The 72089-nt window shown below is 34.1% G+C and overlaps 2 non-coding genes across 2 annotated transcripts; both read right to left on the bottom strand.

The window, feature by feature from the left end:
• Nucleotides 1-49104: 49104 nt before the first annotated feature.
• Nucleotides 49105-49176, bottom strand: TRNAQ-CUG (transfer RNA glutamine (anticodon CUG)). Its single transcript has one exon. It is a non-coding gene; the product is annotated as a tRNA-Gln (tRNA).
• Nucleotides 49177-49240: 64 nt separating this feature from the next.
• Nucleotides 49241-49312, bottom strand: TRNAP-CGG (transfer RNA proline (anticodon CGG)). Its single transcript has one exon. It is a non-coding gene; the product is annotated as a tRNA-Pro (tRNA).
• Nucleotides 49313-72089: the final 22777 nt, after the last annotated feature.

The following is a 72089-nucleotide window of genomic DNA, read 5'->3' on the forward strand; positions in this document are numbered from 1 at the left end:
TGTTTCATTAAGAATTCTGATGATAAAATAGGAAGCTTCAATTCAAGATGTGGTGAAGGAATGTTTTTAGGATATTCTTCTCAAAGTAAAGCTTACAAATGTTTTAATAAAAGGTTGAATAAACTTGTTGAAACTATACATGTGAAAGTGGAAAAAGTTGTGCAGGATAAAAAGGAAATAAGAATGGACAATACTTTCCTACAAGATAGTGATAAAGACTTGAAAGAAGTAGATAATAAAGTTGTTGAAGCTGAAGAAGAGATAAAAGATCAAATAGAAACACTAGAATCCACAGGTACATAGGCTACAGGAACAAGATTAGAGAAGTATCATCCTCAAGAACAGATTATACAGGATAAACATGCAGGTATTCAAATGAGAACAAAATCTACATCTAGTGAATGTGCTAATCTCTATTTGTTATCTCAAATTGAGCCTAAATCATATAATGAAGCTAGTATGGATGAGTTTTGGGTTAATGCTATGAAAGAGGAACCAAGTCAAATTGAAAAAAATAAAACTTGGGAATTAGTTCCTAGACCTAAAGACAAAAATGTAATAGGTACTAAATGAGTCTTTAGAAATAAACTTGATGAAAATGGAAAGATATCAAGGAACAAGGCTAGATTGGTTTGTAAGGGTTATGTACAAATAGAAGGTGTGGACTTTGATGAAACTTTTGTGCTGGTGGCTAGAATTGAAGCAATAAGAATCTTTCTTGCATATTCAGCTTTCAAGGGCTTTAAAATGTATGAAATGGATATTAAAATCACATTTCTTAATGGTTATCTTGATGAAGAGGTTTATATGGATCAATCTAAAGGATTTGAGAAGAAAGCCTATCCTAATCATGTCTACAAGTTAAAAAAGGCTCTTTATGGTTTGAAACAAGCACTAAGGGCCTGGTATTCTAGGTTGGATCAATATCTTATCAAAAATGGCTTCAAAAGAGGTGGTGTTGATAGCAATTTGTACATATATGGTACATGTGATGATGTTCTCATTGTTCTTGTTTATGTTGATGATATAGTATTTGGATCCAATGATGATGCTTTAAGTCAAGGTTTTTCAAAGCTTATTCAATTTGAATTTGAAATGTCCATGCTTGGGGAACTATCCTATTTTCTTGGGTTGCAAATTGCTCAGTTGGAAAATGGTATATTCTTATCCCAAAATAAGTATGCAAAAGAAATGTTAAAGAAATTTCATATGAAAGATTGTAAGCCTATGGGAACACCAATGATAATAGGATGTAAACTTACTAAAAATGATGATTCTCCTGATGTTGATCAAACTACTTATAGATCTATGATTGGTAGTTTACTATATCTCGTAACTTCAAGGCTTGATATCATGCATGATGTATGTTTGGTTTCAAGATTTCAATCTTCACCTAACGAATAACATGTTATAGTAGTTAAAAGAATTTTTAGATATATTCAGGGTACTGTGGATTATGGGATTTGGTATCCTAAACATGATGATTTCAGATTTATTGCTTATACTAACTCAAATTAGGTAGGTTGTCTAGATGAAACAAAAAGTACTTCAGGAGCAACATTTTTCTTAGGTAACAAGCTAGTGTGTTGGCATAGTAAAAAGAAAGAATCTACTACACTTTCTACTGCAAAGGCTGAATATATAGCCACATGTTCTTGTTGTCAATAGCTTCTTTGGATGGTTCAAACTTTATCAAATATGAAAGTAATAGTGTCTAAACCAGTTCCTATCTATTGTGATAATCATAATGCAATCAATATTTCTAAGAATCTAGTTATGCATTCACACACCAAGCACATTGATGTTCGTTATCATTTCATAAAGGAACAAGTCTTGAATAGTAATGTTGAATTAGAATTTGTTCCTTCTTTAGATTAGCTTGCTGACATATTTACAAAACCTCTCTCAAGAGCCACATTTGAAGAGTTAAGAACAAGATTGGGGGTTTTATCCCTCTCTTCTCTTGCATAAGCTCATAAATGAGTCATAGGTTTCAGGGGGAGCATTTTTTTTTTTTTTTTTGTTACACTAAAACCTTGGTATATCTCCTTTGTCATTGATGTCACAAGGGGAGAAAAATGAAGAAGATGTCTACATGATGATATACAAGTACAAGTAGACATGGATATATAGGTACAAATACATGATATACAGGTACACATGGATATACAGGTGGGAGTTGGTATTGACATCAATGCTAAAGGGGGAGAATGTTGAACCCTTGGTATTTGGTCTTTGATTGCAGTCATTGATGTTAATAATGAGCATATGATATGGCTAACATAATGAGCATATGGTATGGCTAACATCATGTAATTATCTTATTTGATGTCCTTCAATATTGTTCAAAACATATTCAAGACAAATACTTAAGTGTTATAAAATTAACACTTAATGTTCACATTGTTTTTGAAAACGGATATAAAAAATAGTTTTGGTCTATTAGAAATTCGAGAAGCTTTTTTATCAGATAGACCCCAACTATCATATCTTTTTGGAAAGGTCTTAGAGTTAGCAACACAATGTATACTCAATCCCTCAAATATACTGTTGTCCTGAACAAAGCATCACTGGGGTGCATGACATTTAAGTAAGAAAACTGAAACACATATCAGAGAACTTACTCCTGAAAATTTTCCATGCACATCTTCCTACTATATTGAATCCCTTTTATAAATTCTCAAGGTTTGTCTATCATTCTAATTCAATACATCCCCAACAGAGTCGCCATTTTGTTGGCTCCTGATTTAACAGTTTTTGAAATAACCAAGAAACTAGACAAATGCACCTAAGGCTAGCAATTTCCTATGATGAATGCACCTGACTACAATCTTGGGCCAACTATAAGGATAAATCCTTCTTCTTCTTTAGGCTCTGTTAGACCTAGGCAGGTGGACCTCAGATTCTTTATATGGTACTAGTGTAAAGGCATACAACTAAATCTGGAAAATAGATAAAATCCCTTAATCTTCTATGTTTATGCAAGAATTCATTAATGAAATAGCTAATAACAGAGCACATGAACTTGATAAACCAAGTGAGGGAAAACTCTTTCAACCCTTAAACACAAAAGAAAGATACTTGATTAAGATTTGTATCTCAGCATAACCTAGGTATGCAACAACAGAGAACATGCATCCTTCCAGCTAGCTAGTCCCTTATCCATTGGGTATCAACTAAACCTTAACATGCAGATGGATACCTAAAGTATACTCATATATTTAGGCATTTGATCTATCTATTTGACTTGCAAATAGACATCAATCTTCATAACAACTCTCGTACTTATGATAATATCCTCCTGGTGTAACCTGTAACCCTATCAGTATAAACAAGCATTTACTGGACTCTTTGTTCCAATAGAAAATCTATTTTGATATACAACCTTGAGGGATTGCAACTGAGTTCAAGCTCTTTGTTCTCAAATACAAAACATTACAGATAACAGAAGAAGGAGACGAGAATCAGAATGAAACTAAGAAGGTTAAACTCTTTGCATTAATTTCCTTGAAACCAATACATCATCTGTATATCAAAACTCAAAAAAAACAAAAAGAATGACTATGTAATATGAAATGCCTCAAAAGGAATACAATATGCTGTTCATAACAGAGGAACACTGGGAAAATTGGTATCACAACTCTAAAAACTAGATCCAACCTTGTGGTCTCACAAGTCCTAAAAATTGGAACCCTTACAATAAGCCAAAAAGGAAGATATATAGGAGAGAAGATCTTTCTAGGTCTCTCATCTGAATTTGACATGTGTCCCACTAAAAGAGTCTTCAATCTGGAGTTCTTGAGACTGAACTTCCTCATCTACCTGCACCTTGAAAACCATAAATGATGCCAAAATATCTTCTATATCCCCACTTAAAATATGAAAATATCTCATGAGGGAATATCAAGAAATCATCACAATCTACACTGAGGCTCCAAAAATCCAATCTTTACTTGTCCTATCTACTTTGTTGTGAAGATCAACTTGTGTAGTTGCCCAAAAAAAAATTGCTTCAACCACCTCCAAAACATTCAATTCATCCTTACAATGGTTGAAGAAGTTAAATCAGATGAAAATGTATCAAAATCTAATTGCAATTTCATCTGCAACATTAAATTCACACCTCCTCTCTATATAATTCTCGCCTCAACTCTCCGGATCGCTGGATGAGATTTATGTGTCCTACCTTTGAGCTCCATGCCATATTTAACTCTCAGTAACTATTACCTCCAAATTGCAATCAGCTTTAAATTTTATCTATAGATCCTCACCACATCAGGCGGTTCTAATTCAAAAAGAAATGAACTCTATACCTTTAAGATTGGGGCCACGTGTCGCATTACCGCTTACTCGCATTCCCTAAATTTCTTGCAATTTGAAATTGTGGGTAAGCGCCAACCGTTGATCAAGACAAGATCAACATTTGTGAATGAAAATTGGGCTGACCCACTACCCTCTTAATATGCTAGCAATCAACCAAATAAAATGCTTCCATCTGTACCATTCCTTCAAATGCTGGTGCTTCAAAACTGGGCCAACAGATGATTGAGGACACATGTCATCAACTCGCTACCTCGCTATACATAACTGTTGAGCAACCTTCTATAGTGAGCTAGCGATGACCATTGATCTGAGATTAAATCAAGGGTAGAGAAACTGCACAAAGTACCCTGAAGAGTGGTGGGTCCCATACTCGCTATGTTGCGTAGACTAAACATCTTGCAACTTTCCATAGCGAGATAGCGAGGACTATTGATTCAAGCTGATCTAATGATTAAAAATCTTGCATGACTGTAATATCCAGTCAGCTAGTCAGACCAATGAGACGCCTTCTCTATATTCCAACTCATTTGACAAGTACCACATAAGACAAGTTGTTATTACCTTCTGAGAGAGGCGGGCCCATGATGTCACACTACGCCACGCATTGCATTGGCGCTTCCCCATAATGTATAACATACGTGCACTTTGTTATTGTGGGAATGTGCTAGCCCTTGATTCTTGCAAGATCAACGATAAGAAACAATTACATGTTCTATGCATGGGGGTGGGTCCAAGATACTACGATCGCTGAGTTGGCCTAATCATGCTGACATACATACATACATATATATATATATATATATATATATATATATATATATATATATATATATATATATATATATATATATATATATATATATATATATATATATATATATATATATATATATATAAATTTCCAATGACATCATTTTCCCTAACTCTGTCGTGTTTGTCATTTTCAGGCATGTCTCTACCTCACTACCGGTGAAAATCACAAACATCCGGTAGTAACATAGCAAGCTCCGGCGGAGTCACAACTTCTGGTCTACACTAAGTAGGATGCTAGAATGTCATAAAATCTGCATAACTTACCTAAATTTGCATGTTTTTGCCACATCACTGCTAGTCGAGACCCATCGCCACATGTCACATGCTTGCACTCCCACTTTGTTTAATTGGTGAGCATCTTCTTCTTGCAAAATTGCATCGACCACTAGATTTGGACATGTGGCAACATCTCAAGCCTCCCTATTTTATGTGTCACATCATCATCGCAGAGATCCATCACCATCTGACTGCCACTTGTCAATTTTTGGTTTGCTACTTTCATCTATTGACAACTGGGTCCCACAACACAACCGTTGCATTTAGAAATATGGACACTCGCTATGTCGCCATCGACAAGTCACATGGATTTTCTGATAGGGACTTAGCGAGTGGCTAGAAAAACTTGAACTCTGGTGACACCGTCTGCGAGTTTTTCCATGTGCGTTCTTCTTAATACTAACAAGCTTGGGACATAGCACATGACCCTTTTTGCACCCTTTTCTAATGCTGGACTTCACTTTTCAGTATCGAGACATAATTCTCCAATGGTCGCTACCTCGCTATGTGTAATCTTTGAGCATCTTGCTATAGCGAGTACACGACAACCATAGATCCAAACCAGATCCAACGACGGGATAACATTTTCAAAAGGACTCAGCAATGAACTTGACATAGGCGGGAAAGAATATTCAGCTACTTACTTTTGTGCCAAAATAAGATTTAAAAGGTAAGACCTAGGGTTTAACATAGTTTTTAAAAGATATCAGAAATACAAGACTAGAACCCTAAAACCCTAGGACCTAACAAAGGAACTCACATTTGATTTTTTCACCATGATTCTGAGAAAAATTAATACGTAAAAAATTAGACCAACAGTGGCTTTTTCTAGGGATGATAGTTTACTTGAGTCTATGCAAGAATTCAAAATCTTTGGGAGAGCAGACCACACACTTGAACTTCAAAAACTCTCCTGAACAACTTTATTGAAAACAGGGAAACTACACTACTATGTACAAGCGATGGCCCTGGGCCACTGAAAATTTTTCAAAACTTCTTACCTCTATCATACACCTAATTTTTATCACCATTCTCCTGAGGTAAACTGAAATTCTTATTCCCATTTGTTTCACCCAACACATCAACACTTTCAATCATTTGGTTAGGAAAAACAAAACTACTATCATTACTTCTATAGTGCATATAAAAATCAAGCATGTTTTCTTCATCTTGCTCACTATGAAAAAATGAATCAGTGTGATCATAAAAATTGACATCAAACTAAAACTGATCACGACTGACTGAATCATGGATTCTTTCAACTGGAAACACAAAGTGCTCATATTCAACTTCATTCAACGAGTTACATGGATCAAATTGTAACTCACCTTGTGCATCCATATATGAAGAGTATATAAGCTCTAATTTCTCCTCATTTGCAACATTAGTACACCATACATCAGACTAAATATATGCTGCATTGTCTTCATATTCCAACAAATGATTAGATCCCAAATCACAAGAATTATCATGAAATTGCATTCTAACAATATGCTGATCTGTATCAATTTCTTCCTCAAATAACTCACTAGGATATACCATTTCATTAGTATTAATTTTCTTAACACATGAGCTATCTGAATGTATCTCGGTCACATGAAATCAAGAAAACCATGAACCAGCAATAGACCTAATTTCTACACCTTTCTTTTTAACATATAAGTCATCATGTGCTTTGATATACAGATTACCATCACATACACCTCCCAAAGTCGACATAGCATATTCTAAAACTATATCATCAAATTTAGGGGAAATGACTTCACCATATGGAAATGAAAAATGTGGCAAAACACAAGCATCCTTAGATAGATTAGCATACCTTTCAAAATCATGAGCAAGAAAATCAAAAATCTCATCAATACTTAACAAGACTTCACTACTAGTATCTTCACCTTGGCTATGATCATTATCTGGATAGCTTGATACATTTGTAACAATAGACTTGTTAGTTATATATTCTGAAAAATCAGAACTCTAATCATCACACACATCTTCTTCTTTAGACAATACTTCAACAACTGGCATCGTAACACAATCACATTCATCACTAGAAGAAAGACTATTACTATTGTTACACTTTTCCTCTTCTTGACAATCAACATCATAAAAAGATGAATCCACATTATGCCTATTATCAAATTGCTGATTAATGTCCTTTGATTTATAAAACTGAGACTCTTCATATTCAATATCATCTTCAATGGACTCATTGTATTTACTAATATTAGACTCATTAGCCTTCAAAGCACTTTCAACCTCCATGATAAAATCTTGGATTTCATAAATCTTATCTAATCTTATATTGGCTAGCCAATCAATTGAATGTGGCATAAAAAATTCTAAGAGTACCACTGGCCAGGAAGACTCCTTAGGTCTAAAAATTTTGTCAAGATTCATAACTACTGATTTGAACTTCACGTAAGTTTGAAATCCATTAAGACTCGTGATATCAGCCATTATATTTCTTATGTCAATGACAGTCTCATTATGAATTTCTCTTTTCAGCCAAGCAATATGTTCATGAATACTTTCAAGAGTTGGTATATCATTTTAAGATCTAGACTCAGAATCCATCTCTTGGAATTTTAAACTTCTACCTCTATTTCTTAGTGCTAAAACCACTAGATGGAGGCAACCATTTTTACCATTTGACTTTCATGAATGACAATGATATGAAAATTGTAAATACCTTTATGTGTTTCTATCTGAAACCTCAGATTTGTTGATTGGCATAGGGTGCAAATATGAAACTCTTCACACCATAGATAGAGTCCTTTGTAGAATCGCCACCTCCTTCAAGAGGAAAATGAAATCACAACAGTGATTCACCCTTTGAAATCAAATTACTTTAGTGGATACAAGCAACCACATAAACCATTAATCAAGAAACTTATAGTTCCTTTTTCCCAACAAACTAGATCTGCCCACAAACACTAAAAGATTCTAATATTTAAAACAAATCATGCACTGGTATAGAGATTTAACTTCAGAGTCACCACTCACACTTAGTGAGAAAAGACTTGAAACAATTTTACCACTTGTACATTCTGAACCAGACTTTCAATATGGAAAACTTGCAGATCACTAACACCTTGGAAAGAGGATACACTTCATTTTCAGATTCTCGACTCTGATTTTTACAACAAAAACTTTGAAAACTAGACTAATTGAATTCATTGAACATAAAACTTAGTAGCAACACAATCTATACTCAATCCCTCAAATATACAGTTGTCTTGAACAAAGCATCAATGGGGTGCATGACATTTAAGTAAGAAAACTGAAACACATATAAGAGAACTTACTCTTGAAAATTTTCCATGCACATCTTCCTACTGTATTGAATCCCTTTTTAAATTCTCAAGGTTTGTCTGTCATTCTGATTCAATACATCCCCAGAAGAGTCACCATTTTGTTGGCTCCTGATTTAACAGTTTTGGAAATAACCAAGAAACTAGAGAAATGCATCTAAGGCTAGCAAATTCCTATGATGAATGCACCTGACTATAGTCTTGGGCCAACTATAAGGATAAATCCTTCTTCTTCTTTAGGCTCTGTTAGACCTAGGCGGGTGGACCTTAGATTCTTTATATGGTACCAGTGTAAAGGCATACAACTGAATTTGGAAAATAGATAAAATCCCTTAATCTTCTATGTTTATGCAAGAATTCATGGATGAAATAGCTAATAACAGAGCACATGAACTTGATAAACCAAGTGAGGGAAAACTCTTTCAACCCTTAAACACAAAAGAAAGATACTTGATTAAGATTTGTATCTCAGCATAACCTAGGTATGCAACAACAGAGAACATGCATCCTTCAAGCTAGCTAGTCCCTTATCCATTGGGCATCAACTAAACCTTAAAATAAAAATGGATACCTAAAGTATACTCATATATTTAGGCATCTGATCTATCTATTTGACTTGCAAATAGACATCAATCTTCATAACAACTCTCGTACTTATGATAATATCCTCCTGGTGTAACCTGTAACCCTATCAGTATAAACACACATTTACTCGGCTCTTTGTTCCAATAGAAAATATATTTTGATATACAACCTTAAGGGATTGCAACTGAGTTCAAGCTCTTTGTTCTCAAATACAAAACATTACAGATAACAGAAGAAGGAGATGAGAATCAAAATGAAACTAAGAAAGTTAAACTCTCTGCATTAATTTCCTTGAAACCAATACATCATCTGCATATCAAAACTTGGAAAATACACAAAGAATGACTGTGTAATATGAAATACCTCAAAAGGAATACAATATGTTGTTCATAATAGAGGAACACTAGGAATATTGGTATCACAACTCTAAAAACTAGAGCCAACCTTGTGGTCTCACAAGTCCTAAAAATTGGAACCCATACAATAAGTAGAAAAGGAAGATATATAGGAGAGAAGATCTTTCTAGGTCTCTCATCTGAATTTGACATGTGTCCCACTAAAAGAGTCTTCAATCTGGAGTTCTTGAGACTGAACTTCCTCATCTACCTGCACCTTGAAAACCATAACTGATGCCAAAATATATGTTATATCCCCACTTAAAATATGCAAATATCTCATGAGGGAATATCAAGAAATCATAACAATCTGCATTGAGGCTCCAAAAATTCGATCTTTACATGTCCAATCTGCTTTGCTACGAAGATCAACTTGTGCAGTTGCCCAAAATTTTTTTTGCTTCAACCACCTCCAAAACATTCAATTCATCCTTACAATGGCTGAAGAAGTTAAATCAAATGAAAATGTATCAAAATCTAAATGCAATTTCATCTGCAACATTAAATTCGCACCTCCTCTCTGTATAATTCTTGCCGCAACTCTCCAGATCGCTAGATGAGACTTTTGTGTCCTGGCTTTGAGCTCCACACCATATTTAACTCTTAGTAACCATTACCTCCAAATTCCAATCAGTTTTAAATTTTATTCGTAAATCCTCATCACATCAGGTAGTTCTAATTCAAAAAGCAACGAACTTTATACCTTTAATATTGGGGCCACATTTCGCATTACTGCTTACTTGCATTCCCTAAATTTCTTGCAATTTGAAATTGTGGGTAAGAGCCAATCGTTGATCAAGACAAGATCAACGTTTGCAGATGAAAATTGGGCTGACCTACCATCCTCTTAATATGCTAGTAGTCAACCAAATAAAATGCTTCCATCTGTACCATTCCTTCAAATGCTGGCGCTTCAAAACTGGGCCCATGGATGACTCAGGACACGTGTCATCAACTCGCTACCTTGCTATACATAACTGTCGAGCAACCTTCTATAGCGAGCTAGCAATGGTCGTTGATCTGAGATTAAATCAAGGGTAGAGAAACTATACAAAGTACGATGAAGAGTGGTGGGTCCCATACTCGCTATGTCACGTAGACTAAACATCTTGCAACTTTCAATAGCGAGATAGCGAGGACTGTTGATTCAAGCTAATCTGACAATTAAAAATCTTGCATGACTATAATATCCAGTCAGCTAGTCGGACCAATGAGATGCCTTCTCTATATTCCAACTCATTTGACAAGTACCACATAAGACAAGTTGTTATTACCTTTTGAGAGAGGCAGGTCCATGATGTCACACTATGCCACAGGTCGCATTGGTGCTTCCTCGCAATGTATAACATACGTGCGCTTTGTTATTGTCAAAATGTGATAGCCCTTGATTCTTGCAAGATCAACGATAAAAAATAATTACATGTTCTATGCATGGGGGTGGGTCCAAGATACTACTATCACTGAGTTGGCCTAATCATGCTAGCATATATATATATATATATATATATATATATATATATATATATATATATATATATATATATATATATATATATATATATATATATATATATATATATATATATATATATATATATATATATATATATATATATATATATATATATATATATATTTTGATGACATTATTTTCCCTGACTCTACTATGTTTTTCATTTTCAAGCATGTCGCTAGCTCGCTACCAGTAAAAATCACAAACATCCCGATAGCAACATAGCAAGCTCCGACAGAGTTACAACTTTTGGCCTACGCCGAGTAGGATGCCAGAATGTCATCAAATCTGCATAACTTACCTAAATCTGCATGTTTCTACCACATCACTGCCAGTCGAGACCCATCGCCACGTGTGACACACTCGCACTCTCGCTTTGTTTAACCAGGGAGAATATTCTTCTTGTGAAATTGCGTCGATTGTTGGATTCAAACATGTGGCGACATCTCAAGCCTCCCTGTTTTATGCACCACATCATCATCATAGAGACCCATTGCCATTCGATTGCCACTTGTTGATTTTTGGTTTGCTACTTTCAACTATCAGCAACCGGGTCCCACAACACAGCCGCTACCTTTAGAAATTTAGACACTCACTATGTCACCACCGACAAGTCGCATGGATTTTCTGATAGCGACTTTGGGAGTTTCTGGAGAAACTTGAACTCTGGTGAGACCTTCTGCGAGTTTTTCCGTGTGTGTTCTTCTTAACACTGAAAAACTTGGGACATAGCACATGAACCTTTTTGCACCCTTTTCCAATGCCAGACTTTACTTTTTAGCACTGGGACATAATTCTTCAATGGTCACTACCTCGCTGTGTAATCTTCGAGCATCTTGCTATAGCAAGTACGCGACAACTGTAGATCCAAACCAGATCCAACAATGAGATAAGATTTTCAAAAGGACTCAATAATGAACTTGACATAGGTAGGAAAGAATATTCAGCTGCTGACTTTCGTGCCAAAATAAGATTTAAAAGGCAAGACCTAGGTTTTAACATAGTTTTTAAAAGATATCAGAAATACAAGACCAGAACCCTAAAACCCTAGGACATAACAAAGGAACTCACATTTGATTTTTTCACCATGATTTTGAGAAAAATTAATATGTAAAAAATGCAACAAAATTCCTTGTAGACCAAACAATTTGCAAGCAGATTTTTAACAACAAAGAAGAGGGTAATGCTTTATGTTTCTATTTTCATATTTGTGATTTTATTTTTATTATTGAAGAATTTTATCGGAGGTAGAAGAAGGGTTATATATTGTTGCTTCATTCATTAATATCATCATTTGATTTGATCTTTTAATGGAGAAAGAAAATATATTTGGACATTGGATGTTTTGAAGAGAATAGAAGTATATCCTACATTGTGTTTTCAACAAGAAGTTGAAACTAGTGATTCATGATTTTTGTTGTAACAAAGATGATGCTCTAATTTTATATCTCATTTGTTCATTTTTGAAGTTGGTGCTTCTTGTATTCATGAAGTTGGTGCTTTAGGTGTAAGGGATTGGTGTTCCTTGAAATTGGTGTTTCTAAACTAGGGTGTTGGTGCTTCCCAGAGTTGTAGCTCTAAAAGATTTTCCCAAGAGGCAAATAAAGTTTTAGATTCAAAGTGGTTTTTTACCCTAAGGGGTTTTCCATGTTAAAATATTGTGTCACTTTGTTATTCATTAACTATCTTTCTCATGTGTTAAATTTTTATAACTTTTAATTGTTTCAAGTTTTTAAAAGTATTTTAAACCACTTATTCACCCCCCCCTCTCAGCGGTGTTTGTGTTCCAACATCTATTGCTACTGTTAATTTGGTCTAGTTTCTAATTAGTTGGGTTGAATATAAATTACTATAGAACTATCATCATATTAGGTACAATAAAATGAACAATTTGTTGTTCCTAGCTAGAAGGATCAAATACAGTTTTCCAAGGTGATAAAATTGCATATGCAGATGCATTACTTGAATGTCAGGCATGAAGCACATTCCCTAATTTATAGAAAATGGTTGGATGTAAAGGCTCCATATGCTGGCCCAACAATGGAAGCCAAGGATGTAACCATGCATGTATTAGCACACTCTCCCTACAAGGATCCCAATTATCTATTGTTGCTGTTAATTTGGTCTAGTTGCTGATTAGCTGGGTTGATTACAAATTCTTGTAGAACTATCATCATATTAGGTACAATAAAAGGAGCAATCTATTGTTCCCAGCTAGTAGGATCAAATACAGTTCTCCAAGGTGATAAAATTACATATGTGGATGCATCACTTGAATGTTAGGCATGAAGCACATTCCCCAATTTATAATGAATGGTTGGATATAAAGGCTCCATATGCTAGCCCAACAATGGAAGCCAAGGATGTAACCATGCATGTATTAGCACACTCTCCCTGCAAGGATCCCAAGTATCTATTGTTATTGTTAATTTGGTCTAGTTGCTGATTAGTTGGGTTGATTACAAATTCTTGTAGAACTGTCATCATATTAGGTACAATAAAATGAACAATTTGTTGTTCCCAACTAGCAGGATCAAATATAGTTTTCCAAGGTGATAAAATTACATATACAGATGCATCACTTGAATGCTAGGCATGAAGCACATTCCCGAATTTATAATGAATGGTTGAATATAAAGGCTCCATAGCTAGCTCAACAATGGAAGCTAGGGATGTAACCATGCATGTGTTGGCACACTCTCCCTGCAAAGATCCCATGTATCTACTGTCGTTGTTAATTTTGACATCACTATATGATCCATAATGTAATGAAGTAATGAAGCCAGTAGTAACTTCTCCCATGTATCCAAAAAATTTAGCATAGGTTTAGGGTCCCTTGGCTCCCTATAATTTGTAGCAACTATTCTCACTACTAGAAGAATAACTTCAGTTAAGAATGGACTTCCCTTGATTAGTAGGAGGCGATGAGGACATTCCAGGTACTTTAAAGATTGATCCTTTCTTAAAGATTTTAGATGTTAATGGATAATTTAGATTTTGGAGGGGGGGGGGGATGCAATTTAGCTTCCACCTTCACGTGGTTGGCCTTGATTAGTAAAGAATATTAAACTATTCTCAAAACCAAGTGAAGCTCAACAATAAGCTATAATTGTATGACAACTAATTGTGTGAATCTCTTGGTTTTAGGCAATGCAGAAGGATGCCATAGTTCAATATGCAATGTCAAATCATATGCATACGGTATTTGGTAGAGCTGAAAAACACAATAGGTTTGCATTTTTGTTAGAGGTCTTTAATTAGGTATTTTAAGTTATAGAACATCACAAAAATTGTTCATGATGGTGGTCTATAATTTAAAAAATTTAATATACCTATTAAATAAATGTAATCATGTTGTGTTTTATCATCTCTTCCTATTGTTCATGCATTTGAATGTAGTTTCATGTGCATTCTCCATTCAGAGTAGCAGAATCTTATTTTGGATGCAAGGGAAAAATGACATGCACCAGAAGATGGGAAAATGATGTCACTTTTGTAGGTCTAGAATTTTTTTTTGTACTTTAAAAATTGATCCTTTCTTAAATATTCTAGATGTTAATAAGGAATTTAGATGTTGTGGGGGGGGGTTGTGGTTCGGTGGGGCCAAATGAGCTTCCACTTTCACATGGTTGAATCTGCTTAGTAGAGAATATTAAACTATTCTCAAAATCAAGTGAAGTTCAACATTAACTTATGATTGTATGACAACTAACTGTGTGAATCTATTGGTTTCAGGGAATGCATAAGGACACCATAGTTCAACATGCAATCTCAATTCATATGCATATGACATTAGCTGGAGCTAAAAAACCCAATAGGTTTGTATTTTTGTTAGAGGTTTACATAGACCTACTAAATAAATATAAACATGCTGGCTTTTTTCAACTCCTCCTATTGTCCATGCATACAAAATGTAGCTGCACGTGCATTCTCGATTCAGAGTGGTAGAATCTTATTTTAGATGTGACAAAAAATGACATGCACCAGAAGATGGGAAAATGATGTCACTTTTGTAGGTCTGGAACCTTTTTTTTTTCCTTTAAACATTAATCATTTAAAAAGGATTTTAGATGTTAACAGGGAATTTAGATGTTGGGGGGGTGGGGCCAAATGAGCTTCCACCTTCACGTGGTTGGCCCTAATTATTAGAGAATATTAAACTATTCTTGAAACTAAGTGAAGCTCAATATTAACCTATTATTGCATCATAGCTATTTAACATTGGGGTCATTTTTTTAAATACAGCTTGCCATCACAATTGCAATGGGTGGTCGTCGATCCTACTGCATTCCTACCACATGCCCATCCCAATTGCAATGAATGGTTTCAATGGCTTGCCATGGGGCCCATTGTCACATAGATGTCACAATTGTAATGGTGTCATCGATAGATTTTTGTTGTAATTTTTACTGTAAACATGAACAATTTTCTAGAATGGTAGCCCAATTTAGACAGTTGTGGCCATTGCAATTATAAAGGTAACCTTTCCATCACAACTTGTGACAACAAAAGTTTGATGCTCATCTAATAGGAGCCAATTCTAACTGATGTCGGTTGGGTGATGGGTTACCACCATAATTGTGATGGCCTGTCATCACAATTCGAGCTCAAATGTAGTAGTGTCAAATGCCCTTTGATAAGCCCCATTTAGAGTTAGTTGAGGATGATTTAATGAGATTGTTCTATTTGAAGTACATCATCATCATTAAGATATGCACTTTCATGTATAAGACTTAAAAGTGCTACCACATGGGTCAGTTTCCTCCTTGATTGGGATGTCTCAAAAATCATCCCAAATCCTTTCTATATTGCTCAAATATAAAGCCACATTTAACATGTAAGCATGGGAAACTTTAACCTCTACAGACTAAAAAAGGGAGTTTTAAATAATTTTTGTGAGTTTATTGGTCTTTGAATACAGTCTCTAGCATTTGATGGTGACATTATAATAATAAAGAAATTTCCTTCTAGATAGAGTTTGAGAACTAATTATATTTTCCATCTAAATGACCATGAGAGCTATATGAGCCTCTTCTTCCTTGTTGGTTCTTGATCCTAATCTCCTTACCTGAATTGATACAATGCACCCTTTCAAATTTTGGGTGACACATCCTATGCTTGACAACCTTGGATTCCCTTTGGAATATCTATCAAAATTAATCTTAGTCCATCTAATCTCTAGTGCACTCTACTCCACATATCCCACTAACTAAACAATTAGATTACCCAAATGAGGCCCATTAGTAGGACATAATATTTTGTAACTTATTAAATATTAATAAGTAGTGTATATTCTTATATACAACAATTCAAAATAGTTGATTTATTGGTTTGTATTATTTAAGTATTAGATTGGATTGGGTTAACCTGAACTAAAGTTGAACCAAGGAGGTCAATTGGTCAAAATCATGGATGGGTGGATTAAAATTAATTTTGATGGAGATTCTAAGGGTAATCTAGGTCCATCTATAATTATTTTTATGGCTTAGGATTGGATAAGAAGTATCATTTCCATGGGTGGGAAAAAATAGAAGATGGAACTAGTGATGTTGTAGAGGCAATGACAACTCTTCAAGCAGTTAGATTTGTAAAATGGTTGGATATTTCAAAAATGAATTTGGAAGATTATTCTCTATTTACACTTTAATGTAATCATTATAAGAAATGTTCAAATGTGACACTTGCAAAAGTACATTTTGCAGTTAGAAGTAAGGCTTGTGATCTAGTTACCAAATTAGTCATGTTTGATGTATGGAAAATAAGGTGGTAGATTATTTATCCAAGAGGGTGTTATTGTTCAATAATCTAGGGTAGATATGAATTGAAGGTTTTTGTACCCTTACATCCAATGACTGGCATCATTACTCTATAGCTAAATGATGTTGCATTAATGAAATAACAAGTAAAGGTGTCCAATGAGACTTTGGTCTCAGGGAGATGTTAACAACTGTTGTGGTGTATTTTTCATTGTGAATCAAGGGAAAATATGGATGGGGTGTGATGAGGCAATGGAGGTGAATTCTACCTTGGCGAATTCATAAAAGAGGGAAACATTTTATGTATAGGTTTCATGAAAGAGTTTGAAAGCCATTTTCAAGTTTGTGGATGTTGATTTCATGTAGATGATTGAAAATCTAATGGGCAATGTTTTTCTCTATGTCAAACATGGTTATAGGTAAAAAATGAACATATTTTCTCTATTCCTAGCGTAGGGATATGATTTGGGGGAGGATATATACAAAATTAAATGGGAGACGAGGGAAATTATGGAGGAGGATTGGTTGTTTGGATTGTACTCTGTTTTGAAATGAGTTGTCGCAAGAGCAAGATTTGTTGTTCAAGAGGACATTGACAATAGACATGGAGAGGGTATGCATGAATTGATTCCTTTTTTGTGTTGTCCTACTAGGTTCAACTAGGAAGAATAAAGAGATTGTGAATTGTCCTCATATCAATGTAATTATTCACTTCAACATAACATGAGATCTAACTTCTAATTACATGAATAAAAACTCACAAACACATAACACATTAAGACAAAGATTTGGTAATGCAAAAACCTCCCAAGGTGAAAGTAAACTTGTGGTGGGGATGACACCCACAAAATCTTCACTACTGCGACAATAAAGTTGTGCGTGTTAAGGCTACAATGTTTGATCACTATCGATGATCTACTTTGTGAGGGGTTTGCCATGTTAAAGGCTTACAAGATAGTTAAGTCCTACCCTGATTAAAGGATTTAAACATCATAGCTAAGTGGATACTCTGTTAGGAGATTCACAAAGGCCTGCAAAAGCCACCATGTTAAGAGATTTAAACCCTGGAACACCTATTAAAATGTATCAGTACCTGATCCTTCTATTTGCACTTCAATGTTGATATCAGATCTCCTCTATGCAATGTATTATCACCTCTCTATGATTGATATTCTTTAACTTTTCTCAAAACTATTCACTACAACATTTGATTGCTTATGCCTTATTCACCTTCTACTTCACATACAACCAAAATATTAATCACATATGCTCCACACACACAAACTAGGTCATAAACCCTTCTTAAATAGTTGTTATGTGAAGCTTCTAGATAATGATCAACAATCTACATTCATTCCTTTTGTCACTTTGTCCTTGCACTTTTATGATTGGTGGATGTCCTTACATAGGGATTAATGATTCTCTATTGGATATGTAATCAACTGCTCGATCTGTAAGACACACTTCCATCTCAACAAAAATGGTTTACATATAATGTTATGTCATTCCAAACACTTATACAAAACTATCTTTCTCGACACTTATACCATACTAGCACTCGAACCAAACTATTTCTCCATGCTATCCCTCAACCTTAACTATACTCAACATATACTTCTTTGCTTGGCCTCTATATCACTTGACTTCTATTGCTTTCTCTGAAAAACTCAACAATCACTGGAGTACTCTATGAACTCTAGCTTGCTTGGCAATAACTGCTACTCAACACTTAATTGAAATGTATACAAGTCTTTAGTACATGGCTCGGCTTGAATAGAATGGCTCAGTTGTAGTGATGACCAACCAATCTTCTCTTGTGAATGACTAAGTGTTTGACATTAATAAACAACTTTTCCTTATGGATCAACAATCTCCCCCTTTGACATTAGAGGCAAAAACACTTTGTCATGATAAAAAATGTTTCAATACAAAATTGAAACATATGTACTCCCCCTTAGGATATAATCCATACCTTGACTCAGTAAACACAATACACATGTTCTGACTCTGCCCTTGATGGCTATACATGTTCAAAACTTCAAGACTCCCCTTAGTCATCATCATATTTTCTCCTTTTTTTGTCACTCATGACTGTTGGGGTCGACATCGGCTATAGTGCAAATTATTTGCACCCATCGAGTGCCATGTGTCATGCCTAGAATGCCATACATCTATTTCTAATATATAGAGGACTGTCAAACTCAAGACCGATCAAAATTCCTATCAATTTTATAATAAATTTACAAAATTGTCATGTACGGACTTCAACTATTTACCCAACTGAAAAAATGAGTACTTGAAAATTTATTTAGATTATATATATATTTTTATGAGATTTTATAATTATTATGTTTATATTATTGTAAAATTTAGATTTTTGGAAGTATATCATATTAAAAAAATAAAATTATAAATTAATTTTTTTACATGAAATTTTGTTATTATGATTTTAGAAAAAATAAAATAAAAAGTCTAAAGATAAAAAGTTCATAAACATTTTATATTGATTTTAAATTTCGAGAATATATTAATGAAATTAATATTTTTTATTTTGTATAAGTAAAATGTCTTGAAGAAAATTTTAATATATTAATTAGAATGAGAGATGGGAGTAAACTCATTATTATGTTTAACTAATTTGAAAATTTTAATATATGTAATAAAGTAATTTAAGTTTAATAATTTTAAAAAATAAAAAATAATATAAAGAATCTATAGTAATTATCATTTGAATTTATAATAGGAAAAATTAATTTGATAAACTTTTAAATAATTTTTTTTACAAATAAAAAGATAAAAACTGAATAATAACATATTTAAACTATACATTATAATTTCAAATTTTGGCATCAAAATGTTTTTTCAAAAAAATTTATTTAATTATTTAATTATTTTGATACTCAAAAAATTAGAAACAAAATAAAAAATAGAAAATAAAATTCAATGTTATATCATAACGCTATCACTATGAAAAAATAAATAAATTTATAAATGTTCTTAGAAAAAAATTATGAGGTTGGATGGAAATAAAATTAAATGGGAATTCAAAGCATCATAATGAAACAAAATCAAATCTATTGTAAATATATGATGTTATATTTTATTTTATTTATTAATGTGTAAAATTATTTTGTTAGATTTAATAGTATCAATGTACATATAAGAAATAGTTTAATCCATCTTCATTCTAATTAATATGTTAAAATATTTTTTGAAACATTTTATTTATCCAAAATAAATAATAACTACTATTTATTTCATTATTCTATTATAAAAATTTAAATTTACAAAAATATAAACATAATAATAAAAAATTATCTAATTTATTTTTTATTTTCTAAAGTATATACACACACACACTTGAAAAAAACAATTTACAATGTTATAAGCAACATAATAATAATAAAAAACTATAAAATGTATATAATCTTAATAACTTTAGAACTATTGCAAATTTATAGTAAAAAAAAACATTTTAATATTATATACTTATAAAATTTAAATTTTACAATGCTATAAACATAATAATAATAAATTATAAAATGTATATAATTTTAATAAATTTAGAACTATTCCACATTTAGTCTTGGCTAAAAAGTCAAAAATTTGCACATGAATATTTTGTAAATTTACTAGTTAAATAAAAAAATTAGGAAATGTAATCAGTAATTGTCGCTTAGTAAAAAGTGTGATATGTCAAAAATAGATGTATGACATTCTGGGCACAAAGCATGACACTCAGTAGTTGGCATCACAGGAGTCAAATCAAACTTATCCATAAATGGTTTGTGGACTTGCAAAATTGTACCTAATGTACTGTCCCAGATTGTCCCTATGGATTCAATAACTTGAATCTCAAACTCCAACTTTGTTGCTAGATCCACCAAATTATCTACAATTGAAAAATTTGGATCTATCTAGACTAAATATTTTGCACTCTTTAAATGTATTTGCATAACCTCTAAATGAGGTCTCATCATGGCTTGAATTGATATAAGTTTAGCTCTTATTCTACTATATTTTGTAGTCAATTCAGCGAGCCTCCCTTGCTGAAAATCTAGCTTGGATAAGCATACTACACTAGAAGTTGCACCTATTTTCAGTGCATTGGCACTATGTTGTAAATCTTCCTCCAGCTTATCCATCATTCTCCTTGTATCCTTTGTAATTGTGGAAGCATCACATAACTTCCTAAACAATGTATGCACATTTTGAGAAACTTTTCTAAATTATTTACAAGGTTTGACAACTCTACATGTCTAACAACAATTTCTGTTGCAACCTTCTCGATAACTTTCTTTCTGACCGTTTCATTAGTCTTTCATTTGCATCAATGTTTGGGCCATTTATTTTCTCCACAATCTTAATCAATTGCTCAACAATCAAAGAATTCTCATCCAAATTATCAACAACAAATGAATCAAGAAATATGTCCTTGATATCATAAAGTACCTATTTCTATGCATGCTTTTGTTGATGTTCCCTTCTTAGGTTGGCTTGCTTGGATTTCTTAGCCTTCCTTGTAAACAATTCACTTAGTATCTTCATCTACTTCTATGTCAATTTTGATTCATCCCAATTAGGTATTACAATGTCTTAATCAAGCATAATAGATTTACCTTGAAATGCAATAGGGGACCACATTCTTTTCTTCTTGATTTTCTTTCCTTTAGAATCAGGAGTATTGGAGTTTAGCATTGGTACTTGCATAATTTGTGTTTGTAACTCCATACTTGGTCCCTGAACCTTAGTTCTTGTGTCCTCGACCTTCTTAGGCACTACACTTGACCTCTTCTCATTTGTGGGTTTGAGTCCAATTGTAGAACTCTCTTGTTCTACCTCCTTTGTTCCCTCAATGCAAGGTCTTAAGGCTTGTGGCCTTTCTTCCCCACTAGTGGATTTTTCTACTTGAACATTCTGACCCTCATCTTTTTGTTTTCCTTCAACATTTGCAACATTTCCCTCTGTGGCTTCATTTTTCTGTGTGATTTCACTTGTATTGCCTGAAACACTCCATTGCTTAACCACACTAACCTGTAAAATACCTTGGCTAATCACTTGTATTTTCTGAAACACTCTATTGCTTAACCACACTAACATGTACAATACCTTGGCTAACTTCTTGACTTGGTATAGCAATAGGTATAGATGTAAGTTCAACTAATTGAGTTTCTGCATGTGTCTCAATCTTTGGATAGTCCCTTATTTTCTATAGTAAAAGGTTGTAGTCCAATAGTTTTGTAGGGGCTAGCAACTCCATAGACTTGGTCAGAACTTGGCTTACAATATGCTATTATGTATATGTAACTTCCTTAATAGGAATGGTGTTAGGTTCATCATCAATGATTATAGTCTCTATTATCCCTTCACTCAATTGTATTAGGTTATTGAAGGTATCACCTAGATTTATTTAACCATCAAAATCTTCAGTAGTATCTAGCTCAACCTAGCCAACCTCTTGCTCTTTCTCTTCATTGTCCTCCTCATCAATAGGCATTAGGCCATAAACCTTCTTCCACACAATTTTTCTTCAACCACATTTTTTGTCTTATCAAAACCAAATAATTACTTCTCTTTGGTACAAATTTATTGGTCAATGTGGCTTCACTTGTTTTTTTCCCTTTTAGTAGTTAGTGCCCATTTCCATTTAGCACCAATCTTCTTGTATAACTCTTTAGGAATCAACTTTCCTACCTCTATAGGTGTGTACTTAAAATTTGACTATCAAATCGATGAAAACCTCTTCTATCTTAACCTTATCTTCTTTACTCAAATTGTCATACTTAATAAAGTGAAATCTTGACAATCTTGCAGTATTTCTAAGGTTATCACATACCTCATCAATATTTTGAGGCTTCTTATGTACTGCCACCTTGAACTAACTCAAGTCATCTTATGTTTCAAATCCATATAAGCTCTTCTCTTTATTACAAATTTGTTTGTGTATTCTCTCAAAGCTAAAAAAATATGACTTGTATTTGGTTCAAGCATAATCCGAGTCAATGTGGCTTCCCTTATTTTTTCCCTTTCAGTAGTTAGTGCCCATTTCCATTTAGCATTGATCTTATTATATAACTCTTTAGGAATAAACTTTTCTAGCTTTATAGGTGTGTACTTAAAATTTGACTATCATATTGATGACAACCTCTTCTATCTTAACCTTCTCTTCTTTACTCAAATTTTCATATTTAATAAAGTAAAATCCTAACAATCTTGCAGTCTTTCTAAGGTTATCACATACCTCGTCAATATTTTGAGGCTTCTTATGTACTGCCCCCTTGAAATGACTCAAGTCATATGACTCAGTCCTCTCTACTTCTTCTTCTCATCATCCTTCTTTACCATGAGCCTCCTCGATTTCTTCATTGGTTTGCTCAATTATATTTCCTTAGAAGTAGACTTTCTCTTTGTTGCACTTGTCACTGGTGCATGCTTGGCAATTTTTACAATTCCTTTCTTTAGTGGCTCAACAACTATAGTGCTAGCTATCATGGACATTTGTCTTATGGCCCTTGATGGTGTGGTTTTTGGCTTAATAGTCACCTTCTTCAAATCTTTCTTCACCTTGGAGTCAACCACAATAATTTTCTTACCCTTGGTTACCTTAGGCTCAACAACCACTAACTCTTTGCCTTTTCCTTCATCATCATCACCTTCATCCTCATCCTCACTGCTAAGATCTTCTCATTTTCCTTCAAAAATTATTAGTGGGGCTTCACCAAATGTACCTCCCAAATTCTCTACCATCTTCTTCCTTTTCCTATCTAACTTTGGAACCTTTGTTTGTATCAACATATTGATCTTTTTTGTCTCATAAGTACCAAATGGTTCTACATTTTAATCAATCTCTTCAGCTAACAATGCAATAATTATTGTTGATTCTTCATCAATGTTCACCTTGTAGTGAAGAGCTCTCGACCATGCAACTCTTGGTTTGACAACTTGGACATAGGCATAATCAACATCCACTAAGAAAAATATTTCATCATGATATTGGTCTACTACCGACTTAGGGATCTTGAACCTATTTTTTAGCTTTTGCTTGAAATCTTCAAAATACTTGTCCATAATTATCTCACAATTTTCGGTAATAGGTTTCTTCTTATCCCCAACTACATTTCCTATTGTAGGGAATTAATTTTGTACATAAAATAATATTAAAAAAATAAGAGAATCAAACTGACATGAATTGTTCTTGGTCTTCCTTATGGCTCCTAGGTTATTTGCTAACTGAGTGATGCAGAAGCATCCTAAGGAATTCAAAAATCTTGTATGTAGGGGCTTTGAGCTTGGATTTGTGTAGTTATGGTTTATGCAATTGGGGATGTGTTTGAGGCATATTAGGAAACCTTTTCCTAAGTGCACATAGTGTTTGGAGTTATCATCTTGGAGTTAGATCCATTTTGGTGACTGTTGGTCATATGTTCCTAATTTACAGGCAGAATGTGGATATTGTATTCATGAGCTTCGATCTAAGGGAGTTTTCATGTGCACTCTTGGATTTGGATAGTTAGTTGGCATGTAGGCCTATGTCTAAGTGTATGTACTCTTATGTTTTTGTATGAGTTAGTTATGCTTTGTAAACTTGGGGCATGTCCTAAGTATTTAATTATTTCATGTATTTAATGTTTGTAGTTAAGCTGACTTTTGGCTCAAGAGTGTATTTAATGTGAGTTTTTATTTAATGTGTTTTATGCTAGGCCAACTTTGTGGCTTGGTTTAGTATAAGCAGAGGGCCTTGTGGAGTCTAGATTCATTATTCATTCAACATGGAGAAGATGGAGTATATAAAAGGAGTGAAGTTGAGAAGAGCTAGTAGCTAAGTGTGGGCTTGGAGAACAAGAAGGTTGCTTGGTGGATTGTGAGAACAAGTTTAGATTCTTTTTGGGGTTTCTACTAGATTTTGGTTCTAGGCTAGCTAGTTGTTGGACCTTGTGAGGTCTTGCAGAATTATTATTGTAATTGCTTTGTATTTGGTCGTAACCCAGAAAGCCTTACATCTAGGCATGTTGGATGAAAATATTATGATTCCATTATGATAATTGGAATTGTTGTGGATCTTAATCTCTATGTTAATGTGTATATTTCATTGCATGCTTAATTGTTGGTGGTTAGGACAACTCCGTTGGGGATTCTCTTGTCTTGCATTGCATCAATGAGCGAGTTGTAGCTTTGCTAGATTATAACTATAATCTTTCTTAAAAAGGTTATAACCCATATCCATAGCAACACATGACACATTGTTAAGTCAGATTGACTAGTAGAATTTATGTGCTATGACTCTAACAAAAAACTTAATCTCTAGATCCTCAATGGTTGTGATTGACATACCTTTTTTGTTCCATTTTTCCTGACTATTGTTTTTTATCACATCTCTTCTTTGGAATCAAATGGTTTTTAGCCTATCTAGAATAGGTAATTTGTGACATGATGGATGAAGGGCTTCGTAATCTTTAGTGGTCCATTCTCCAACTAGATTTTCATGTCATCCGCTTCAACTTAATATAATTTTGATCCATTTTACCTTGAAAACTTTCAAAAATTTTAGGGCAAGAGTTAACCCTTTCTTGGCTACTACCTTGTGTTCATCCTTCAATCTTCCATTTCACACAATTTGTCATGCATGTTCCTCAACTAGAAATCTCCAATCTCTCAAATCTTACACATGTAACATGATTTGACATCGTGAATATAAATTACTCTTGGTGGAACCACTAATGATACTCTAGAAGAATCTCTAATTAATGTAACCTCAAGGTATGCCCTAAATTTTGGTGGGGGGGCATGCTTCATTTGAAACTAATTCAACATTACTATCCTTAAATACAACCTTCTTTTCACTTGTAGACATGGTCGATGTCATTTCTTTAGATAAGGTTAGATAAACTTCACAACTTGGTTTCAATTCCACTGTACATAACTCACTTGAGATGTTGACGACATGCACTAAATCTTTAACAACTTCGCACAAATTTTCTTGTCAATCACCTTCTAAATTTTCTCTTGTAAGATCTCAAAAGTCTAGTGAGTAAAATGAGCTTTGAAATCCTCTTTATAAGGTTAAACAATTGAATTAGGTCTCCATGAATACTTCGTACATGTTTAGGTATATAACAACTGTCTCGACCAACGTAGTGAAACTTGGCAAGCAAAACTCCTTTTAGCTTCGCTCGGTCAATACCAAAATTTGGTTCATACTAACATCCAACTCAACACATCAGTCTCTATTGGGTCGATGATAGAGTTTGGATCATATTACAACTCGGTCTTGACTAGACTCCAATACTAGAACTCAATCTTTACTATATTTTCAATTTGACACCAAAAAATCATTGTTATTTTCAAACCTTAGATTTGTCCTTGTACATCTACTATCTAATTTGGACTTACATGCATATAATATTAGGAATTAATGTATGATTTATCAATTTGAAGCATAGTTCCATAAATATCTCATTATTTAGTTTGAGGTGGGGGAATCACCTTACCCATTGGACTCGATGATCACAACTTTACCATTTTTACTACTGCCTCCATCAATTTTCTTCTTTTGGGTTTGATTCAACTAGGTTCTCACTTCCTTAGTATTGACCTTTTCCTTTCCATTGTTCTCCTCAACATTGGGTGTTAATGCTTAGTTCATACAATCCTTGCTTAGGTGATCGACCTTCTGACAATTGAAACATATTGGTCCAAAATTTCTCTAGTTTTTAGATCTTCCTCTAAGATGTATCCTAGCACAATTTTTTGCAATGTGTTCATACTTTCCACAATATTGACAATTGGCCCAAGTATTGTAATCCCAATTTATGGTATTGCCTTGCTTAGGTGCTTTGCCTTGACCTTTAGGTGTCCAATTGTTCTTTTCTTTAGATCTTTTTTCTTGTGCCTTATGACTATACTTCTGACATGTATAACAATAACCTGCAAATCTAGAAGTAGTTGGTGTCTTATTGGCCTTTGGTCTACACTCATGTGCTTGATGACCTTGTTTGTTGCAATTGTAACAATTACCATTGAATTCAGGTTTAGGATTTGACTTACCAATTTTTATTTTGCAGAAATTTTTTGTATGGCTTGGTTTTTCATAGTGATAAAAAATAGGTTTCTTGTTCTTTGGTTTTGCGGTCACATTTCTTTGTTCTCCTTGCTCTGATGACCCTCCTTTCTTAACACCTAATAGAAACTTGAAATGGCCTAGTCTAGAAGTGTCATGAAGATCTCTTTGGTGCATTCATCTATTTATTAAAAAATTTCATAGCCCCTTTAGGCTTGTTCAACTTTTCAATAAGTTCCTTTTCAGCTTTCAACTCATTCTTCAACCTATCAATCTCTAATTTTAGATTTTCAATCTTTAGCTCCTTCCTAGAAATCTCATGATTTATACTTAGTAACTGATTGATCATGCCAAATTGATTGTGAGTTGGCCTTTGTACTTCATTGATCCTTTCATTAAGACTTTTAGTCATTTGCCTCTTGTCTTCATCATATTTTGCTATATCCTCCTAACCTTTTTCATTTGTTTAGTAGCTTCACATAGTCTTACTACTTGTATCTCATGTTCTCTTTTTAGTGCTCTAACTTCTTCATTTAGATTTTTGTCCCTCTCCAACAAATCTTTTACATCAGATTCTTCTTCAACAGTCTCTTCTTTGTATTAGTTTTCATTTAGTTGAATTTCCATCTCTTTCCTCCTCTTAAGGATTACCTCAATGTCTCCCTTATAGTCTTGACTTATTCAAATACAAGATGAACATCAAGCTTCTTGTTCTCAATTATCTTTCCTAGTTTATAGGCTTCCATCTTCAAGATATTCAACTCCCAAGTGATTAGATTTTGCTAAGAGTACAAAGCTATGATACCAATTGTTGGAAATCTAATAGGGAAAATAAGATACTGAGAGGGGCTAGGGAGGGGTAGGGTCAATTAGGATCCATAAAAACTTTAACACTTCAAGCATGAAATATATTTGATCTCTTCACATAAACCCTCATTTGAACATTATCCTCATATCAATGTAATCATTCACTTCAACATAACATCATATCTAACTTCTAATTGCATGAATGAAAAATCACAAACACATAACACAAATATTTGGTAATGCAAAAACCCTCCAAGGTGAAGGTAAATTTGCAGTGGGGATGAAACCCATAAAATCTTCACTATTGCAATAATAAAGTTGTGCCTATTAAGGCTACACTGTTTGAACACTTTTGATGATCTACCATGTGAGGAGTCTGCCCTGTTAAAGGCTTACAAGATAGTTAAGTACTATGTTGATTAAAGTATTTAAACATCACAACTAAGTGAGTACTCTATTAGGAGATCTACAAAGGCTTATTAAAGCTACTTTGTTAAGAGATTTAAACCTTGAAACACTTGTAAAAATGTATCAATACCTTATCCTTTTGTTTGCACTTCATTGCTGATATCAGATCATCTATATGCAATGTATTATCTCCTCTCTGGGATTGATCTTCTTTAACTTTTCTCAAAACTATTTGCTACACTTCTCAGTCGCTTCTACCTAATTCACCTTCTACCTTGCATACAACCAAATTCTTAATCACATATGCTCTAAACATGCAAACTAGGTCACAAACCCTTCTTAAATAGCTATTAGATGGAGCTTCTAGATCACGATCGATGATATAGATTCATTACTTTTTCCACTTAGTCCTTGCAATTTTATGATTGGTGGATTTCCTTACATAGGGATTAATGATCCTCCATTGGATGTGTAATCAACTCCTTGATTAGCTCTTTGATTTGTAAGACACGGTTCCAGCTCCACAAAAATAGTTTACATAGAATCTTGTGTCATTCCAAACACTTATACAAAATTGTAATGCTTGCTCGAGAACCCAAAAGAAATAAATCTAATATGATACAAAGTTTACGAAACTATTTTTAAAAAAGTTTAAACAACATAAGATAATAACACGAACACAATATATACATGCACATCAAGTACACATAAGTAATTATGAATATAGTTTTCCATTCTTTAAGGGTTCCTTCATGTTGAGTCACATTTAAGAAGTTATATTAAATAGTTTAAGTACATGTTCATGAATCATAAAACATATAACACATTAATCTCATAAGAAAATGCATGAATACAACTAATACAATGAAATACATCTAATGGATAATATTCACTGTACATGTCACAAGGTATGTGAGAATAAATATAAGTATATTTAGATACACGATGCATGTTAACCTATATACATCAATTGAATATAAGTCTCCAAGATATGAATAAGAATGATAAAGGATACAACTACACCAATGAGCATCTAACAACTACAAATATGAGGGGGACCCAAATGGTAAGAAGACACTACCTACTAATCTCATGGTCGTCTAATCAAGTTTCCACTCCCACTATTCAGGAGAGATAATGTACGATCCACACACATATACTCAAATCATAAAACAATCTTAGGCAAGGAATCCTGATAGACAAAACTACCTCAAGGGTAACACAAACTACTCAAGAAAAAGATATAATCAAAATTGAAAGGACAATTTCACACTAACACTACATATCAAGTCAACATACAAATACCAAGTATAAATCAAGTATAAAAAATCAAGAGATAACATCAACAAAAAATATCCATTCCAAGTCAAAAGCCACATGTCTAATAACAATAATTAACATATAACAACCGTCATCAATGAAAGTAAATCAACAACAATAAGAACATCCAACAATAATCACACCACCAATAAATAGCTAACACTCATTAATAAAAGTCAATTTTCAACATAAATATCATCCGATTAATAAGTAACAACTCATAATAAATACACCATCAAAAGTAATATCCAACAAGTACACCACTAAAGACAAATATGAAAACACCATGAAAGAGACTCGGGCTATATACTAGGGAGTGCCATCACATAGTTAAACTACTTGAGTTACCCTCGACTGGTCTCTAACTAGACTCCGAACCCTCAAGCATTGAATTACCTTGGAATAGTTACTCTAGACCCCAAACCCTCAACATGACACACGCGGAACCAAAATACCCTCTCATGAAGAAGAGGATAACTAGTCATACCTCTCACTAGCTATCATCCGATTCCCATCCTTAGCCTATACAAGAACTCAAGGCATAGGCAAGGTAATATCTTCAACTTATCTTTTTAGTATTTTCTAAATATTTTAATTACTATGTTATCACTTATTACACAACTTACAATGAGTTACCCTGGCAGTCACTTTGGGCCCCAGCCCCCATCGCAAGCCACTCCCATAAACATGCACCTAAACTACCTTCTCAAAAATCACAAACCATTATTGTATCCCATACTACAAAAGTAATACTAATCAAATTCAATTCCTTAACAAGCAACCTAAAAATAACATTAGTTCCCAAAACCCAAGTTCTTATAAATGCTCATCAAAAGATATCCCATAAAATAAATCTCAATTTGAATCATCAAATACATAATGACATCAAGTCAAATAATCATAAAAAAATCTCAAAAACACTTCTAGTGGACATCCTAATTTGGCCAACTAAACAACCCATGAAGAAAACTATCACATGACTATATATAGAAAACAAATAATTTTCAGCCCTATGGTTTAATTCCATCATTTTCTCTTTTTTAGTTTGGGCTATAAAGATGCATTTAAAAATACAATAAGGATATATCTGTTAATATAATGTTATGCTAATATACTTATTTAACTAGAGCTATCATATTTCCACAATCCATAAATAATGTTATATTTGATTTCTGGGCATGATTGTGTGAGTTTTTTTTATCATCAATCATGCCCAAAAATCAAATATAACAATACTTATTTAAATCAATAATTATCTAAATGTCAACTCTCTTTTTGTATATAAAATATCATACAATATTACCATGTTATTAATTTAAACTAGCAGACAAATGCTTTTGTACATGCAATGAGTGCGCTAATAGGAGATGAGATTTAAAAGAAAAGTGTAGAATGAACATTAAATAATGTAAATATAAGTTTTTAAAAAATGAAAATACAAAAATAAAAAAGTTGAAGATTAAAACATAGATACAAAATTTACATTATTTAGAAAATTTGAATATTGTTTAAGAAATGTGTTCAACGATTTCAATATTTTACAATTAAATTCAATTTATCAAATATTAATTTTTTTTTTAAAAAAAAATCCATCAAAAAATTTATTATGAAAAATTAATAAGAGAAATACAAAAAGAAAAAGAAAAATAACATCTCTAACAAATATTCTATTGACTAAATAAATTATAGGAACTGAAAAAATAGTATTTAAAGGAAAAAAAAAAACTAATATAAAAAAATAATTTAAAGTAATTTAAAAACTAAAACCTAAATCAATTTTAAAAAATGAAAAGTTTAATAAATAAAGATCACAACATTCTCTAATGTGAAGATCACAAGTAATTATTTTTTAAATAAATAAGAAAAGAAAAACAATAGTTAAAAGTAGATATTTAAGTTATAAAAATTAGATTATTAATAATTTTTAATTTAAATAACATCATGTTTACTAAAACTTTTAAATAGATTAATAAATATTATTTATTTAAATTAAATTTATCAAATATGAAAAAAAAAAATCATTTAAAAAAACTCATCAAAATTTCTATTATGAAAAATTAATAAGAGAAATACAAAAAATAATATGTCTAATAAATATTCTATTGACTAAATAAATTATAGAAACTAAAAAATAATACTTAAAGAAATAAAAAAAATTTAAAAACTAAAATCTAAAATCAATTTTAAAAATTAAAAGTTAACTGAGTAGATCACAACATGAGCTAATGTGGAGATCACAACTAATAAATAGAAAAAGAAAAACAATATTTAAAAATGGAGCTAAGAATCTTAAATCAATAACATAAATGTATATTATTAGATTAAATATTAATATCAATATTATTTCTAAAATATTAATTTGACTTTTATTTATGTCTAATATTAATATTTAATTATCCTTTTATTCATAATGCAACTAGAGATAAAATTATAAATTTAATTGAATTATTTATTATTTTTCTCATAAAGTCAGATAGTTATTAACTAGGTGATTACAAAGTGAACTCCACCACAACTTCTCTTTAAAAATAATAAAATAATAAAAAATATTTATTAACTTCTCTCTTGCATTAATAAAAATAAATCATTTATATGCAACTAAGAGTTTAACTAGACTTATAGAATCACCAATACTAACATTCACTTTATAACTAATAATATTTATTTAATTTTTGAAATTAATAAATAAATCATCTTTTCAAGATTTTTTTTAATTTTAAAATTAATAATTAATCATAAAAAAGGTTTAAAAAAAAGATAAATCAATCTGAGAAATTAAATTATAATTTTATAAAACAAAAATAAACACGCAATACTATTTTCATATTTCTTTGATCTCTCAAATCATATAACCATAATATACTCAATTTTCTATTTTTAGTATATTTGTTTTCACATGCATGCATCAATTTAGTTACAACATGCTTTCCTCTCAATTAATCTTTTGCTTTTACCAATAAATTTGCAATTAAATTATTTTAGATGTAAGAATAATATTTATCTTTATGTAAAAAATTCATGATAATCACATGGTTCTAATGACAAATTTAAAGTTGAAGCCCTAATTGTTCAATTTGTTTTTTTCTTCCAATTTTCTATAATTGGTTTTTTTTTTTAATAGTAGAAAGGGTTGTAAAAGAATACGATCATAATAATTTTGTAGATTTTTTCTACAATTTTCCTCAGTCAAATTCTCTTGAACAATAAGTTTTCTTTTTCAAAACTTACGACATAAATCTTTATTTAAAAATCAATAATATAAATTAATAAGTATTATATAAGCACCCACGAAGATACAAAGTAGACAAATCTTTCAATAAAATTCTACAATAGATTTTCAAACCCTACCTCAAAACAACAACTAAAATTTGAGACAATCTGTGAAAACATGCAAATCCAAACCCTCTGAAACTTTCACAATTCTTTTTCTCTAATTCCAAATTTTGCTCCCCAAAACTTGTGTGTCCCTCAAATGAATTACGAACGCCCTAATAAAGAAACATAACCCTAACTAGGATTTTTGTTATCCAATATTTGAAACGTCACTAACTTTATTTTTAAAATTACTAAATTATTTAATCCTTTCATGCACACTTAAGGAACTTTTTAATTAAAATATTCTTATATTTTCTTTTCCTCCACTTTATTAATTAGTGCAAGCACTATTTAAAGTGTAGTTTATTAAATAAAATAATAATAATAATTAAGACTCATTATTTAAATGCAACTCTAATTTAATTATTATTAATTAAATAATTATAATAAAGCAATATCAAATTTTCAATCTTCTAATCATTTAATTCTTTTCTTTAATGCAACTTCTTGAATTAGACTTTTACATTTAATCTCTTAAACTGAAACACATATTTAATTAATTTGTAATTAATTAAATATCATCATATTTAATTTCTCTTTAACCAGTTTTCTAAATTAGACTTTCAATTTAAGTCTTTTAAAATAAAGGACATACTTAATTAGTTTTTAATTTGTTAAATATTCTCATATTTTAATATTTTCTTTTTAATAAAATAATATTTAATAATTCTCAAAATTATTTGATTAACCCAAATAATATAATTAAATCATTTACCAAATAAATTACATAGTCAAATCCACATAAAAGTAACATTACCAAAACTGACCAAAACTCAAAATTAAACAACACAGGAAAAGGTAAATTCATGGGTTTAAAAAGGGTGAAAAGTTAGATACATGTCCTCCTTCTTAGGACAAGTAATTGGGCAATGGTTGGGATTGAACCTAAACATTGTCTCCCCATTCTTACCATTGAGTTATTGCGATAAAACACGCTCATCCCTACAATTCAGGGAAGTTGATGTCTGATACCTGCAAATCTATATAAAAGACAAGCATGTACATGTGCGCATATATATATATATATATATATATATATATATGCTAAACAAATAATGGTGGGGAGTGGTACATTGTGTAGATCCTGACTAGCAGGTGACTATGACTCCTTCTCTCAACCATATTAGGCACGTCAAATATAAATGTAAAACAAACACACACACTATATGCATGCAAGTATGGAGTAAATAAAATAGTAAATCCTAAATATAAATAACATCATATTCTAACATGAACATCTCATCATCACGAGGATATAATAAACATCATTCTAAGACACGACATATGACATCATCATAAAAGTAATTTCATTAAATAACTAAGAGCAATTAATGCATCATCACTACTAGTAGGAAATTGTTACAACCTGACATGATCAATTACTCAAAATATCAAAGTATTGCATTTCAAATATCAAATGAGGGCTAACACATCTATAGAAGAGTCATATAGAACTTTAACAATTAAGTTTACAATGATAGTAGAGGGGTATTAAATTTTTTGTCTTACTCAACAGTTATACCATGCTGATGCTTAGCCCAAACTGTTTCTCCATGTTTTCCCTTGGCCTTAATTATGCTTGACATATACTGCTTTCTTTGAAAAACTTAGCAATCATTGGAGTACTCAGCGACCTCTGGCCTAGAACTGGTAGTAACTATTGCTCAACACTTAATTGAAATATATACAAGTCTTTAGTACATAGCTCGACTTGTATAGGATGGCTCAGTCACAGTGATGACCAACCAATCCTACCTATTGAATGACTAAGTGTTTGATACTGATAGAAAACTTTTCCTTAGGGATCAACAACTATTATGAAAGAGAAGACTCACAAAGTATTGTTGATGGTCAAGTTTTCAATTAACTAAGTGTGCTTAGTTATTTGGATTTATACTAAACTTGGAGCACTAAAGCACATTGGAGAGAGTTATTATAAAACCACTAACCACATTTCATTGACACAACAATATCTATGTCACTACATTGATACAATGCACTTGCCTTCACTATTTGGTGATCATTAGCAATTATGTACCAACAACTAATAAATTTTTAGAGCATAGACGAGACATCTTGAGATCACTTAAGAATCATTTTCAATGGGCACAAAATCAACAAAATTTTGTTGATATTACTTTTGGTGCCCCTAAAATATTTTTACTTCAATCATATTTCCATTATCAATGTCAACTATTATCCTTGCAGTCAAGGATATGTCCTTAGGTTTTGAAATGTCTTGTTCCTAAGTATATGAAGAATCAATGAGAAGAGATTTTCACAATCCATGATATAATTATCTACAAGAAATTTGGATATGGTTGTGTCTAGTCTTTTAAAATTGGCATTTCAAATCACACTATGTGATTCATCATGATGATGCAACAAATCACGAGAGAGGAAAGGAAAAATAATGGATCAAGAGTGTGATTTGAAATGTTGATGTAAACAAACTTGACACAATCAAATTCAAAAGTTATTGTGAATAATATATGAAGAATGTTTGGCCCAAAATTGTCAAAGAGATGAAGTCTATGGAAGGCTCTAATATATGCCAAAATAGAGAAAGATAAGGATAAGATTATAGAATACACAAATCTTCTCTAGCATAATAAGCTAAGTTATTTTTTTTCCACATAAAATATATAATTTTTTAAAACTCTAAAATTCTTTTGTTAAGTTCCAAATTCAAAAGGTGAGCATTAAAATTATAACTTTACATTTCTAAAATATTTGAGAGTTATTATGGAGCATTTCACACATCCTCTTTTGTTGGTCCTTACCATGTCTTTTTAGAGTAAGTATTTCATGGATGGTTGTTTCTCGTCTTATCTATGTTGTGATGAAGGCTTTGAGTGCTCAAATTTCTCTTAGTATTGGATCTTTTTGTGTTTAATAATCTAGAATGGTTTGATCTAATAAATAATTAAACAAATGATTATTGTACCCTCTTCTAAGAAAATGGAAGAATGTTAAATGAACTGGGTGCATGTTCTTGTAGGATGTTACAACAATATTATATGTGTAAAATTGTAGCAATGATGGTCAACTTCGTAATTCAATGGCTTTTGCAAAATTGTTTAATGAACTGGGTACATGATCTTATTGGTTGTTACAATTACAATATAGATATGTATAACTCTTATAGAAATGCTCAATTTGTATGTGTAAAACTGTAGTAGTGATGCTTAGTTTCATAATTTAATGCCTTTTTGTAAACATTGTGCTAGAAAGATGTATGGCATGCATGTTATGGCAACAACAGATGGAAGCAGGGCATGATAAGGCCATGTATCTGTATACAAATTAGTATACTAGATGGAGCAGTGAGTGGAAGAGATATATTTTTTTAATTCTCTCATAGATTCTCACCCAGATTTCTAGAATCATAAAAGACAATGAAAATGAAAATTTGGTGTTCTTTTATCACCTGGTAGAGACAAATGCAAAGGATTCCTTGTATGAGCATGCCGAGTAGTGAGTGTGAAACTTGAGATTGAATATTGAACAAGATTGAATCTAGTCTTATAGGTTAAGTAAAAATACTTTGAATCTTCTCCCAGTAGATAGAGCCAAATGCGAGATTAAAAAATTAAAATGTGAGATGGTATGCATAGGATTTTCAATGCCCGAACTGAAAACAAAATGTTGTGGTGGGTAAAAAAGGAAAAGGTAGGGGTTATACTAATGACAAATGAGAAGGTTGAATTAGGGTGGGCCCAACCACACTCGAAGTCAAAGCTTTGATTATGCACGTTAAGCCAGACAAACCTTATACACCTAGACCTATTGTAAGAACAATTATGGGTGAGCTTCTTAAATTTGTTTCTAAAAAAGACAAGGAAGTAAGCCAATAAAAACAACTTGCAGAATTATCAAAATGAATGCATAAGTTATGTGTAATATAGCTTATCATACTAGCACAAAAAAATAAATTCAAATATAAAAACGCAAAATGAATACATAGACACAACTTCAGCAATCAATCAGATAGTGTATACCAAAATTGATTGTATAAACTTGAAAAAATATAAGTTGGCAACCCATTAACATTGATTTTAAGATGCACACTCTAAATATCATATGTTTTATAAAAATGAATACTAAAAACTACAAAATAAAACCTTAATGCTATTTGTACTAATGTACCCCAAATAACCTTGAAGTTTGTAAAAAATTCCATTAAAAAATTGTCAATGAATAACCTACATATCCTATCCCATCATACAATATTTTTATCGAAGTTATTTTGAACAATTTTTTTTTAAAAAAAAAGCATTTCCTTAGCAAGGTATTTATGATGTGAAACACCCCATTACATGCAGAGGATATTTGATCAACACATAGGCAAAGTTCACTTGAAATGTGGTGTGCATGCAACATGGCTATATGCAACTCAATAGAATCTCACAAAATGACAAACCCCATCAAAGTTCCATCCAAATAGGATAAGAAAGAAAATAAAAAAGAGTGACAAAAAATTTAAACATGTTAGTTAAATAGTTTCTAGTTATGTCAATCAAACCTCTCCATTTAGTATCCTCCTAAATAGAGATATTTTAAGAGATAATAAAATTTCACAAAGATCAATTATTTAGTAAATTTCTCCTTTTAATAAATTAAAATCTTAAATTGTTATGGATTGATATCTTAGAAATTACTTAAAATTTCTTAAACTGTAATGATCCCATCTTTTGGCCTTCACGTTCTTTTAGTAGTTGACCAAGTGTGTGTACATTAGCCTTGTTCTACATGGTCCCAAGGGCTAATGAAGGGTTTAATGGGATCCTGAAGTGTTTTGGCTTAGTCATTTTCAGTTTGGGCCAAAACGAAGTTGATTTACTTAATTTCAGGCATACTTACTATTTTTAGTAAGTCAGCAGGACACAGTGCAGGTCAATTTTGGTGATTGGATTCGATACTCCTCGGTGAGAGCTTTTCGATGAGCTATCACTCGCATTATTCAAAGTCCGATTGCTAATACATTTTAATGCCTGAAGTTTTGTTAAAGTAATGTCTAATTTAATTGTAAAATATTAAAGTGTTACTTTAATATTTATTTTATGGTGATGTGTACCCAAGGGAGACATAAGGGGTATTTTAATATATGTTTTATATATTACACATCTTTTATCCCACATTGCCCATATGAGTTGAGCAGACCCTTGGGAATAGAATAAAAGGACGCATTTGTGGCTTCATTAGAGAGGTTGAATATGAGAAGAAATTGGTGTGTGAGTTGCAGCTCCGTTCTTGGCATTTGAGGACGTCTATCCTCTCTTGTAACATTCTAGACGTCATTCCCTTTGGGTTTGGCCTTTGGAATTCTTTGTTATTGGCTTCATTATCAGGCAGTTTAGTTGCATTTCTGGCTACAGGCAGATTTGGTATTTTGCTCATATCTTCTTCACTACTTGTCCGTCACTTATGCCGCTTTGAGGGAATGGTATTATGAAGGTAGTGGACTGATTGAAGGACAAAGTATTGTAGCAGCAAGTTCGAAAGCATGGGTTGGAGTATTATGTCAATACTGCTGAAGTAATTAGTGAGTTGATAAATTTGCCATGTATTTGGTTTTATGAATTCTGAAAATAACATTTTATTAGCAGTAGTTCATTTCCACTTTGCATATCATTGTAGTTTCTTTCTTGCTTATGTTGTATGATACCAATTCCATGCATGAAACACAACAAACAAATAAGCGTTTAATTTTCGGAGTTATAAGGGGTTTAAAACATTAAACGAAGAAATAAGAATTTGAATGCAAACTATTTGACATAATTCCTTTCAGCAATTTGGTTTAGTTTTTGGGACATCCAGGGGTGCCCATTACAGTGGTATCAGAGCTATAAGTCCTGCCATCCTGTGGAGATCATATTGATAGCTAGATAAAGATGTATGTTAGTCCAGATCAAGATGTGATGTTCAGACAGTTATTGGGTACATTAGAGAAGGGGCAACATATGCAACAGGAGCAGAATAGGCGAATGGATATGATGTTGCAGCTTATGGCTAGATAGATGGGCATCAACATTGATGATTTGTATGTTGCTCCAGAGCAGAAGGTAGTCGATTTCTCAGGTGGGATTGAGACACGTATAGAGCCAGCCAGCTATGATGTTAGTGATGTGGGCATTTCGGCAGAGTCAGTAGAGACATGTGTGCGAAGTCAGGAGACCACATATGAAGCTTTATCGGGGGATGATGACATAGCAATAGTGGAATTAGGAGAATGCGAGCATACTATCATATTAGCAACCACTTCTATGTCAGTTGAAGCATCCAATGAGGAGTTTAATGGTATAAATGCAGTGGTTGATGTATTTTCTAATGAAGCCACACATGTTAATGATTATGAGTTTTCATCAACTACAAATTCAATTCAGTTTTCTGTTGCAGCAGTTAATGTTGTTCCTATGTCCATATATTTCGATGCGGCAACACCTATTGTTGATACAGTTAGCATGAGTACATATGGTTCACCTACAACTACATCTTTTTCAATGCATGATGGTGATAATATGCATTCCAGTCCAATATATATTATGTGGATGGATAAAGGGAAGAAGACGTTTCATAGATCTTCTATGGAGTTGCCTTATGGTGACATTCTGACTTCATTAGCAAAAGTTTTGAATGCTAGGCTACAGGGGTTGGTCCTGATGATGCAGATTTGCAGTTGGTTTAACTTCCATATGGATATCACCTATTGGGATCCAGGTGGAGGTTGGAGTCCATTATGTTACTTAATTGCTTGAGGACAAGCAATTTCAAGGAGGGTGGATTTGTAATGATCCCATCTTTTGGCCTTCACGTTCTTTTAGTAGTTGACCAAGTGTGTGTGCATTAGCCTTGTTCTACATGGTCCCAAGGGCTAACGAAGGGTTTAATGGGATCCTGAAGTGTTTTGGCTTAGTCAGTTCCAGTTTGGGCCAAAATGAAGTTGATTTACTCAATTTCAGGCATACTTACTATTTTTAGTAAGTCAGCAGGACACAATGCAGGTCAATTTTGGTGATTGGATTCGATACTCCTCGGTGAGAGATTTTCGATGAGCTATCACTCGCATTATTCAGAGTCCGATTGCTAATACATTTTAATGCCTGAAGTTTTGTTAAAGTAACATCTAATTTAATTGTAAAATATTAAAGTGTTACTTTAATATTTATTTTATGGTGATGTGTACCCAAGGGAGACATAAGGGGTATTTTAATATATGTTTTATATGTTACACATCTTTTATCCCACATTGCCCATATGAGTTGAGTAGACCCTTGGGAATAGAATAAAAGGAAGCATTTGTGGCTTCATTAGAGAGGTTGAATATGAGAAGAAATTGGTGTGTGAGTTGCAGCTCCGTTCTTGGCATTTGAGGATGTCTATCCTCTCTTGTAACATTATAGACGTCATTCCCTTGGGGTTTGGCCTTTGGAATTCTTTGTTATTGGCTTCATTATCAGGCAGTTTAGTTGCATTTCCGGCTACAGGCAGATTTGGTATTTTGCTCATATCTTCTTCACTACTTGTCCGACGCTTATGCCGCTTTGAGGGAATGGTATTATGAAGGTAGTGGACTAATTGAAGGACAAAGTATTGTAGCAGCAAGTTCAAAAGCATGGGTTGGAGTATTATGTCAATACTGTTGAAGTAATAGTGAGTTGATAAATCTGCCATGTATTTGGTTTTATGAATTCTGAAAATAACATTTTATTAGCAGTAGTTCATTTCCACTTTGCATATCATTGTACTTTCTTTCTTGCTTATGTTGTATGATACCAATTCCATGCATGAAACACAACAAACAAATAAACGTTTAATTTTCGGAGTTATAAGGGGTTTAAAACATTAAATGGAGAAATAAGAAGTTGAATGCAAATTGTTTGACATAATTCCTTTCAGCAATTTGGTTTAGTTTTTGGGACATCCAGGGGTGCCCATTACATAAACATGCATAAGTTTTATTGGTTTGTTAGATTGTGGTCTAACTTTTCAATACACATAACTATAACCTAGGTTGACAACCCAAAGGATGTCCTTAAATCTTATGCAATTTCAATTTTCAAATTAGTCATTAATACTATCTAGCTTTGTAGCCCACATTTCAACATAACTAATCTTAATCATAACATCAATTCTTATGTCTCAAGTTGCAAAAATCTCTTTGTAGCTTACAAATGATGAGTCTACTTTTGCACATACAAGATCCCACTAGGTATCCTCTACACATTTTGGTTTCTTTTCTGCACACATTAACACAAGTAGTACTTTCTTCCTGCAAGTGTTGTTTTCTAGATTATAATTGCATCTATGTACTATTTCTTATTTTTGACATTCAAGAGAGAAATATTGCATGTCAAGTAGAGATTTTCAAGCAGAGACTTCTTTCCTCATTAATATTATATGTACGATGGCTTGTTATGAACACAAACCACCTAAAATTTGTTTTATTGTTGAATGTTGTAGATTTAATTTGTAGGCACTAATTTGTGGGCCATTATTATCACTGCAACCACTAAGGAGTATTTTATGGTATATTTGGAATTTTGGTTATTATTCTCCACTTTAAGACAAATTTTGGTTGTAGGTAACTTTATAGGAGAAGCTCGCCACCTAATTATCCGCTCAAATTTCAAACTTTTAGGTTTAGAGACCTAGTCTTGAGTAAGACAATCTCTTACACAAGCAACTATAATGGCCATGATATCTATCTACACTCTTTGACATAAAAATTGGAGAGATTTTCAATCTTCAATCATGTTCTTTAGTGGATACTCACTTGGTATTTTGTAGATAAAAATATGAAAACAAGTTTGTCCAATTACTCATTTCCCTTCAAATCACTTAAATTGCATGCACTAGTGTGACATATTGCATAATTGGACTAACACTAAACATATTGAAACTAAAATCATACATTACTTTTATCGTTGTCATGACTCAAATTTTTAGAAACTAAAAACTATACATTGCTCTTGCACACGTTATCGTTATCATGACATATTTTCATATTTTCTATAAAATATTAAACTATAATAAAAAAATTAACTTACCTCTAAGTTTTGAAAAATGATCATACTCATACCCACAATATCGAAATATCTCTGTCCCATGCAACCTTTATATTAACTAATACTATAACATCCACAAAATAAAAATCATAAAAAATTACCTTCTAATGAAGGACCTTGGATCTTCCATTGAAGGCTCTTTATGCATATATATTTTGCTCAAAGATTACCTTCATTCCAACCCCCTTGACCTTTTCTTTACTCCATTAACATATGATAGGCTTTGTCAATTATTTATACCTCTTTTTACTTGATGCAGTAGCATCCTAGGGTTGTTAGCAATCTTGCATGTTGGAGGAATTTTGGCTAGGAGTTGTGGACTCAGTCACCAAAGGAGTGGTGCTGAGTCACTATTGGATGTAGTGTTGGTCAAGGTGATTGGTCATTGAAGGGCTCAGTCGCTCAAGGGGCTCGACACCTTCTGTTTCTTGACACTCAATGTAGTGCTCAATGTGTGTTGGTTTCTCAGAACCTATGGAACTCAACAATGCTTGTGGGAGCTCGTCGATGCTTGTAGTCCTGCAAACACTTGGAAATGTGGCTTGCGGGATTGATTTCTTGCGGGTTTCCTTGAATGATTTGGTGTATTTAATGTATGTAGCATGTGATCGTGATGTGGATCAATCTAAGAGTTTGTGTGGACCTATTTGGTTATTGGTTGTCTCTCCTATGGGCATTTGATTTGTGTTATAAGCCTTCTAAGGCATTTTGGTATTTAATATCTATTGGAGGCTAACTTGTGGCTCAACATGTATTTAATGTAAGGGTTTATTTAATCTATAGCTTACTAAGCCAACTTGTGGCTTAGTTGGGTATAAGTAGGGGGTCTTGTGGGGTCTTTAGTCATGATTCATCCATCTTGGAGAAGAGGATGTAGTAGAGGAGCAAACTTTGAGAAGGGCTAGCAGCTGAGGCTTGGAAAATAAGGAAATTGCTTGGAGGGCTTGCGAGCACAAGTTTAGATCTTCCTTGGAGGTTTCTACCAAAGTGTGGCTCTGGACTAGCTACTGTTTGGATCGGATCATACAAAACTATTATTGTAATTGCTATTGTATTTGACCGTAACTAATAAGGCCTTACAACCTAACACATTGCATGTAATCAGTTATTTTATGAATAAAGAGTTGTGATATGGTATCAAATCTTGCATTGTTGTTGTGTTTCCGTTGTGTGGTTATTTGCTAGCGGCTAGGACATCAACTCTGGGGATTCTCCTGCCTTGCACTGCATCAGATGGTATTAGAGCACAATTGTTCTTGAGCATGTAGAAAGATCACCAAAGTTGAGTCAGTTTGCACCAAGACTTGGGTGAGGCTAGAAGAGAAGGTTGATTTTATAGAGCTGATTGAAATTGTAGATTTGTGGATTTTTTGCAAAGGGTTTGCGAAAATATTTAAAGATGCCTCCAAGAAGATTGGACCCTAGGGAAATTGATGATCTTAGTGATGTTGTGGAAGAAATGATCTCAAAGAAGGTTAAAGCAGATTTTACATATGAAATGGAGGAGGTTAAAGACAATTTCAGCTCTGAGATGGCGTTGACGAAGAGTGATATGATTGTTGAGATCATAAGTGCTATAGGCGGTACCTTGGCATGCGGGTACTAAAGATGGTTATGAGGAAGCTATTGAAGACTTTGAAGTTGTTGGATCAAGTGGTGAGGATAGAACTAATCATGTGGAGAGACCGATTGGAACTAGGGTTGGCCACTTTGCTAGACTTGGATCTCAATTGAGGTTGAAGCATAACATGGAGGTTTCTAAATTTTTAGGTACTTTGAATCCTGAAGACCTGATTGATTGGATTGGTGAATTGGAAGACTACTTTGAGCTTGAGGATATTGAAGATCCACTTAGAGTAAGGTTGGCACAAACTAAGTTGAAAGGATGTGTTTCTCTTTGGTGGAAAGAACTACAAAGAGACAAAGACGATGAAGGTGAAATCAAGATCACTAGATGGAGGTTGATGGTAACTAAGTTGAAGGCTAGGTTCACTCCTGCTGATTATGAACTTGAGTTGTTCAAAAGGTTGGAAAATTTGAAATAGAAAGATATGACAATGAAAGATTATACCGAGGAGTTCTACAAGTTGACTGTTCGGTCTGGACATAGAGAATTGTCAAAGGAGAAGGTAACTCGGTATATTAATGGTTGGAGATTCAATATTCAAGATGAGGTTAGTATGCTGAATATTTCTTCAGTTGATGATGCTTATCAGTATGCTTTGAGAGTAGAAGAAAAGTTGAAGAGGAAGAATTAAGGTAGTTCCCGAGGGAAGGAGAAGCAGGACTACTCGGCAAAGGCTAAACCAAGTGCAAAAGATGAACCAAAACTTGTTAATCAGAAGAGAAGGACATGTAGAGGTGAGTTTAGGGGTACTTGTTTCAGATGTCATGAAGAAGGACATAGAGATTATGAGTGTCTGTAGAAGGCTGGTGATAGAAGAGTTGATGTTGTGAATGAGGTTGAAGACCATGAACTTGAGAAAGGAGAGAGTTTTCTAGCTTGGAAAATGCTGATTGGTTAGAGGACAATGGGATCTTGTCATAAGACTAATTTATTTAGGACTTGTTGTAAGTCTAGTGGTAAAGTTTGCAAGGTGATTGTGGATGGTGGTAGTATTGATAACCTTGTTGCTGAGGAGATGGTTCAGAAACTTTGTTTGAGGAGAATGAGACATCATTATCCTTATAGGATTGGTTGGTTGCAAGGTAAGCATGCTTTGGAAGTGAGGAAGCAATGCCTTGTTGACTTCCAAATTGGGCAGTATAAGGATCAAGTGTTGCGTGATATTGTGGACATGAACAATTGTCATTTGTTTCTTGGTAGACCTTGGCAGTACGATTGCAAGGTTGTGCATGATTGTGTCAAGAATGTGTTCACAATTGTGAAAGGTGGCTGGAAGCATTCCCTAACTCTTTTGTAGAATGAGAAACTTGAGTATTGGTAGTCGAGTTGAGTTGGTAGATTCTGAGAGGGTTAGAGATCAACATGGAAAGAAAACCTATGGAACACTAATGATGGATGTGAAGAAGTAGAAGTTGAACAAGGGAAAGAGCATACAAGTTGAGGACTTGGAGGATATCTATGTGAAGAACCAATTTGGGATTTATGTGTTGAATCCCATAAGATGTTCTTCCAGCTATTAAGAAAATTTTTTTGGACCTGTGGTGTCTAACTTAGGAGCATCCTAGGGTTGTTAGCAATCATGCATATTGGAGGAATTTTGGCTAGGAGTTGTGGACTCGATCACCAAAGGAGTGGTGCTTGGTCATTATTGGATGTAGTGTTGTTCGAGGTGCTCAGTCAGTGAAGGGCTCTATCACTCACGGGGCTTGACATCTTTTGTTGCTTGACATTCACTATAGTGCTCGGTGTGTGTTGTTGGTTGCTTGACACCTGTGGAACTCGACAATGCTTGTAGTCTTGCTGACGCTCGATGGTGTGGTTTGCTGGATGAAGTTCTTACAGATTTCCTTGAACTATTTGGTGCATTTAATGCATGTAGCATGTGATCATGATGTGGATAAATTTGGGAGTTTGTGTGGACCTATTTGGGTCTTGGTTGTCTCTCCTATGTGCATTTGATTTGTGTTGTAAGCCTTCTAAGGCATTTTGGTATTTATTATCTGTTGGAGGTTGACTTGTGGTTCAACATGTATTTAATGTAAGGGTTTATTTGATTTGTAGCTTACTAGGCCGACTTGTGGCTTAGTTGGGTATAAGTAGGGGGTCTAGTGGAGTCTTTAGTCATGATTCATCCATCTTGTAGAAGAAGATGTGGTAGAGGAGAAAACTTTGAGAAGGGCTAGTAGCCGAGGCTTGGAAAACAAGGAGATTTCTTGGAGGGCTTGCGAACACAAGTTTAGATCTTTCTTGGGTGTTTCTACTAGAGTGTGGATCTGGACTAGCTAGTGTTTGGATTGGATCTTGAGGGATCTTACATAATTGTTATTGTAATTGATGTTATATTTGGTCGTAACCAGGAAGGCCTTATAGCCTAACACAATGCATGCAATCAATTATTTTATGAATAAAGAGTTGTGATTTGGTATTAGATCTTGCATTGTTGTTGTGTTTTCCTTGTGTGGTTATTTGCTAGAGGCTAGGACATCTCCTTTTGGGATTCTCCTACCTTGCACTGCATTAGTACTTAATGTCATAAAATGTCTAGAGTTGGATGAAACAACTATTAGGTACATATGATGACTCAAATTAGTTGTCTTGAGGCATCTTGTCAAAATTAATAATTAATAGAAATGTTAATAAAGATCTAGTTTTTACTCCCATAAAAGTATGTCATCATAATTACAACTTACATTATCAGAAGATTAAATTCCAACAATCCATGCTCAATTTCTTCCGCACTATTTTTGGATTTAATTCTGTGAATTTTTTTCGCACCAACATTTCAGAGCATGCAACATGATAAAATCTAAAGAGAAAATTAATGAATTCTAGAACAAGGTGGGCTAAAAAGGGGACAATCAAAGTAAGAAAGTAAGAAAAAATGCATATGGACAAATGGTATTGCAATATACAACAAGTTAGATAATCATCTTTACTCAAAAAACCAATTCGTATCTTTAATATGTGAAAAATCATAAAAGTACAACAAAAGTATCAAGATGATCATTATAAAATGCATACCTTGATTGATAAGCAATTACAATCCTAAAGCATGAGCGGGAAATTATGAAAGGCAATCACAATCCCAAATCAAGGGAAAAGGCATACCTTGATTAAAATCGCAATTCATGGGCAACAAACTAATACTATAGTATACTAACAAAAGCATACCTTGATAAATAATGCAATTACAATCCTAGTTCGGGAGTACTAATTTGTCAAGTAAGATGCATTCCACCTATTTTTTAGTGTGTGTTTGTGCAGATTTTGCACTCACATTTATATACTTTAATCTACTGCATGTGTTTTGCACCTTTGCATCAAACTTCAAATTTGTATTAAACTAGAAATAAATTTATGCTGAAGAGCTGACTTCTTGTCATTATTGTCGAGTTATAAATTGTATCATCAAGCTTGACTCAAGAAAATTGATTAAATTTGTTGATGTTGAGAGTTGTAATATAAAAACAAAAATGTTTCAACATACAAACTGGAGTAGATAATATACTAGTCTAGAAAGACAATCAATGCTCTGTTTTACCTCGCCATTATCCCACTACCACCATATCACTCCTCTACATAACAAGGAAAACAGTGCAAGGTCACTCGCCTTCCATCTAGCAAATTTGACACCATGCTCTGAAACCAAAATAACATTTTAGAAGTAAAATGTTCTCATGTCTTATTCATTGAAGAGGGCAAATGTTTATACAACAACAAAAGAGGGACAATTTTAGCAGTTCTAATAAATGTAATATTGACTGTTAACTATTTGTAACTTACACTGAAAAATACTATTTGTAGAATAAAAGAATCATAATACATCACGTTGTTAAATAATCAAATATTAATAATATAATAATGCACCATGAGAAAATGTCATAAGATCAAGAGAATGTCCCAATTTATTCTAAGCATGGACATGAATGGTGTAGTAATATGCAACAATCATAGTTCCTAGATTCAAACCCGACTTTGACTCGATAAGGGTAACTCGACTCGTGAACCAGCTTAGACTCGATCGTGAATCAACAACTCGACAAAGCGACAAAACCATTGAAATTTAGAGATTTTTTAGAATTTAAAGAATATTCCATGCACCAATTATTGATTAAAGCTTAAACACACAATAACAACATGAAATAGAATGTAATTTGATTACAAACATCGATCACGTAAGTAAAAAGGTAAAATTTAGATGTATAAGAAAATTTTGAAAAGTAAAATTAAAAATTAAGCGAGTAAGATGAGTTAGCTGAGTGAGCCATACGAGTGACACAGACGAGTTAGCCTAGTCAACTATGAGAGTCAACTAAGTCATCTACATGAGTCAACCAAGTCACTCATATTACGCAAATCAACCATCATAACTTAGAGGGTTAGGGTCAGTGATTGTATTAACTCATCATGGATGAAATGACTCGCTGACTGGCACAACTCACAACAAGTCTGAATCCACTTGCAACAAGTTAGATAATCATCATATACCCTCTCATTCTTAGCACTCTCATCCTGATGATGGATCATTGAGTATGATCCGAAACGTTGATACAAAAATTCTCGTAAAAATTAAGCGAGTAAGATGAGTTAGCTGAGTGAGCCATACGAGTGACACAGACGAGTTAGCCTAGTCAACTATGAGAGTCAACTAAGTCATCTACATGAGTCAACCAAGTCACTCATATTACGCAAATCAACCATCATAACTTAGAGGGTTAGGGTCAGTGATTGTATTAACTCATCATGGATGAAATGACTCGCTGACTGGCACAACTCACAACAAGTCTGAATCCACTTGCAACAAGTTAGATAATCATCATATACCCTCTCATTCTTAGCACTCTCATCCTGATGATGGATCATTGAGTATGATCCGAAACGTTGATACAAAAATTCTCGCACAATCTTACCTAGAAGTGGGAATCTAACTGGCAATTAGATGGTCATTAAAGCTCATGAGTAAGAATATATCTTGATTGATAAGCAATTACAATCCCAATTTATGGGAAAAAGTTTGTGGAAAATATTACAATACCAAACCATAGGCAAAAGCATACCTTGAATACGGTGCAACAAATAAATAGTGTAACAATGAATGGATGGAAATATCACCACTTAAAGTATTTAATGACAAGCTGAAACAATTTATCAGAAATGATTTACTGTCCAGCTGCAAGCAGCCTCAGTATAGAAAAGCCTATCCATTAATTATATATAAAACATTCTAAAATTTAAAATTGAACTGGATCGTCCCAGAATCAGAACAAAATTACACTCTAAAATTGAACTTCAAACTTATCTATATATTTACAGTTATAAAAAAATATTGAAACTAAAAATACGAATGACTGTTCATCTTTGTTACACCATTCAAAAACCGAGGGGACAGAGGTTGAAGATTGTTGGAATTGTCTTTTTACTCTTTAGTTTGGAAAATATGTGATGATCGTCTACCTGAAAAAGATAAAGTTCCCACCGAGATTTGAACTCGGGTTACTGGATTCAGAGTCCAATGTCCTCACCACTAGACCATGGGACCGACTTACTGTATTATACAAAAAATAACATTTATTTAACTAAAATTCGTGCGTCTTTTAAATAAGGGGGCATTCCGAGAATCGAACTCGGGACCTCTCGCACCCGAAGCGAGAATCATACCACTAGACCAAATGCCCAATCCATAATTCAATTGTTTAATTATTCGGTATTTGTTCAATGAGACTAAACAGAACGCAGCTAGTGCTTCACGGTCGGAAATAAGAAAAGGTCATATCAAAACGATCTTCCTTAACAAAATTCAAATACTAATAATACTTAACAAGTTCATTATACGTAAGATAATAATAATGTAGAAGATTAAATTTTTTTTTTTAATAGCATACTAAAAGTGTGAAGGAAAATGGTTTCTTTATATAAAAAAGAGCATGCGTATGTAATTCATGTGTAAAATTAAGCAATTTATATATTGGATCAACTAGTCTTGTTAGTTCCTGCCGATAGGCAGATACTATAGCATCCGGTGAGATGCTTTTTAAAAACTTTTACTCAGCTAATTAAATGTTTGAATTTTTATGTATTCCTATTCTAATGTAATGTTTCTTTATATAAAAAAACCATTTCAGTTTTAAGAAAAATTATTTATCTTCAATTCTATAAGCTCGTACACTGAACAATTGTTATTCAAAGAAAAAATTAAAATTTTCATTGCTCGGACGATGAAATATTTATTTTGAATTTGTTGTGTCAACGTATAGCACAGTGCATCATGGGACGTGTATTATTGTGAAATCTGAAAGCCAAAAGATCTACAAATATATACTGAAAATTTATTGCTTTCATATGTATGTTAGCGAGATATTTGCTATTGTGTGGAGTGGGAGTAGTTAAAGTTTAATGTGGCCTACCAAAAATTTATCGGCATTGAATGTGGGGTAGCGCTTCAAATTGTACAAAAACTCTAAAATTTCAAACATTTAGGGCCCGTTTGGTGAACGGAATAGGAATACGTATTCTAGAATAGAATGTATTCATGTTCTCTGTTTGGTTCAGCCAATATTTGATGGGAATTTGTGGACCTGAAAATTTATGTTTTCTAAAATTAAAAAAATGGAATAGGAATACGTATTCCAATAACACCTATTTGGGTGGAATTGCAAAATCCCATTTTTGGGCCAAAATTAGAATACATATTCCTATTTTACTTCGTATTCCAATCCCATTTTGGTGCATCCAAACAAGGAATTCAAATTTTTTGGAATACGTATTCCTATTCCACTCACCAAACGGGCCCTCACTTCCTGTATTCGGTCTTCTCTATGGTCATCATCTCTCATCTGAATGAAGTTGCAGAGAACATACTGAATAGCATGAAAATAGAGGATGTTTTAATGTACATTCTATTGCATATCCTCACAACGTAGACACTTCAAATAAATCCATGATCTTCATGGACGTGTTCGTTGATTCATAGCTAAAAGCCCTGTTACAACCAAGCGTGTGCTCTGAGGAGGATAAAGGTAATACACATTGCCCTTTTCATTTTCTCGTCTTTTATTTTCTCCTCAACTCATAGAGTAAATAACATTTTAATTGATCTTGAGCTTAGTTTCTAAATTATAATAGTTGATTGATAAAACTTCTTTTAGATATCAAGCCGAATTTTATTATAACATGCTTGGTGTCATTATATTGCATTGCCTTTGTGTAAGCAATGCACACAATTCTTTAAACTGGACAATTCTATTCCTGACAATTTCACGCGGGCTTTTAGGGAAAAGCACTCTATGCTGTACAGATAGATCGAGTCCGAATATGGGCAAAAAATCATGCAAGGTTTTCATTTGATGATGCTACATGGATCTATGGATCTCTACTTAGATGGTTCTTTGGTTTCTGTCTTCTATTTCTCAATTGTATTTGCTTTCATTATTCTATCTAGCACTAGGAGTAGTATATCTGGGACATAGCTTTCATTAGGATCTATTAAGCTACCATCACTATTACATTAATGTGTAGGCTGAATTATACATTTATGGTTTTTGTAGGTTCATTCATTTAGCACAGGAGCCAATTTATTGAACCCTAGAAAGCTGGTTAGACTCAGTGAGCAACAATTTTTAGATTGTGACCATGAGGTCTATTTCTCTTGCAAAGAAGTTGATATTTTCAGACTTCTATCTTAAAAATAGACTATGGTAGTTAATTTAGATTTTTCCTTCAGAATTGGCAACGTGATCCTTTAGATTTAGATGACAGTGACTAATGTTGCAATGGTGGGCCTATGTCAACTGCCTATGAGTATGCCTTGAAAGCCAATGGGCTATAAAAAGAAGAAGACTATCCATACACTAGAGTTAATGAGACCTCCTTGACTTTGACAAAACCAAAGTTGCAACCAAGGTTGCTGACTTTGTTGTCTCCATTGATGAAGATCAAATTGCAGCGAATTTGGTCAAGAATGATCCATTAGTAGGTGAGAATTAACAAGACTACTTATAACTACAAATGTAATTTATACTCTGCTGATAAAGGCTCATTATTAATGCAGTGGGTATTAGTGTTGCTTCCTGCCCTAATGTTTGTAGCAAAAGAAATCTACATCTTGGAGTATTGCTTCTAGGGTATAGCTAAGCAGCTAATGCCCCGAGTAGAATGAAGGAGAAGTCATACTGGATCATCAAGAATTCATGGGATCCTGACTAGACTGAACATGGTTACTACAAATTCTGCAAAGGATACAATGTCTATGGAATCAACCCATCATTGCTAAAACCATAATCAATTAAATAGACAAACATTTGTCTATCAAATTTTGTTCAGATTTATAGAGTCAAGTTTGTTTAAAATTCCTTAATGTAGTACACATTTAAGGTTGAATTCTTTAGCCAAAAATGCCTACACCTTTTTGATTAGTGTCAAGGGTAGTACACACCTATGACTTCAAAGTTTCAATTAACTATGTTCTCATCTTACCATATCTTAACCCATGAATTCTTGATGATCTAGTATGGCAACGAAGAGTAGTGGATCATAAAAACAAAAAATTAGATTCAAATCCGGTCTAGATGCTGACATGGTCCATCTATGGGGTCACCTAGGGTTTTGTTCAAGGGCATTGGATTTGGCTGGAAGTAACAAGGGGAGATTCTAAGTCAACATGTAGATAAGAAATGTTATCTTTTATTACTTTGTATAGAAATGGAAAAAATCTGTCTATCTACTATATTTTTCTATTTTTCCTGTTGTGTTGCATAAAAATGTAATAACGAAATAAACGCTAAGCAACTAACATAGATATTCCTACATGGTCATGCAAACTTCAAAATATGGAAGAGAACATGTAACTAAGAATGACATGAAATAAAAAGAGCATAATCTACTAATGCAAACCTCATGAAATCACCAAGTGGAGATGATTTCACATTATGGGATGTGGTTGCTCACTATTCCTGCAGCATAACAATGAGGTAGATGGTAGATGTGGAAATGAGGAGAGGGCTCTCCTTTTATAGGAAATGAGATGCAACAGACAGCTAAGATTGAAGGTAAGATGAAAGGCTAAGATCTCTCAGGATCGATGAGGTGGAGGCCAAGTAGAGTCCACATGGATTAGGGTTTTGACCAATTCAAAGGGGGCAATATGCTCACACATGTGTGAGAAACCTTTGATGGTGACATGATCAATGAGGTGTGAGAAGCATGGCTTCTCACACATGTGTGAGACAACTTGACTCTCATGCAAAGGGACAAGTGTGTAAGATGTGTGAGAAGCATGGCTTCTCACATGTGTGAGACACCTTGATTCTCATGCAAGAGGACAAGTGTGCAAGAGGCATGAAAGACATGAGGGGTGAGGAAAGTGTGAACATCTTTCACACATGTGTGAGGATTCCTCACACATGTGTGAGCACACACTTAGGATTAAAAGGGAATTAGCTAGGTGATTATGTAAATCAAGCATAATTAGGAAGTGGGTAGGTTTAGCATGATGGGTCAGGTTAGAAGTAGTGAGGTTAGGTGAGGGTTAAAGGTAGGAGCCATGTGCTCAAATAGGAATAAATTTAATATTTAATTCCAAGTGAGATTAGGAAAGGGATTAATTAAGTAAACGAAGTACTTAATTAAAGTGAATGGGTTAGGATGCAAGTGGGAAGGCTAGGATTTAAATAAACCTTAGTTTATTTAAATCAAGGAAACGCAAACAGAATTAAATAAATGTAAAATTTATTTAATTAAGGTAGGGGAATTAAATAAATAATAAGTATTTATTTAATTGGTCAGGAAATGAGATTTGGAAAAATTTAGGTGTCTACAGTTTGCGCCTCTTTGATATAGCATTAGTAATTTTATATCAAAGAAGAATAAAATATAATGGATGGAAGGATAAGACTAGTAGCATGATGCCCCAATCATGGAAGGATGAGGAAGGATGATGAGGGGGAAATGGTATGCCCCTTTCAGAGGACATGCGGGTTAGGAGAACATGGACATTCTCTCGAAATGGATGGAAGGACGGACAGGAGTGGGAAAAAAGATAAGAGGGATAAAGTTATGCCGCAATGGTGTGAACAACCTAAGTTTGATATTCTATTCAACACTATGCACCAAGGTATGAGGAACCAAGATGACAATGTGTCAAGTACATGATAAAAATATGTCTAATACAACCATATGCCTTGGGAAACCATGATATGGAAGACCATGATTCCTAAGGACAATAGGATCAAAGACCATGATAAATGCAGAAAATACTAATGCATACAAGTAACAAGCAATCATGCACAAGAAACCAAAACCAAACCAACATTTTGCCCCTAGTCAAGCTGAAAACCCATTAATGGATTGATTGATGATGATTGATTAAGGATGGAAAAGCTAACGATAAGAATAATGCACATCCAAGGATTGGGAAGGATTCATCCCATGATAATGTTCAAATATGGTTAATGGATTATCAGTTGAGTGGGTCAAATTGATGAATTGATTAGGGATTGATGTACAAGATTGCAAGATTAGATTGATTGAACTAGTATTGATTGCACAATGAGATTTTTATTTTATTTTTTGATTTTATGGCAAATAGAAGAATGAATGTGGGTGAGATTGGAAGAATGATGTTGATAGGATGAAAAATGATGAGAGTAGAATCGATTGGATGTGAAAAGGATTACAAGAAGGGAAAGTTGATTGAATAATGAATTTGATTGAAGTGAGTTGGAAGAATTAGATTGAATGTGATATGAATGAATGGGGGATAGAATGGATAGAAATGAACCGATTGAACAAATGTGGGATAGAATGGATTGGTACCAATGAAAAGGGAGAGCCACGCCATGGTAAATGGAAGAATAGCAACATGAATTGGTGGATGCAAAGAATGGTGGAAGGATATGAGGGGCCAAATGATATGGTATCGAAAAATGTGGAACCAAGGACCATGTTTCAAAGGAGTCCAAATGCCCCATAGCAAGGATAGGAAAATGGAAGGAAATATGGTGTGAGGATGCATGAACATGGAAGGATGTTACTAAGGTTAGCGTATGGAGGAAGAAGAGGCATGTGCTCTACCAATGCATGTATAAACACTGTGATATTGTGCCTCTAATAGTGATCACAAGCATGGGTATGAAAGTGGAATGAATAAGGGATATAGGAGGGAGGGTATGGAAAAGGGATGTAGAGATGAAGGGTATGGAGGAAATGTGGATATAAAGTGGAAGGAATGGAAGGAATAACCAAGATCAAGGACATATGAATGGAGGATGAAAATATGTAGAAATATGGATAGAAAATGGACGAATGAACATGACAAGGACTATGGAATGCAAGATATGGATAACATGTCAAGATCAAAGATATGGAAGAATTATGGAAGTATATAGGATAATGTATGGATAATGCGCAAGGGATATGGAAAGTGAGCATATGGATGGATGAAAAGAAAGTGAAAGTCAAGATCAAAGATGGAAAAGGATAAGGAATGAAATATGGAAGATGGAAGATACATAAGGCATTATGGTATGGATGGAGCTTGCCCCCAGTGTAGAGTGCAAGTGGAAGGGAAAAATTGAATGGATGGATAAGTGGAATGGGAAGGCAATGGATACATGATAGGAAAATGAAGGGAGGACTCAAGAATCTATTTATATGGATGGTATCCCTTGATATTTTTTTCCTTTCTTTTCTTTGTTATTTTCAAGGAATTTTTACTATTTTCTCATAGATGTTGGTAGGATAGTGAACGGAGGAAAATGGCTTATGAAAAAGGTTGGATTAAGGGGGTGGAGTGGGAGGGAGGAAGACATGGTTGATGGATGCTAGTTTGAAAGACTTTTGAGTGAGTGGATGAAGGAGGTGGAAAGATCATCATCAGCATACACCTTGAAGGGTGATGGAAAGGAGGAAATTGTGGAAGATATGTAGGAGAGAGTTTAAATTTTGGGATATAGGAACCCAAAATGGAGGAAGGAGATGATGGATTTAGGATGGTGGATTTGGGTATATAAGGACCCAAAATGGATTTGGAAAATGGAAGCTTGGATGATTTATGCATGAGGGAAGCCTTTGGATTAGCAGAATTGGATGTCATTTGGAATCTTTCTTTTAGATTCATTGCTACATTAAGTAGCTTTGGTATCCACAAAATTTTTGCATTTTTGATTTTTAGCCTTTCTGGCCTTTGAGTTCTATTTTGGATCATATTTTTCTTTTCTTGGACATGTCGTTTAGAGGGGACACATTGATCCTTGGATTTTTGTGGATTTTTAACTTTATTCTCTTTTTCTTTAGCATCCAATTTTCTTCTATTGGCCATGGTATGAGTGTATGAAGGTAAATGGGGTGGAGAGTGCATGGATGGTGAACGTGGAAGGAATTCAAGGATGTGTGCCCTTGTTGATCTTTACTAGGACCATGAGGAGATGAAGTGGAAAACATGGATATGGTAGATGGATGTATGTAGGGACCCAAAATGGAAGGAAGGGATGAAGGATTTGACTGTGGAACATAATGGCCTAGAATGGATGGAAGGGAGGTAGGAATGGAATATGGATATAAGGTCCTAAAATGGACTTGGAAGATGAAGGATGGGAATTTTTAAGTTTGGAAGGAGGAATTTTGGATTTGGAAGAGGTGGAAGGCATTCCAACATCTTGAGACATTATTGTTGTAACAGGATACTTATTATTTTCAATACAAGATGCGAGGATTGGATAGGTGTGATAGGGTCATGTGGAGGATTAGGATCGCAAGGGGGATTATGAGGGATAATAAGATCTTGAGATGGAGTAAGATCATGAAAGGAAAATGAAGGGGGGCTTTGATCTTGACTGAAAAGAGGATCATGTAATAGAATGAGTGGATCATGAGATGGAATGGAATTATGAGATGCAATGATTTGATCTTGACATGGAGGAATATTTGTGGATGGAGTGTTAGATTATGGTGACTGATCAAGAAAGTATTGTACATACTTCATAAATAGTGGGGTTCGGGCCGTGGCCGACATGGTAGCCGACATATTATGGCCGACATGTTATAACCCTAAAGCAGTTTAATACTTGTATAAAAGGGTTTAGGGTTGGGTATTTTTCATTATGTTGTGATGTGAAATTGGTTCTTGCAGCGGTATTGAGCTGTAAGGGATTACGGATTGTAATCAGGTTGTAATCACTGGATTGTAATAAGATCGAACTTGCTATTTTGGTGGACGTAGCCCAGGGATTGGGTGAACCACGTTAAATCTTGGTCCCTTGTGTTCATTTCTGTGTGATCTATTATTTTTTGTTATTGGTTATATTTGCATGTAGTTTTTATTTATGTCCGTGGTTTATCCTAACATGGAGTGGAAGGAACTTTGTCATGAGATGGAGTGGAATCGGTAAGGTGTGCAGTACATGGAATGTCTTGATCTTGATTAGGAAGGGAATTAGGAGATGGACTCGAAGGGATAAATGGAACTTGAGGGATAAGGCAAGGATGGGATGGAGAAATGCTCAGATACAGAGGAGACAAGGAATCTATAATGTCATGCTTTAGAGGAAGATATTGAGATGGAATTGGGGGTATGAGTTTGGGTGATTGGCTCACTTTATCTTGTTCTTTACACTTAGCCAAGAATAATGAGAAATACCCATTACGAGGTGGGGATGGTATTTTTGGAGGATGAGGATTGTGGGAAGGTGGAACTATGGTTAAGGGATTGCATGGAGGGTTGTGGTTGGATGGGACATGAGGACTATGGTCTTCAAAACATGGAGGAAGAGGACACATGGCATGGAAGGTGGACTCTTTCTGTTGACTTGCTAAGAGATAATTCTTTAGTTGCTCCATTTCCTTGGCAAGGTCATTTGTGTTGGAGGAATTGTGTGGGCTATGAATGGAATTGTATGTAGTTGAAGGATAATGAGGTGGATTTCCCTTGTCAAAGGTAGAAGAATGATGAACATGAGATGGGTTAGAGTTGGATATGAAATGTTGAGGATGAATTTGATATGTAGGTTGAATAGAAGGTAGAATTCCATATTGTCGTGCAAGATTGTCAACCATTTGATTAAGCCAATTTGGATCCATAGATGTTAGATGAAGAGTGATGAAAGATTTGAGGATGGATGGAATATGAAACTAGGACTAGGAGCAATTATGGACTTGATTTGATTTGAATAGATTGGACTTGATATTGATTTATTGAATTTTATTTGATTTGATATTGAATTTGATTGGATGAGGGTTTGATTTGATTTGATAAAAACTCTATGATATGGAAAACAAGTGAATGTGGTATTAGAATTAAAGTTCAATGTTGATGACAATGCTCCTATGTCCAAAGTAGAAGATGCGATGCAAAGTTGAATTAGAAGAAGATGTGAATGAAATTAGAAAGATTGATTATGGATGAAGATTGATAAGGAATTGGATTAGAATGATGATGATTTGAAGGATTGAATTAAGAATGCATTATGAGATTGATGGAGGAAATTGGATCTGGATGATGATGAAGCATGACTAGGATGAAGATTATGAATTAGATTGAATGACAAGGGAAGACGAGGAAAGGATTTGGATGAATAGAGATGATTAAGACGTCAAGCAATGGTTTGAATGATGAAGACAAGAGATGTATGAGGGTGATGACTTTGATGGAAAGAAGAAGTGACATGGAATGATGTGGACAACTTGACTAAGGGGATTTAAACCAAGACTTTTTTTGTTGTTTTTGAAATTGTTTTTGATTTTTTTGATTTTTGAAGTTTTTATGATTTTTTTTGGAATTTTAGGTTTAAGATGCAAAATCAAACAAGGAAATATGTACAAGGCAAGTGTGTTTCAAACACTCAAGAATGTCAAACACACCAATAATCCTATAAAGTTTCAACTAGGATGTACAAGGATCAACTAGAGGGTGTCCTTGATATACGCAAGGTACGTGAGGCCCAAATCTGTAGATGAAAGAAAATATTGCCACATAGTTGGGGAGAGATGGTAACCCAAATCTCCTCCTTCACTTCCCAAAAGTATAAAGTTCTTTGGGGCTTAGCCAAGAGTGACAATATTTTACTTCCAAGAGAGGTGTCTTTCAATTCACCTCCCATTTTTTATACTCTGCCAGAACACTGGAGTTGAGGTCATCCGAAGGGGTGATGAAATCCCCAAATAGACCTCCTAAGAAAAAGAAAAAGAAAACCACTTATTTCTTATGCACCCAAGATCACCCGAAGGCACGAGGGGAGAGAATACATAAGTGATCTTGGGGTTTAAAAGACACACATTCTTTTCCAATGAAACTTTAGGTTTTGTAATCTACTTGAAGACACACGTGATTAAAGCATACAATGTTCTTTCCAATTTGAAATCATCATCAACATGAATGAAAAGCGTGGATTCGTCAACAAAAAAGTAAATCAAGCATGTGCATGAGAAAATTACTGAAAATGAAATCAATTTCCCTTAAGGCATTCAAGAGTGTATGAATTCGTTTTAAGCACCAATTCCAAATGTTTGCTAGCCTAGGCATACATGTCAATTCCCTTAAGGCATTCAAGATTGAATTCAATTGTTTTAGTCTTTAACCATGCATTCAAAGACGAGTGTTTAATCATACAAGTTCATTTCCAAAACATATTTAAAGTAAAAACTTGCAAGCCATATGGTTAGTGAGGAAATATCGCTACAAAAACACAAGTTAGAGTAGCAAAAATGTAGGACAAATGTGAAACAACCCTGCAATGAAAAGGTTTGCAAAAAGTTTGGTCTTTGACAGAAAAAATAGGGATCTAAATAGCATCAAAATCTCATAAAACTAGCACCATGACAAAAGGCTCGAAGTCAGCTTTTCGGCAATATTTTATTTTTCAAAAACAGAGTCCGTATGCTCAAGTTATGAGCAAAAAACCAAATGTTGCTCCTTATGGTCTAGAAAGGCATGTGGAATGCTGATGCAGTGATGATGTTAGTGACTTGAAAGGTTAAAATTGACAGTTAGAGGCACGTCAAGCAATTTTTTGTTTTGTTTTTGGACATTTTTTTAAAAAAGAAATAATTTTAAAAATGCCTAGATGATTGAGCAAAAAAGATAACTTTTATTTGTAAAAATAAACTGTTAAGGACAAAAATGGTTTTTTTTTTTTTTTTTTTTTTTTTTGTGTTTTTGAGTTTTTTAACATAAAAATAAAAATATTAAATTTTTTTTTTTAAAAAAAGGGAATAGGTGGTGATTTTGTAGGGTGGAGGTGAGGTAATGGCCGCGGGTGGTGGTGGTGGAAGGGCGGTGGAAGCGCTCACAGAGCATGGTGGAGGAAGGGTTTCAACGAAGGGTAGTAGTGTGATGAGCAGCAACAGAGGGAGTTGGTGCCGACGGCAGCAGGTGACACAATGGATGGGAGGTGGAAGGTTTGTGGTCGGGAGGGAGGTGTGTTGCAGCGACGAGGAAGTGACAAAGGGTTTGCAGGGAGTTGCCAGGGTAAAAAGAGAGGCACAAGAACAGCAGTGGGAAGGGCAATCGAGACGTGGGTGACAACGAGGGCAGCCACGGGTTGCGAGTGTCGCGGCCGACGCGAGTGACCGTAGGAGTCGCAGGTGACCCAGGAGAAAGGAGGTAGCAGCGGTGAAAGCCGCAGGAGGAGAAGCTGCAGGGGGGAAGGGGTGCAGGGGGGTCATAAAGGGCCGCAACCACGAGGGCGACGATTGTGGGTGCCGCTCACCTACACAAAACACAATAAAAAAATGATTTATCTTTATTTTATTTATTTATTGTTATTTTAAAAATTATTATTAATTTTTTAAAAAAAATTTTGTTTTGTTTTTGATTTTAAATTTTTTTAACCTAACTTATATATATAGAAATGATGCTTCTTCCATATATTTGATCTTGACATGCTATCTATATCTTGCATCCCATAACCCTTGTCATGTTCATTTCATCCATTCTCCATCCATACACCTACATACTTCCATCCCCCCTTTCATATGTCCTTGGTCTTGGTTATCCCTTCCATTTCATCCTCTTCATATCCCACATTTTCTCCATATCATTATCCCTTTTTCACACCCTCCCTCCCATATCCCTTATCCATTCGACTTTCATACCCATGCTCGTGATCAATACTAGAGGCACAATAACAAAAGATTCATACATGATTTGGAAGAAGACATACCTTCTCGTCCTCCACACAATAGTCTTTACACCATCTTTCCATTTTCATGCATCCTTTCCCACCATATTTTCTTCCATTTTCCTATCCTCGGTATGGGGCATTTGAACTCCTTTGAAACATGGTCCTTGGCTCCCCATTATCTGATACCATATCCTTTGGTCCTCCATATTATTCCTCCATTCAAATATCTCCACCCTTCCCATCCATTTACCATTCCTTGGTTATCCCTTGTCATTGGTTCTACTCTATTCCATCTTCCATCAATTTTTACTTTTTCCAATCCATTCAATCAATACATTTCTCCTCTAATCTCATCATATTCTCTTCTTTTGATGATTTCATTCAAGTCATTTCCATAATCAATTGCTTCATTTTTCACCTATTTGCATCTACCTTGATCAAATTTCTAGTCTTCCATTAAACACACTTTCCTCTATCGACCATTTATCACTTTCTCTCTTACATTCCCCTTCCATTTCAATTCAATCCCTCCATTATCTTATCATATCTTATCCCAATTCTTCTAGTTCATCATCTAATCTCATGACACTGAGCTTCAACCCATCAAACTAAGCTTATCAAATAGTGATTGCAAACAAACTTGCACAAATTCACAGTGAGACTAAATTATTTGAGCACATTGTTCCTTTCACACTATTGCTAGTGAACAATCACAAACATTTCAATACGATTCAATTAAACACTCAAATTTTTCCTTACAAGATGAATCCTTCCTACACAGGATTAACAAATTTCACTATCAGAATCAAGTTCATGGCAAGAACTGTGGACTGAATGACTACTTGGTCATAAAGTCTTTTGATGATTTTATCTTTGCATGTCAGTGATAGCCTCTCCATCTGTGCGTCGATCTTCAATATCTTGGTATCATTTGAATGGCTTAACCTGATTACACATGTCATTTTTTGATATGATCTATTTTCATGATTCTTTAGCACATCTCTGTCGGTTTTCAAGTTATGGTTATGCATTGCTTACTGGGGGAATGGGTTAGCACACTTTCTACCAAGATCCCTAACAAGACTTTGGGTGTGCCCAGACCTCTCCAATGTGTATATGTCATTTGTTCCATCATGACTCTGAAACCTACATTTATTGTGTTGAGAGTCTCATCCATGCAAAGGACTCTTGTCATCTATGCTACTATAGTGTTTGATGCATAACTACTCTTGCAAGATCAAACTAAGGTGTGCTCTTCCATATGAACACAATTGAATCTCATGCATTCATGTAGTTAAGTTGCATTTAGATTAATCATTATCCAATTCACCCTGCTTCCTTCCACTTTTACTAAGCATGTCATGCAAAGTCATCTTCTGAGCCTTTTCTCTTTCCCTTTTCCTTCCTGTGTCTATTTTCAAGAAAATGGGGCAAAACATATTTCTTTTTCACCCCATTTCCTTGAGGGGGCACCCCTCCTACTCTGTCATCATTCCTAAGACTCCCACCTTCTCTGGGGTAACCTATATTTTCTTTTCTTTGATATGATGTCGTTCTGACATCACATCAAAGAGGGGCAAAATGTAGATGCTTAAAATCGTCCCTAGAAACTATATTAATTTATTAATATTGCCCGTGACATTGTAATTAATTATTAATTAATTAATTACATTGCTCATATTCTTCTACTTATTTAATTAAATTATTTTAATTAAATAAGTTCATTCTCCTAAGTATTTAAATTTAATTTTAATACCCCTAGCCTTAATGTGTTAAATTAATTTAACACATGCCCCCTCATCATCCCCTTTTTAAAATAAATTTTGTTTATTTAATCCTCACATCCTATTAATTCCTCTAAACCCATGATTAAATTAAATTTCATTTAATTTAATCTTAAGCCTAACCTAGAGCCTAGCCTATAACCATAATTTTCATCCTCTTAAGCCTACTTCTTCTCTAATCCCACTTAATCATCCTAATCTCCTTCCTAATCCCCCTCATTAGCCTAAGAGTGTGCTCACACGTGTGAGATGGCATGCCTACACACTCCCCTTTGCACTCTTGTCTCCCACTCTTCTTCTCAAGTTTGCTCACACGTGTGAGAAAACTTTGAATTTTTGACTATTTGCATGGCTTGCATGTCACCTTATGTGGCATCTACATGGATGCCACCTCACCAAGCCCTCCCTCAAGCCTATAAATAGAGACCTTGTCTCAAGCATTTGCATCTCCCATTATTGCATTGTTACCATGTCATTTTGAGTCTTGAGTTCTCATGCTAGGGTTTTCATTTTAGTTTGAGTTTTCATAGAGATTTCTAGGTGAATACTAATCATTTGGTAGCTGGTTTAGCTTTGCATTTGCATTATTGGTTTAGTTTACATGCATTTTCTCCTCTCCATTTCATTTAAATCTTAGTTGAGCTTGCATATCTAGTTAGTTTCTTTGTTACATTTCATATTTTCACCATTGAATGCTTTCAAGTATAGCTTTCTCCATAGCCATTTCTTGAAGTATTCTTCATTTCATGTAGTTTAGGATCATATTACATCCTCTCTCACATTTGCACATTCACTCAAGATATTCATCATTTTGTTGTGTTTGGGAGAGCACACCAAACATACCCTCCCCCCCATCTTAACACACCAACAAGGCCTCTTATGGGTGCCTCTATTGAGATGTAGAGGTGGCTGGAAGATTGGGTTTGTTGGTTGCTTAGAGTTGCAAAACTCAAGCGAGCATTAGTTAGTCAATGTTCTTTCACTTTAATGAGTCTTTGATGCATATTTGAGGTTTTTAACTAATATTTTCTTGTTGATTTGTGCTCCCAATGGGTCACATTTTCTAGCACACACCTGTGGATGATAAGATGAATCACATGATTTGTCCCTTAAAATTGTGTGTTTAATTATTGCTTACTTGCTGTTATTCTATTATTGTTTTAAATTGATGAATAAGAGATGTTTTGATTAAGTAAAAGCAAGTTTTAAAGGACCCAAAACCTATACAATAGCAAAGTTCTGGAAACAAGCAAGATAAAAGAACTACAGAGAAAAGAAACCAAGACCAAGCATGAAACAGACCTCAGACAAAAAAAAGAGGTCACAAAGGACAGTGCTGGAAAAAATAGCAAAAATCCAGCAAAGGAATAGCAACCGACCAGCTAAGGAGTATTGATTAGATTCACAGCCCGGTCCACCAGAGAATGCATGGTTTCAGCAGCAGCTTTGACCTCATCTTTCCTTCTGATTTCCTCAATCTTCTTTGAATGGGCCTGGTGACGCATACTTGTTCCTTGAGAATCAGCCCCCAAGGGAGAATCTTGGTCTTTACCTGCCTCATTCTTCTTTAGGAAGGTAGAAACATTTTCCACCATCTGCTTAAGCTGTTTGTCCATGTTGCCCAGTCTGGATTCAAGTTTTGACACCTTCCCCTGGACACTACTAATATCTTTTTCCATAACCCTCTATCTAGCTTCCAACATAGGAATCTTATGCATCAAATTTTTAACTTCTTCAACATTTCCTATGACCTCTGAGAGCTTGTCAATATGTTTTCCTAGGGTTCTTTCCCCTCTTGCTGTTTTGGAAAATTGTTCCATTTCCTTGTTTAGAAAAAACATTTTATGCTTTAAAATGTTAATGTCCTTCCGAATAGAGCTCAGGTTGCCAAACATACCTTTAGAAAACCCTAACCCACTATCACCCCCTTCAGATTTAGATCCCTGCTCATCAATATCAACATCAGAATCATCTTTAACTTTCTTAACATTTTTATTGACCTGATACTGCATAGGCTTCCTTTTCCTCTCTAGGCATTGAGCCAAAGGCTCATCATCAGAATGCATAGACACTCTCTCATCTAGACAACCCTTTCCTTTACCTTTACTGCCTCCCCTGTTTTTGATGTGCTCGCGAACAATTTCTTCAACAAAATCACTTTCCCTCTCTCGATTAGAATCCTCCTTCTCAGTATTCTTCTTCTTTTTCTTATTGTTGCCACCGGAACCAATTTTAGGGCTAGCCAGACCTCCTTCAGCCTCATCTTATGTATCATAGTCATAGCCATTTTCTTGAATACTCCCTTCAGTGTCTTGATCTTCCACTTTAAAATTCCTTGGTTTTTGGATTTTTTATATTTGAGCACATTCATGATCAAAACCATAAGCCCTTCATGGCATACATGTTCCCTAGTTGGGTCATGCTGAATGGCTTGAGTAGAAATGGCAAGAGATTGCAACAGGTAGGAAGGAAAATTCACCCTAATATTATGTTGAAAATGGTTTCCAAGCACAAAGTGATAGCCATACAATTTGGTATATCTACCATCCAAAGTTAAATGTTCCATAATGAAAAAGAAAATAAACCACCACGAACGAGACATAGAAGCCAAGTTAAAGTAAGAAGTACCTATCTTAACCAAACGGTTTCTTTCCTGTTTGGTCTCAACAAAATCAATAATTGCCTTGTCCGATGTCTTCCTTTCCTTGTAAAAATTCATCCCATCCAAATCCAACCCAATAGCCTCCACAATGGTCTCAATTGTAACCTCCATCCTCTGATTCCTGACCAAAATCAAGCCATCCTTCCAAGATTTTACAAGCTGGTGCATGATAGCAGGATTATTTCCTTTGAGTCTCTCCATGTAGTTGGTAAAATTTCCACACCTGAGGATATCCCAAACCTCTGGTTTATTCTTCCATTCCGCACAACTAGGTGGTTCAACCCATTTCTGCTTTCCCCCCATAATCTCTGCAACAAAGACCCTAAATTTCTCTGACTGAGAAACCCCAAACTCTCTGCAAGACAAGGCTCTGGTTTTCGGACACTGAAGAAACCCAATCACCCTGCAATCACCACAACCTAAATACTGATAGAAAGAAGTAACCCATAATCCATGTGAGCTGATCACATTTCCAAAAATAATTGCCCACTTCACTACAAAGACATAAAAATCATAATTCCTTGATAGTGTCATTATTAAAAGATTTTTGTTGGGATTTCCATTTTTCATGCTTGACAAACTCACGGCCATCAACAGGTAAAGTAGCATATGAATCCCATATGATTTTTTGATCATTATAACATGCCACATTGGAAGCCCAATTGGCTAAGCCATTTGCTTCCCTATAATTATGGGAAATAATGCAATTTTGAAAAGAATTAATAATATCCCTAGCCTTAGATATAATGTTACTACTGTTCCATGATGGTGGGTATATCTTCTTTAAGCAATTTATAATGTTGAGGGAATCACCTTCAATCCAAATATTTACCAAATTCAAGTCTTTGGCATACATAAGACCATAAAAAGTAGCTGAGACTTCTACAACATGATTGGTTTGACACCCCAAAGGTATAGCCATACCACCAACAAAATCACCACTAGAATTCCTAATCACCACTCCATAGCTAGCAAGGCCTAGGTTCCCTTTTGAGGCCCCATTGAAGTTCAACTTAAACCAATTAGTCAGAGAAAAATCCCATCTAGCACTTTCCCTTGGGTTAGGATACTTTGTATCCAGAATTAGGCTCCTTATATTCCAATTATTCATCACCCCCACATCCCAATCATTAGAAGGTTGCTGTCCCTTATCGCAAATTTTGATATTTTCATGCAGAAGGACCTTGATTTTTATGGAAAACCTGAATAGAGTTGGATTCTACTCCTCTGAAGATCCTATCATTATGTTCTTTCCACACCCCCAAGCAAAGATAAGGAAGTATAAAATCCCACAATTTAATAATTAGAGGGTTCTTAGAAGGAGCTTTCCAAGACAAAAAGAACAACTGGATAGTAGCATGATGGAACCAGTCCATATTCATTAAGTCCCAAATTTTATCCCAAACCTCAGTAGTAAAGGGGAAATGGAGCATTAAATGATCCACCAATTCCTCATCATTCTTACAAAGAACACACTGATTAACAATGAAGAATCCTCTCTTCTTGAGATTATCAAGGGTTAAAATTTTGTTTTGCAAAAGGATCTAAAAAAAGATATTAATTTTAGGAGTCATACCTTTTACCCAAGCCATTGGCCAGCAGGGAACCTCATAATCTTCAAAAGAATTAGCAAAAGCTGATGAAGTAGAGTACACACCACTAGGATCCTTTTTCCAAATCAGAACATCATCTTCATGGTTTAGACAATAAGCATTCAAGCCTCACTAGTACATTTGGGTTCATTTTTTGACCTTTATTGGTTGAATTTTTGACCCAATTTTTGACCAAATTTTGACCAACCCATTGGTCGATATTTTTTTTGGTCAAAATTTTGACCAACTCACTGGTTGGTCAAAATTTTGACCAACCTATTGGTCAAAAACCTTCCAAAGCCATTGCCTAAGTTCAATCAGGAATTGGTTGAAATTTTGAGCAATGAAGGTCAAAATTTTGACCAACAAAAGTAGAAAAAAAATTTAGGCGTTGGTGGAAATTTTGACCAACAAAGGTAGAAACAAAATTTTGGCATTGGTGGAAATTTTGACCAATGAAGGTGGAAATTTCGACCAACAAAGGTAGAAAAAAATTTAGTCATTGGTGGAAATTTAGACCAATGAAGGTGGAAATTTTGATCAACAAAGGTAGAAAAAAATTTAGGCGTTGGTGGAAATTTTGACCAATGAAGGTGGAAATTTTGACCAACAAAGGTAGAAAAAACCCAGACGATGGTGGAAATTTTGACCAATGAAGGTAGAAATTTCCACCAACAGCTAGGTGAAATTTTTTTTAGGCATTCTATAAAATAGTTCACATGCCTTGCCTTTGATATGACATTTTGCATGCATCCTACACTCTCTCATCCGGTTGATAATGGATTACGCAGAGTGATCTGAAACCATGATTCTAAAAAACACACACAATCAAATCCAAAATGAACTTGCACTACAAATGGATTGTGGAAATCTGATATTGTTAATTTTCCATGCATGTCTACTAGGACAAATATATGTTTAAGTTGTGATTGTCTTGGTAGACATGCATGCAATTTTGCCAATATCAGATTTCCACAATCCATTTGTAGTGCAAGTTCATTTTGGATTTGATTGTGTTTTTTATCATCATGGTTTTAGATCACTCTGCGTAATCCATCATCAACCAGATGAGAGAGAGTGCAGGATGCATGCAAAATGTCATATCATACGCAAAGCATGTGAACTATTTTATATAATGCTTAAAAAACATCGACAATAAGTAATATGAAGAATATACAATTAGTTATATGATTGAGACAAATCATGTACATTGTATGAAGGCAATCCATGGCTGACAAGACCCACCAAAAGATAAAACCATATGATAAAAAAAATTATTTTGATGTTTTGAACATATGGGGTACACATAACATGACTTATTATTGCACAATTCAACTAAGTTTAGTTAATTTCCATAGGGATTGTCCCCATTTAATGGTGAACATTTTGCCACATTTCAAGCCTTTTGATTATATAACGAAATGGATAGCATGAAAAGTTCAAGTAATGTCAAGCCATTTATTTACTTGATATATAATGTGAATAGAACTATTATGTTGCTCAACAACAACCACCAAATAAAATTATCATCATGTACCCAAAAAGGGATGGATGGAATGTCGAAACCAACCTCCAACTAACTACTATCACCATCCCTCTATATTATAAGTTGCTCTAAATTTGCTCTATTCCGTCATACACTTACATATCATACACTTTACCATAGTCCATATCAACAAGGTCAGAGAGATCAGTTTCATTTGACTAGTATGTGGAAGACCTTGATGTTGAGAAGTTGTGTGATTCACGTGGAGTAGAAGGTGTTTTGGCCCCTTGGAAGGAAGCTTCATCTCTTTTACCAACTTCTTTATTTTTACTTGGAGAAGCATATTTCTTTGAATTGTCCCCATGGCTCCTTGCAGATGATGCCAAGAGTGTCCTTACTGTTTTCTTCTGCCATTACATAATGTTCACAAATTGTTAGAATTGTCTCTAGATGAAAAGAAATTGTAGAGGCTCAATTCAAAACCACCAGGTTTGATCAATTCAATGTTCAAAAACCATAATTACCTGGTCCAAAAATTGATTTGTTTAGGAGATCCATAAAAATTGGAAATTGAAAACCCAAGAAAGAATTCATTAAAATTTGTATAGGAATTGAAAAGCCAAGGATGAATTGGACAAATTTGCCTGGTACAAAAAATCTAGATCAAGTTAAATTTGATTTAAAACTAACTTGATCTGGTAACTACGTAAGAAAGTCCACCATTTGACACTTTAGCATGAAAAGTCAATCAAAATCAAAGACAACGTGAATACAACATTATATGCCTACAACCAAAGAAAATCTTCCTTGATACTAACATCCACATCCCATAATATGATTTGATTTCCCATCCTGTAGGCTTTGACTCAATCCTTGATTAGGCAACTACCATAACACATTAATACAAACTTCAGTCAAATGTTCAAAAATCATTTCCCACAACTTTCTACAACTATCAGTATTTCCTACCTATCAAACAAAAGCTAGCAAATATACATGATTACCTGAGTCAATAAGCCAGTTTAAGATAGCAGACCTCCAACTAAAGTCTAGCTTGCTGGATTTTCAAGACCAGCAAAGTTGAAACCAGATCCCATACCTCCAATTGGTTGACGTGAACCTTGATATGGTAAATGCCCCCCAATGGGACCACCAACACTTCCACCTCCTGCACCAAATCATTTGTTACACTTCACTCTTGCATTCTTGTCTCCTGATGATGGATCTTGTAGTGTGATCTGAAACATTGATCTTAAAAATACCATACAAAATCAAATTGAAAAACAAAAAATTTACTTTACAAATAGATTAATGTTGATGTAGCTACAAGATTATGCTTACCACAAATTCATTTGATCCAAAACATTGATGTTAAACCACACATTCATTTGATCCAAAACATTGATACTAAACCACAAATTCATTTGATCCAAAATGATGATGCTAAAAATATTTACACAATTGAATTTAAAAATCAAACTACAGTGTCATTCAAACTTACCATATATGAAGGGATAAGCAACAACATCCACTGCACCTTTCAAAAAACCTATGAACAAAAAGGATGAAATCGCTAAAGCATTTAAGCATTATAACACTTAATAAGATCTAGCTTGGATTAGTCACCTGAATCATAAGTAACATTTCACAAAGAGTTCCACTGCCTTTCCGTCAAACTTCATTAGGGGGCATAGGGATTATTGTTGCTAAAGAAAATATAAAAGGGTGTACATATGTCATGTAAAGGTAATATGTTGCAACTGCATCAGATACTGAATAGGAAGCCATTGTTTGCACAAAATAAGCATTAAAAGAACATATCATGGCACTTAGAAATGGAGAACAATATAACTAGTTCACTAACAAATAATTTAAATAGGCTAGAACGTACATCAGATATAATACAAGCGAACTAGGAAAACTTGTCCTAGGACAATTAACTGAATTGTTAAGCACTAACATAATACTTGCATATTTCTGATTCGTTGTCTATAGCTTAAAATAGGAATACATCTACTAAAAATAATACAAATCACTCAAAAAAATTGAATGTGGTAGAAGAGTGATCAACAACACAGTGAATCAAGTCTATAGGTGGCACTTGCTGGTTTGAGAAGAGATTCAAAAGGAGGCCTGGTTGAGGATGCATTTCAACAACAAGAAAGAGTGAAGAGATGATGTAGGCATCACTCTGATGCAAAGACTGGCAACGAATAACATGCAAACATATGCTTATTTTATAAACTTTAATGAAATCTATTTTCTCCTAATCCAAAACGAACTTGCATTACAAATGGATTGTGGAAATCTGATATTGTTAATTTTGCAAGGCATGTGAACTATTTTATAGAATGCCTCAAAGAAATGTGGTCTCTTTGCAAGCCATGATTGACACCATTGAATTGATCTAGCCACATCAATTAACAACAATATTTTAATAAATAGAAAACATTGAATTATGAAAGAAAATGAACATTCTATCCAATCAAATTGTAATCTTAGTGTATTCACCATTCAATTTAAATATTGTCCCCTTTTGGATTGTGGAAATCTAATAGCAAAGGTTTCAATGGATTCTAATGTCCCCTTTTTAGTATGTAGAAGTTAATCAGGTTAGCCTATCACGAGGTCCTCGTAAACTAACAAGATGGATAGAGGATAAACAAATTAGAGGTATCATTTATTACCTTGAAATATTTTGAGTTGTCAAGTTTATAGAATTTAAACCTACGTAATATGCTTTAAAAAAGTGTAGTAAGAGAAAGAAGTGTTTGAAGAGAGAAAGAGGAGCTATGAATTGGGCAAATTTTTTAGGGAGAGAGGGAGGGAGGGAGAGAGATTAAATCCCTTTAGGCATATTGATTCTAGGTCAAGTCACCTAGGATTTAGCATCCCTAGTTGCAATTCTTAAGCAACCAAATCAGACTACACTATTGAAAAGGTTTTTAAGTTGGTAAAAATAAATTTATTGTTTATGTGATAAGTTCTCTGAGTGACCTATGTGGCTATCACCTTGTGGTTCAGACCTTGCAATCAACTATTTTTAGAACTATCTCTAACACAGTGCAGAGAGTTATTTTTTGGGTATGCCTAAATCAGATATGTAAAGCATTTTGCTAAATCGGGTTGCTTATTCTTCCATGAAATTTTATAGTTACAACTCTGTGGTAAAATCTTGATATTATTGATGCATGAGGCTATTTCATGATTTTTTAGTTATTAATGGCATCTACTCAATATTTGATAAATTGAGTTTTGAAGCTGTATAAAGTGTGGGACATCGCATGGAAAAACAAGGCAATATACAATATACACTTACCCTAAAGAAAGAAGAACTGACAAAAGACAACAGAAGCCTCAATAGAAGCATTGATGACTGATTTACCTGAAGTCCCATGGCATTAACAGGGGCAGAAGGATTGTCGGAAGCATTGAGTGCCTCAAAAAGTTCCATGACTATTGCATTTCAATAATCTAGACAAACCTATAACCAAAGCAGAATAACCAAAATAAAAGAGCTTATAATAAAAAGCTTGTAACTATAACAAAGTATAAGTAGACAAAGCAGCCCAAAATCCCAAAACCCACCTTGAAAACTTCAGTGTCATCCACATATGAAATACCAATCAGATATTCAAGACCGATTAGAAGTGCAGTCTAGTTTTCAGGAGTACTTTCAAGTATGTGTATGTGTGACTACAATAAGCATTTGAACCTTTGATTAGATAAAACATGGTATACTAGTTATAACATATGAATTACACCTTGCAAACATTTGAGCACCTGTCGCACTATTAGAAGGGACCTTGACAAATTA

Source organism: Cupressus sempervirens, chromosome 6, assembly GCF_028749045.1.
Source record: "Cupressus sempervirens isolate cs-2001-9-10 chromosome 6, ASM2874904v1, whole genome shotgun sequence".
In the NCBI taxonomy this organism is placed as follows: Eukaryota; Viridiplantae; Streptophyta; class Pinopsida; order Cupressales; family Cupressaceae; genus Cupressus; species Cupressus sempervirens.